The 72,089-nt window shown below is 31.7% G+C and overlaps 1 protein-coding gene across 2 annotated transcripts; it reads left to right on the forward strand.

Moving 5' to 3' along the window:
- The first annotated feature begins 296 nt into the window (after positions 1-296).
- On the forward strand, positions 297-17,367 carry LOC134694824 (uncharacterized). 2 transcript variants are annotated; one of them, XM_063555887.1, is made up of 3 exons: positions 297-432; positions 12,680-14,694; positions 15,944-17,367. In XM_063555887.1, the coding sequence occupies exons 1-3, from the start codon at positions 395-397 to the stop codon at positions 16,630-16,632; spliced, it is 2,742 nt and encodes a 913-aa protein (XP_063411957.1). In that variant the 5' UTR covers positions 297-394; the 3' UTR covers positions 16,633-17,367. The 2 variants fall into 2 exon arrangements, with proteins under 2 accessions (XP_063411957.1, XP_063411956.1); XM_063555886.1 differs by lacking the exon at positions 297-432 and adding an exon at positions 12,377-12,448.
- The last annotated feature ends 54,722 nt before the right edge of the window (positions 17,368-72,089 follow it).

A 72,089-nucleotide genomic window follows, 5' to 3' on the forward strand; every position in this document is an offset into this window, starting at 1 on the left:
TGGCATTGTAATACAAAGTAATTTATGAAATTCATAATGTATACCAGGATTAAAATTTAGTATGTCAGATGTGTGTTTCGTTAAGTACGAAAGATTTAACAGTGACTCGCAAATAAATAAAAGTTTTAAAGGCCAAATAAAGAAAAAAAATAATTAAGATTCATGAACATGTATTTGTTTAGTAAACTACATAATATATTGATTATATAATACTTCAAAATCAACAGAGCCATGTTTTTGGAAAATTAAACTTTAAAAACCCAAACCTAAAGATTTCAATTCATTAATCGTTGTCACGTGACTTATGCATATTTGACCTTGTTATATTGATCAAATTTCATATGTCTAAAGTTATGGTTTTGAAATATTTTAAACATTTAAATGCAAAACATTGATGAATGAGCAAGGACAGGTCATGTCTTTTAAATGCACGTAAGTAGCAATAATTATAAGTACGAAAAAGAAAATGTTTATTTTAACATCAATTTAGTTAGTCTTAAAAGCAGGTTTCTTAAACTTTGTGTTCAGTGCAATTGTCCACCACAAGATGCAAAATTTTCAGAAAACGAAGAGGAGAGGAGAGCGTAGTGTAGCTTCCACCAAAGCCATCTTCTATGATCTCTAAAGTTAGTTTCCCCATGTTTTTGAGTGGACACTTCCAATTATTCGCATTGCAATTGTTTGAGGAGATTTATTATTTGTAATTTGTTTTGTAGTTTTTATTAGCATCATTAAATATCTTTGTAAAATGATAGAGAATATTGATAAACATATCGCTTTTAATCATAACATTACCAATTAAAAGACTAGTTTTCTTTGTTTTCTTGCTATTAAGTGCAATCGAATCTTTTATACAAATGTCTTTTATCTACCTTCATATAAATGTACACATAAACCCAGAAAAATCATTATCAGTGGCCTGTGTTTCAATATACCACTTTCGAGTTCATCCGTCACCGGCAAAAACTCGTCAATTATGCACGCCTTTATGACGTCATTTACCAGATAGAGGGGGTCGCCTGTATCCCTGCACTATTTACGTTCATCAAGCGTCTTAGTGATCGTCTTTGTGCAGGATAAACTAGAAGTAATGGTTGCTCTGTAGGTATTTACTGACAATTCCCTAATGACAACAGTGTTAATTGTCAATTTTCAGAATTCAATTTGCCGAATAATTCGTACAATATACAATTATAGTTTTCCAACCACTCGCTCAACATTGGAAGGAAGTGACGACGCCCCTAAACGCACATATGACGGTGATAAAGGCGCGTATAATTGACGAGTTTTTTTCCGGTGACGGATGAACTCGAAAGTGGTCTATTGTGACAATGTGTGCACAAACATTTTCACTTTTGTTGTTAATTTCTATTCTCAATTTCAATTGTACAATCAATTAATTTGTTTAATCAATGTATCGATCTTGCATGTAAGTGAATGGTGATTGAACAGAAGCTTGGAAAGTAGAATGTTTTAAATATTTTAAACTATAATATTGAAAGACCAAAGAGTGATATTTAATATTTTTAATTTATGTATCATGGATACTTTTGTTTGCTAACACAAAATATTTATAATGTTCTAGTTTGTGTTGCTTATATGAAATAGTTTACACCTATTGCCTGGGTGTGAGGGTAATAGCAAGTTTGTTGTCCCTGAGGTACCAACTGTAGCAACACAGACTAGAACATTATAAATATTTTGTGTTAGCAAACAAAAGTATCCATTATACTGAAAAACACAGCCATTAAGTGTTGTATATATATACCAAATAACTAATTTTCTAAAAGTGTATATATATCATCTGAAAGAAAAGAAAAATGTCACATAACTTTATATGCACACGACGAACTATTATACCTTTTTTGGAATTCGTTTTGTATTTATAAATATTACATTAATTTCAATCAAGACTAGAAATAATTGTGTTAAACTTTCCGTGCTTATAATAAATTCTAGCTAAAGTACACCGAACGCAAATTCACTTTTAATATACGGAGAGCGAACCCATACCATTTTTTGCTATATATCGTTTTGTTTTTGACATACATCAGGGCGTAAGTTTTCTGGTAGGAATTGTTTAACAAAGAGATAAAATGAAGATTTGTTTTAATTTAAAGTTTAAACGACATTCCACATACTGTTGAACCTTGATACGCCTTATTTATAAACTTCGCATTAGCTTTGTATTAATTAAAAATGATTGGGTTCAATGTTCTCGTTCTGTGTTTTAATATATAAAAGGCGACTAGATATCAATTAGTGAACATGAATTGGTTTCTTTACAATGGGCTTAATGAAAGATTCATTTGTTTGACCGATATGAATTGTTTCTTCATTTGCTTTGTCCATTTAACAGTTATGTTTCAAATCATGCTTGCTTGGTTTGTGAAACTATTCCTGTGACCATGCCGCCAATTCATATACATATATAAACAAATGAAACATTTTGAATACACGTTTTTTTTAAAGTTGTAGCATTATAATGCCATTACGATAATCGAATATATCGTTTTGTAATCAAAAAGCGTCAATATAACTTAACAATATAACATGTCGGAAAAAAGCTCTACAGAGCTTATGTTGTATTGTTATATGTATAACCGACTTTAAATAAATCTTTTATGCTTATACTTACATGTTGTAATGTATGAAAAGCCAACGGGGTCAAAATTCTTAATTCGTAACTTGTCAATTCGTAACTTGTAACTGTGTAATTTCTAAATTGTTAATTCATGAATTGTTAATTTGTAACTTGTTACTGTAAAATTCATAATGCTTAATTCGAAAATTGTCAAATTGTAACTTGCACCTTAGTAGTTTCAACATTCTTAATCGGTAATTTGTTACTTGTAACTGTGCAATTCCATAATGCTTCATTCGTTAATTGTCAATTTGAAACCTGTAGATTTCATAATTCTTTATTGGTAAATTGTCTCTTTGTATATTCATGTAATTTGTAACTTGTAACCTGTGACTTGTCGATTCGTGAATTGTCGATGTGTGAAATGTCGAAGTGTATTATTATTATTGATGTTTTGGGAGGCGACTTTCCTGCTATGGAACTTGCGCCCTAATTTCACTTATCGTTACTGTTTTTGAAGAATAAAAAAAACTTAGTGTTTTGTGTTTTGTTCACTACACGTGAGTTCCTAAGTTGTGAGTTTTTTCTTTTTTGTTCTTTTTTTTTTTTTTTCCAAGGCTTGAATGTATTGTGGTTTTACCTTTGTAAAATTCTGTAGATTTTTAAAATATTTATTTTGTCGTTCAAACTTTTGTTTCGTTGCATGGCTAATTACACAGATTGCTTTGATTTGTATGGTAGTAGTAGCTAATTAATATACATGAGTGTATAAAATGAATCTTAATGTCCATCGCTGATGATAGAGATTAGATAATGCTTCCCGATAGCCCGGTGTCAATTATTTAATGAAAAATTGCCAAATATATGTATGCGCCAGGTAAAAAAAGACTGTCGCATACTTATGTCACCTACATTGGGATTAATAAAAGAATTAAAAAAAAAAAAAATGTTAAATCCCCTAGATACCAATTAAAGAGACCAGTTTGAGTCATGGTCCCCTTGTTCAGTGAGGATTGTCGTGGTCTGTGTATTGACCCCGACTGCCCTCACTGACCATGAGACCACCGAATAATCAATCTGGTAATTAAATTTTGAACTGTAACCCACTGTTGACACCGTGACTACGGGAACTACTACTACCATACTGTTTGGACCCAGAGATTGGCGTCCTGTGGCCAATGAGGCATAGTGTGTGCAACTTTGCAGTATAATGTATAATGAAAGATACATGTGCAACCAGCAGTATTATTTTCATTTGTTATGCAGCATTTTAATTTTAAAATCTAAAATAAGTTTAACAAACATTTTATCCATTAACAAATTTTCTTTGTTGTTTTTTTTTTTTTTTTTTTTTTTTTTTTTTGTGGGGACAGATCTCAATGAGTTCTTCCTAATATAGGTAGACCCCAATTATTTTATGTAAAAGATAAAATCCATTTCCTGTACAAGTATTATAAAAGTAATACTTTTAGAGTATCATTCTATTCGTGCTCTTTACGTATGTATCAATTGGTAAAAAATTATATCCTGTTAGGATATTTTTTAATTGAAAGTTCTGTATTTGTAACTTTCTTAAACTGTCAAATAAAATAGATCGTTCTGCGTTATATAATTTGCAGTGTAATAAGAAATGTTCTACTGTTTCTTCAACACGACACTCCTCACACAATTTAGTGTCAGATATGCCTATTTTATAAAGATGTTTGTTCAATGGTATATAACCAGTTCTTAATTTAAAAATCAGTCTTTCTTTGTATCTGGACATTTTTGGTATTTTTATGTCAAAATTAATTTTTGGACTTATTTGATACAATGCTCTATCTTTCTCTTTATCCCATTCTTCTTGCCACATTTTTTTCATTAAATTTTTACACAATGTTTTAAAATCATCTTTAAACAACGGTACAAAGATATAAATATTTTGAAAACTTAATGCCTGTTTAGCATGAAAATCAGCCAACTCATTGCCTTGTATTCCTACATGACTCGGTATCCATTCAAAAATTATATTTGTACCTGAATGATACAATGATCTTAGTAAAAAATGAATGTCAAGTAAGAATTGATTTCTTATCTTGTTTAAAGGTATTTTCAGTGCTTGAAGCGCTGATAGAGAGTCTACAAAAATCACAACGTTAAAAGGTAAAAAGTCTTGTAACCATGATATACATAAATAAATTGCTGTCAATTCACACATAAAAATAGAAAGGTGATTGTTCAACTTAAATCCCTTATTGATTTTTAACTCTGGAATGACAAAGGCACAACCAGCATTGCTATTTGGATCTTTTGACCCGTCAGTGAACACTTTTAAATGGTGTTTATATTGAGTATCTATCATAATATTGGCTTCACTTTTAATTAAATGTGGTAAATCCTTTTTAGAAATATAATCTTTTAAATACATGTTTACTATAGGTACTGTAAAATGCCATGGGGGGATTGGACTTTCTCTATATATAACTACATTATTTTCTGAAAAATTATTTCCTTTTAGAGTATCTTTTGCAATTAATGTAAATGGTTTACGTTTAACAGTTTTATTATAAAATTCAAAAGTAGCAGTATCTTGAATTGATTTTTTGGCTGGATGGTTGTTTTCGAAAGTAGAAATATTTAAATATGATTTTGTTATTAACGCTTTTCTTCTGATTTCGTAAGGAGGGTCTCCCATTTCCACCTGAAGTGCTTTTAATGATGCTGACTTCATGGAACCTGTACATAGACGTAAAGATTGTGTTTGTACCTTATCTAAAATTTTCTTAATAGATGCAGAGGCTGTATTGTAAACCTCACAACCATAGTCAATTTTTGATCTTATTAAAGCAATATAAATTTTTCTTAGAGTATAACTTGTTGCTCCCCATTTCGTTCCCGTTAAAAGTTTCATACAGTTTAAAATTTTTGTACATCTTGTATTAATATACTGAACATGACTATTCCAAGTAAGATATCTATCAAAAATAATTCCAAGAAATTTAACTTCTTTAACAACTTCTAAAATGTGATTTCCTATTTTTAATATAATATTATTACAATTTGATTTCCTAGAAAAAATAACTGTGACTGTTTTTGAAGGTGAAAGTAAAAAACCCCAATTTGAGCACCATTTGCTTATACTATTCAAGTCTTCTTGAATTTTTTTCTGTAAAAATTTTAATGATGGTCCAGATTTCCAAATTGCCCCATCATCTGCAAATTGTGACATTTCACAATTTTTTAAACAGTCTGACATGTCATTAACCATAATATTAAAAAGTGTTGGACTTATACAACTTCCCTGGGGGGTACCATTTTCTAAAACAAAAATATCTGAAAAAGTGTTGTTTATACTTTATAATGTCGAAGTGTTAAATTTCCTCGTTGTATTATACTAACGATCATTATGACGACAGATGGCGCTCGGGTTCTTCTTCAGGGTATAAGCCTTTTGTAAGTAGGAGCACCGTCATATGGAATATATACCAAAGGAGTTTAAATCAATTATGTACAGCGCATACATATAAAAGATAACAAATGGATAAATTCGTTGTTTGCTCTATATGGCATGTATAACAGGGACTCGGTTTTATATTGATGTAACCATGGTTACCTCGTATAAACATGTTTGTTGCCAACCTAATTTTTGTTTTTGTTCTTTTTTCAATTGTTCATGAACATTAAAAATGTGTTAACTGTTGATATTTATAGCCTTTTTTCTTCTTTGCTGTGAATACCACTGTCACTCTAATATAATTGTAATCAATTTAACTATTGTAAGTTTATTGTCTTAATTTTGTATGCCATAACCATTTAATGTAAAGGTGTTTGTGCGAATAAAATATTGTCTATTGTCTATTGTACTGGTCACAAAACTGCAATGGGGTATGTCACTTACTAAATTATGAAGGTATATATAGATGTGTCGCTGGAACAGGCTTCCTTATCAACTTCGCAAATATATTACAGTCACTTGGCAAGACATTTCTAATTAATTATTAACCGGGTCAAAACAAGACTAAAAACATGAAATATAAGACGGTGCTGGGAAAATACTAATATTGTCATGGGCCCGCAAATTTTTGACTCAATGTATAATGGCAGAAATGGTTTGACAACCATCATTCATTAATATTATAATCTCAATATTAAAATTTCAGAAAAAAATGTAATTATCTAATGATATGTTTTAATACAAGAAACAAATGGACGAACAGTCTTTATTTATTTGGCTCCTGAGTAATGAACATAAATCAGGAATCTGATGTACAGTATTTGTCGTTTGTTTATGTAATTTATACGTGTTTCTCGTTTCTTGGTTTGTTTTTTTGTATATACATGTATTATACTGTTGGTTTTCCCGTTTGAATGGTTTTACACTAGTAATTTTGGGGCCCTTTATAGCCTGCTGCTTGGTGTGAGACAAGACTCCGTGTTGAAGGCCGTATCTTGACCTATAATGAGTTACTTTTATTAATTATTATTTGGATGGCGCTCATACCACATCTACCTATATCTATAAAAAAAATTTAATGATATCATATAAGTACTTTGCAAAACAAACTGAATGAAAAACTATTTTAAATGAGTCACTTTAATAGTTAATGTATACTATATATCAAAACTGTGTTGAATAAGCACTATTTTGTAAAAAAATCTAAAGGAACCAGAAAACTAATCGAGGCCCTAAAATTTGGAATAAAATCATATTGTCAACTTGAATGCGAGAAAACCGCATATATTCAAATGTTCAGGTCAATAATGGGATATAATTTGGTCAATAGTATGGGACCAGTTCACATCTTCAAACATCAATAAGCTTGAAAGAATATACCCACAACCTGTAAGATTTATAACATCGTATTACGGAAGCGTATTAGGGACATAGAAAAAATAAAATTGGCAGTGAACTTTTTTTTCAAAGTCGATATTTTGACATTTCAAATCTCAAAATTTCGACTTTAACTCGAAATTTTAACTTTTCTTATCTTGAAATTTTGACTTTCTAAAATCTTGAAATTTCTACCTTTTTTAAAACTGAAATTTCGACTTTTTCTAAACTCGAAATTTTGACTTCTTTTAAACTCAAAATTTCGATTTCTTTTAAACTCAAAATTTCGATTTTTTTTTTAAACTCGAAATTTCGACTTTTTCTAAACTCGAAATTTCGACCTTTTCTAAACTCGAAATTTCGACTTCTCTTAAACTCAAAATTTCGACTTCTTTTAAACTCAAAATTTCGACCTTTTCTAAACTCGAAATTTCGACTTCTTTTAAACTCAAAATTTCGACTGGTTTTAAACTCAAAATTTCGACTTTTTTAAAACTTAAAATTTCGGCTTTTCCTCAGTATTTATACGTTTGCGATTACCACATTCACAGTCATTTATATCAACGAGGCGGAGAGTCATTTACATCATAAACTTCATAATATAAAAAAGAAGATGTGGTATGATTGCCAATGAGACAACTATCTACAAAAGATTCATAAGCATATTTTAATAAACTAAAACATTTTAAAGAGGTTATTTTAGATAGAAAATATAGTTCTTGCCAAAGAATAAATAAAATATGTTTCACGTTCAAATACATATTTCAAGTCTGGACTTCAGATCAAGTAACCCCGCTATTCCGACACACCTATATTACGACATACTTTTATTCAACAGTCTAATATATAAAGACAAGGGTTAATAGTTGTGTTATAAGAATGCAAACTTCCAAAACTAGAAAACTGGGGCAGCTCATTGGTCGTTCTGAATATGCATGGCATTTTGGGCTACTTGATTTACCATTGTTTAAACAAGGCAAAGTCAGTGACTTGCTATTGGTATACCAAACAGGCCTTTGCAACTGTGATGCTAAATGTCCTCAGGTCTGACGATCCTATGACAGTGTCGTGGAAACTAAAACATGGAATATGCGGGGGGGGGGGGGGGAATTTTGTCAACATGCATGTTCTTTACGAATGGTTTCTTTAATATTAAATGCTAATCCATATCTTAAGAACAAAACCAGTTTCTGAATATAAATTGCCAAAATAAGTAAATGACGCTTTAATAATTTGCGTCCATGTCTACTCCTTCTAAAATTGTAATAACTGTTTGAATACTAACATCAAAGTTTTAAGAGTACTTAGAAAAAGTAAAAAAATTCGAGATTTCAAGTCGAAATTTTGAGATCAAAGTCGAAATTTCGATTTAAAAAAAAAAGTCGAAATTTTGTGTTTATTAAAATAAGTTGAAATTTCGAGTTTAAAATAAGTCGAAATTTCGAGTTTTAAAAAAAGTCGAAATTTTGTGTTTAAAATAAGTTGAAATTTCGAGTTTAAAATAAGTCGAAATTTTTAGTTTTAAATAAGTTGAAATTTCGAGTTTTAGATAAGTCGAAATTTCGAGTTTAAAGATAGGTCGACATTTCGAGTTTTAAAAAAGTCAAAATTTCGATTTTAGTGGAAATGTTGACTTTTTATAAGTTGAAATTTCGAGTTTGAAAAATGGCAAAATTTCGACTTTTTTAAAAGTCGAAATTTCAAGATTTTAGAAAGTCAAAATTTCAAGTTTAAGTCAAAATTTCGGGATTTGAAAAGTCAAAATTTCAAGTTAAAGTCAAAATTTCGAGATTTGAAAAGTCAAAATTTCAACTATGAAAAAAAAATGTTCACTACCAATTTTATTTTTTCTATGTCCCTAATACGCTTCCGTAATAACAGGAGAATACAAATCCAGAAAAGTTGGTGGCGTCTCGAACACGCTCACCAAACTGAAACTACACGTCAGAAGCTAATATTTCTGTACGAGGTGGTCGCAGAGATATAGAACCAGACAATTTAAAAAAAAAGCTCGTCCAATAAGAACACTAAATTGCTGCCAAGGGCCCGGTTTAACAATTATCAGTCAAGAAATGTTGTAAACAAACATGCAGATAAAAACTACACGAAGTGTCTTGAGATCTCAACGAGTAAAATACAACAATATTCGAACTCTTTTTTTCCTAAAGCAGTATTCAAATATAACTACATTAAGGAAGCGTACTGCGTAAAACGAGCATTGACAGCCGTTCAGAAATTATTCTCGTGAATCGTCAATACATCGATGGCGCTCTCTCTACCGTTGTTTTAAAGCCGGTATTTATATCCACAACGTTCTCCTACAGATATAGATAAAATGATCATGGAACTAGATCGAAATATACTAGGAGGTGTCCCCTCTATATATATATGTTTAATGACCATAATTGTATAACTATGAAACTGTTTATTTTCTACTACACGCGTCACCTACATAAATTTGAGAATGGAGCTGGGGAATGTGTCAAAGAGACAACAAGCCGACCATAGAGCAGACAACAAACGAAGGCCACCAATGGGTCTTCAATGCAACGAGGAACTCCCGCACTCAGAGGAGTCATTCCGCTGGCTCCTAAACAGATATGTTTACTAGTTCTGTAATACCAGACGTCATACTGAACTCCGAATTATACACAAGAAACAAAATTTAAAATAAAAATCATACAAGACTAACAAAGGCCAGTGTCTATTTGAAATCTCCCCCCCCCCCCCCCCCCACTTTTCCTAATACATGTACTCCCACTTTTAAAAAAATTGACGCCCTCTCCCTCTGACTTTTCAGAGAAAAGATCTTGACATATCACCATTTGCATGAAAGATGCAATTATCTCTTAAATGCCTACACTAATTATACCCCACGCAACGAAATTTCGGAGGGTGTAATGTTTTGACCCGTCCGTCCGTCTGTCTGTCTGCCGTACTGGCCGTACGTCAGTCCGTCGCCGGGTCATGTTTCTTGTCATCGCAACTCCTCTCAAACCACACAACAGAATTTTATGATAATAAGGACATACTAAGTAGATTTGCATATCAACAAGAAATTACAATTCAATTTTGTTTTCGAGAAGTTACGCCCCTTTGAACTTATGTGCTTCGATATACCTCTGCAACAGTTTATCGTCGCAACTCCTCTGAAACCACACCACAGAATTTCATAAACTTGTAGATAATAAGGACATACTATGTAGATGTATCATGATATTGACAGGAAATTATGATTCATTTTTTTTTTCTTATACAACTTTTTTTTCTTAAAGTAATCAGTTTATTTTTCCAGTGACAATGTGGGGACGTGGGGCATGTGAGCGCAGTCACTAAGGTTCTTTAGTTTTATTACTCCACGAAAATATTTGCACATTTTTTGGGGTTTGGCCAAAGGAATATGTATTTGATCATTTTTAGAGTTAAATGATAGCCTGGGATCCTGGCTGACTGCTCGAATAAAAAAGGCAGGCGGAATACAACCTGGTTTGTCAATAGGATATTAGGATTATATTGTTACGAATTCATTGCAAATGATATTTTATTTTCTATTTGACATGCAAAATTTTTTAGCTTTATTGATAAACATCGTGAATCATTTAAGTTAATTAACGATTGACAACATGTTAGATTTAGTAAAGTTGTCGGGCTATAAGGAGGTGTGGCATTAGGTGGGGTTAATATCGGAAGTACGGGGCATTAAGCAGCTGTTGAGATCGAGGGAATCGTGAATATTTTGGTCATTTTGGTTGTACATTTTTATTACGAAATCTGGTATAGCGGCAATTTTTAAGCTTCTTGAAAAGAAAAATTCAGAAGGCATATGTAATAATACATAAAATTGAGAATGGAAATGGGGAATGTGTCAAAAAGACAACAACCCGACAATAGAACCGACAACAGCAGAATAGAATATATATGTCATTCCTTTCCTGTCAGAATAAAATGGTCCGATATAGCATTGTATGATTAATAGAAATCGTTTATTACTAGTACATTTTTGTACCTGGGTTTCCCAGTAATGATATAGCTTTATAAATCCGACTATATTGTATTAGGTTTTGTCATTGATGAAGGCAGTAGGTTGCCTATAGTTGCTTATATCGACTTTATTTGTACTTCGCGTTGGTGGATAGTTGTATCATTGGCAATCATACGGTTTATTAACACATCTCCTTATTGTATATACTTGAATAATCCAGTCGTAATATTCCACAGACCAACGACTATTTCATTAACCCCGTAATAAGAAGAAATCAATTACGTTGAGGGACTGAACTATAGTCGGGATGGTTGTTTTGTTAATATAGTTTCCGTTCTCGAACAATAGTCCACGTCAGTAAACAAAATAAAACTGGGAGCCTGTAAACATGCAATTTTTTTTTGGATTTTTTTAGACGCATTTTCTGTAATTAATGGATTAAAATTACTTAGGTATATATTCCACATGGAGGTTCTCCGATTTACAGGAGGAATATACACCGACGAAAAACCCGAGCGCCATCTGTCGTCATAATGATCGTTAGCATAATACAACGAGGACATTTAACACTTCGACATTTCACACATCGACAATTCACGAATCGACAAGTGACATGTTACAAGTTACAAAACATCATTTAATATATACAAAAAGACAATTTACCAATAAAGAATTTTGAAATCTACAAGTTACAAATTGACAATTAACAAATGAGGAATGTTGATACAGAAAACTAGTTACAAATTGACAATTAACGAATGAAGCATTATGAAATTGCACAGTTACAAGTAACAAACTGACAATTTACCGATTAAGAATGTTGAAACTACAAAGTGCAAGTTACAAATTGACAATTTACGAATCAAGCATTATGAATTTAACAGTAACCAGTTACAAATTAACAATTTACGAATTAACAATTTAGAAATTACACAGTTACAAGTTACGAATTGACAAGTTACGAATTAAGAATTTTGACCTCGTTGGCTTTCCATAGTAATGAAGGGCAAAATATGCATCGATCAACAATTTGGCACCCAATGCAATTACAAAAAAAGAAGAATTCAGATCAGTGAGTAAGATAAAAAAAAAATGTCTGACATGCATTTTTCATAACAAAATATACAGATGTTTCTGTATAATTACTATTGAAATCATATCAAATTTTCGCCATCTTCTCTCAAACTTACTTCTTGCGCATCAATTGTATTTTATTCTTGACATCTCTATCTATGATAGCACACATGTGTCTATGTCGGAGTAGTACACTTACATTTTTTTAATTATATATATTTTTTTTTAGATATTTTGCAATCGTTGTCCTGCTGACCATACAACAAGCAAAATTACAAACGACAGATAAAGAATGGTTTGACCGTTTTCTAAGGACAGGAGAGGCATGCAAAAGTAACACGTGTCAACTCGGTGATTCAACATGTGAATGTTTCTTAACAATAGATCATGCTTTAACAATGAGGTATAGAGGAGAAGGTCAACCGGCAGTCTTACTAAGACCAGATAAAGGAAAAGCTGTAAGAGTTAAAAATGGAGAGCCGTTTGAACGATCGCTTGAAGATACGTTCATACTCGCAGATGGATACAAGTCACGAATTGTTATTGTCGTCAATGGAAAATTCCCAGGACCTACCATAACAGCTAGAGAAGGCCAAGAAGTGATAGTTCATGTTCGAAATCTGATGCATACAGATAGCACGACAATTCATTGGCATGGGCTGCATCAAAAGAAGACCCCTTGGTCAGATGGTGTTGCATTTGTAACACAGTGTCCTATTTTACCGGGCCAAAACTATACATATAAATTCAACGCGAAGCCGTTTGGAACTAGTTTTTATCATGCTCATATAGGGGACCAGAGGACGATGGGATTATATGGTCCCCTGGTAATAATACCAACACCGGGACAAAAAATATCGTCGCAACAAGAAAAAGACGAGTTTTTTGTAGCTATTATACAAGATTGGAATCATGACGACGATGAAGATGCATTGTACCAAAAAATGATTTGGGGTGTTTTCGACAGCTCAGGTAAATATGTTAATGAAACTAAAGATCCGTCTGGCGCACGATATAGTCGTTTTAAATGTCATTCCGGTCTGATTAATGGAAGAGGACGCTTTTATCGTTCGTCAACAGAACACAACGAAGTTCCATTGACACGCTTTGAAGTGGAGCAAAATAAGGACTATCGATTTAGAGTAATAAGTGCCGCCACCTTATATCCATTTCGCGTTTTTGTTGAGAGACATAGACCAATTTATATTGTGGCTTCTGACGGATTTGAAATAGGTAAAACGGAGGTAGAATCATTTATTATTCACCCAGGTGAAAGAATTGATTTTTTGTTAAATGCCGATGAGCCTCCTGGTACATATTTACTGGTTGCCGAGACGTTAGAGGTATATTCAGAAAACGAATACCATGCAGCCGAAGCTATAATTCATTATCAAAATGCAGAAATTAATCTTAACCCACCAAAGGCCGTCCGGCATACATGTGATAGCTCTGGTACTACATGTCGAGTTTTTAATTGTCCGTTTACACAGTTTTCAAGCACACAACAAATAAAGTGTGTCACTTTTAATGACGTAAGTTCAATAGATCCAAATTCAAACACGGATGAGGTCAAGTCAGATAAAGTTGTCGAACTGTTTTTCAATTTTGCGTTTCCAGGGGAGAACGGCTACACCCCTGGATCGGTAAACGGACACCAGTTTTTACCACCCACAGTAGCTGCATATGCGCAACCGGAACTGGTTGACTACGATTGTAACGCATGTAACGCATCTACGATATGTGAGTGCACATATGCCGTAACCATTGACATCGAAAACAAAGATCTAGTTTATCAGTTTGTTATGACAAATATAGGTGGAGGTGCCGGTTGGTCACATCCAGTTCATTTGCATGGACATTCGTTTTACGTCATGAAAATGGTGTTCGCTACTTATGACAATGACGGCCAACTTATGCAAAATGGTACCCAGGACAACATCGACATTATTTGTCCTGATAGTAAAAACTTTTGCTCTGACGCAAAATGGAGAAATGAAAATTGGACAGAAGGAAGACATCCCGATTTAAACTGGAACAATCCTCCTCAAAAAGACACGATTATTATACCCTCTGGTGGATATGTTATCATACGATTCAAGGCAGACAACCCTGGTGTTTGGTTCTTTCACTGCCATATTGACCTACATAACACCAATGGTATGGGCATGATAATTAGGGAGTCACCAAATAATCAACCACCGGTGCCGGACAAGTTCCCAAAGTGTGGTAGTTTTCTAAATGATGGTAAGTTTGCTTGTATTATTCATATATATATATATATATATATACATAAAGAGAAGATGTGGTATGATTGCTAATGAGAAATTCTCCACAAGAGACAACAATAACACAGAATTTAACGACTATACTGGATTTAAAAAAAAATAAGCAACACGACGGGTGCCACGTGTGGAGTAAGATCTGCTTACCCTTCGGGAGCAACTGATATCTCTCCTAGTTTTTGGTAAGGTTCGTGTTTCTTATTATTTAGTTTTCTAGGTTGTGTCATGTGAACTATTGTTTGTCTGTTTGTCGTTTTCATTTTTAGCCATGGCATTATCAGTTTATTTTCGATTTATGAAGTTGACTGTTCCTCTAGTATCTTTCGTCCCTCTTTTTTTTAAAGACTATAGGTCACCATACAACCTTCAACAATAAACAAAGTGTTGACAAACCGTATATAAGTGAACTCATTTGTTTGTCTAAATTGAGTAATCTAAATGATGGAATATTAAAAGACATTATCTTTATTCATTGGTCCAACTGATTGTGACTTCTTGTATAGTAATATTTATTTTGATTGCTACGAACTTCTACATTAAAAGGGAGGTGTCACAGCAAATATTACAAATTGCCTAACAAGAGTGAATAAATCATGCTAACAATTGTATTTGAACTCTTTTATTTTTGATGTTCTTTGAATCTTTATGATTTCTTATAATGACAGCTGAAACTAACGTATCAAAAAGATTTGTAAGCGAATATTTGAAAACGTATCTGAAAAAAAAGATCAGTTTCTTCATCAGGATGATTAAAAAACAAATATTTGTGACATGACGTATAATGCAGTGTTTTGTACTTCCTCAATTTGTCTTTGAAACAATCATTTTTCCACAGAAAACGTCTTTTCATAAAATATCCAAACTCAGGGGATTGGTTTCAATACGTTACATTGTACGTATACGATCGACTTCACGCCACGCGTGCCTAATCGACAGACTACCAGTAAAATTTAAAAAAAACTCTTTGCTTCAACGTATCCCCAGTTGTACTACCATCTTCTAGTTCGTAAAAAATAAACTGAATAAATAAAAACCTTATTTAACAAACTTTACCCATTTAACCTTTTTTTGTGGTAAGATGTCATGGTATTCAATTAAGTAAAAACCACCAGAACAATCAAAGATATAATCGGTGTACATGTAGTTTGAGGGAGAAATCTTCTGTTTTTCGGTCTGATCCAACTTAACACGCATTCATTTTGATTTTGTAGGTAAAATTAGAGAGGACGATGGTGGCGACGATGACGGCGGTGCGTCATGTTTTAGTGCGACGTCAACCGTGTTCACAGAAAGTAGAGGATACATAACATTGAACAATTTGACGATAGGAGAAAAAGTATTGTCTATGAACAAAAATAATGAATTACATTTTAGCGAGGTGATAATGTTCCTTCACCGAGATGTTCATTCACAATCAGTGTTCCTTATTGTTGAAACAGAGAGCAGACACAAGCTATACATCAGCAAGAAACATTTGATTTATATCGCTGATTCACCTTCATATATAACTTTGAGACCAACCTTAGCAGAGTCAATCAGAGTTGGTCAATATATTTTGGGTATTTCCTCATCCAAAGATGCATCACTAAAGTTTTCAAAAGTAGTGAGGGTCGACCATGTAACTAGGAATGGTGTTTTTGCACCTTTAACAGAAGATGGCAAAATTATTGTGGATGGAGTTCTCGCTTCGTGTTATGCAAATATCTACAGTGATGATTTAGCTCATTTTGCATTTTTACCAGCAAGATCATTTTATTCGCTGAACAAGCATCTTATTTATCCTATGATTGGTCTAAACTCAACAGGCTTTATATCAGAAGGTATACATTGGTATGCTGATGCCCTTTTGTATTTGGGAAAATTATTGTATGGCACACAAAATCTTGTTTTGTCAATTTGACGATAAACATTCGTCTGAAAATATTTCTGAAACTATGATACGTACTCAATGAAACTTATGATATCTCTTTACATTTAAGTGATTTTTTTTACATATTGTATAGTAATAACATATATATTAATGTTACATATGTTTCTGCACCATATGCGCATTTTGACAAAAAGTGTCTCTTCAGTGTTGCTCGAGATCAAATATTTGAAAATCAAACGCGTATCAAAAAGATGAAGATCTAAAGTATTATCTTAAAAGGAACAAAAAGTAGAGCCAAATCCGGCCAAGGAAACAGAGCCTTTTAGAACAGTCGTAAGATTATTTTTTTTGCTTTTATTTGGTTTAAACATTAACAAATACTATTAAAAGCTTCAAGAAATGTAAATCTATATTTAAAGTACTGAATTATTAGAAATTTTATTATTTGCACATTATATTTAAAATAACGTTTCTCTCAACTGGTTAGAATTTAATGTTTACGAATTTGCATGATCAACCTATGACAGTACTACATACAATTCTTTATTTTTAATTTACAAAATATCCATGTGGAGTGCGTTTCCCCACTTTCTGTTGTAGTTAGTCAACACATAGTTCATTGTTCAATATAAAACTGAATAAGACACAAGTTTGAAAACTTTGTAACGTTTTTTTGCAAATATTGGCACTGATTTCCTTTTTTAAAACTAAAATAATTTATTACTGTTGCATGTACCAATAAGTACCGATTGCTTTAATTAAACATACATGTAAGAATAAGCATATAGTATTCATCATTTAAAGTTTTAAGTTGTGTTTTATATTATGACTATTTGTATATTATGCTTCCCATACTAACGGTTTTATTATAATATTCCTTTTTATCAATATATATATTTAATAAAAGATTAATCAATTGAACAGATGCTTTATTTCTATCACTTTGAACCTATCAAAAATTAAAATCACAAAAATACTGAACTTAGAGGAAAATAAATTCCAAAAGTCAATAACCACTGGCAAAATCAATTAACAAAACATATCAAAACGATTGGACAAGAACTGTCATATTCCTGACTTTGTACAGGCATTTTCAATTGTAGAAAACGGTGGATTAAACCTGTTTTTATAGCGCTAACCCTCTCACAACCAACTGATGATAAAAGAAAATTAAGAATGTCCTTACTTGAATTTCTTTTTAATCAAGAATTTAAAATTGAAACTACAAATCAAAAGAGCATTAGGTTAGGAACAAAGTATGCTAAAAATATTGATTATGGATTGATAAAGAGATACTTGAGATTTAAGATACGGCGTGAATCGGCTGACACAGACTTGACCAAATATTTGCATTCAAGTTGATACTATTTGAGTCTTAAATCATAAAGAAAAAAATCTAGAATCTGCTTCATTTTTAGTAAATGACATTGTATGAGCTACATGTATTAAAGCAATATATGAAAAGGGTGTTATGGTGCAAATAATTTGTATCATAGGGAAAAAAACCAAGGAAACCGAACAGCTGATACGAAATCAAAAACATCACTTAAGTGCATCCTTAATGCAGACAAATAATCTTACTACACTAGTGAAATATCCCAGTTCTGTGTGTGTTAGTGTGTGTTTTTTTTAAACAACTTTTAACTTTTCTTTTCATTGCTAACATTATCGTGCTAAATATGATTTTCATCCAGCTAAAATAATCTAACACCTGGAGGACCATGTTGATAGAACATACCAGACAAATTACAAAATGGCTTCAAGGTATTTAGTCATATTAAGAAGTATGTAAATAAAGGCAACAGAAGTATACCGCTGTTCGAAATTCATAAATCGATTGAGAGCAAATCCGGGTTACAAACTAAAACCGAGTGAAACGCATCAAATATTAGAGGAGAACTACGAGACAACAGAAACATAACATTAAAATGTTACACCCACAGAAACGAACTATAATGTAACAATTGCTATTTTCCTAACTTGGTACAGGACATTTTAAGAAAAAATGGTTGGTTGAACCTGGTTTTGTTGCATGAAAAACCGCCTGCTTTAATGACAATGTTAAATATAACATTACAATTACAGCATTATATGACACATGTGAGTGGCTAGGGTTAAAAAAATGTGTTGTCAACTATAATTAAAGCAAAATTTGCCTTCCAGCAACGCCTGTATAGGAAAACCATTTTGATCAGCTGATACGATATTCCAGAGCTTGAATTTCTTATCACGACTTACTTGATTGACGTTTTCTGCATACACGATAGATATAAATCGTTGAAGATGAGACCAGCCCTTCGACAATATTACGAACGCTATCACGTGTTGACTGAATGTTAGGATATATACGTTTTTCAGATTGTTCCAACAAACTTATCACTGGGCAAATACTTTCACAAGCCGCACGATTGGTGCCACATGAGGAGGAATATTTGCTTACCCTAGCGGAGCACACCAGTTCAGTTTTGGTGAGGTTCGTGTTCCTCAGTACTTAGTTTTCTATGCTGTGGTTGATGCTTAATAACTATTTTGATCTGAGCGTCACTGATGAGTCTTATATAAACCTAACGCGCGTCTTGCGTATTAAATTATAATCCTGGTACCTTTGATGAGTATTCCTTTTTTTTGTTTTTTGTTTTTGTGTATGCCATGATATTGCTAGTTTCTTTTCGATTAGTAAGTTTGAATATTTGGTAACTTTTTGCATCTTTTCCATGCCTTCCGGTAGAAAAGTTTTCTGACAAATTATACAAAATTAAAATATTTCGAAAATACCCTTAACTGGAATTTTCTCCTTGTAAATAAAAAATTCTTAGCAAAATGGTAATGATCCAAAAGAGTGTAAAAGATGTTAACTTCAAAAATGATAATCTACATCTGCAAATTTCTACTGATTGTTAACTTTACCCGTCCATGTCCATAATTTAAACAAGCTGAAATATACTTTTATACTCATTTTATTTAGTTTAATTTATTTTCCAACCACTAAATGACGTGGGCTGATGAGCACTATTATATTACTTAATATTCTGCCTCGAACTCCTCCTGTCGGACTTGTTCGTATATAGACAACATCTCCTTGGTTCACTACTGCTACGCCAATGCCCGTCACTGTATGCTCATCATTGATTTCTTGACTTTTCGTTAATATGCTTCCAAAAGGTACATAATTAATCACTATTTCGGTATAAACAAAACCATGGTAGTCTGCAATGATAGTCCAGGTAAACACGTATATGCCATGGTCTGGTGAAGTGAACAGTCCACTGTTTGTATTGTAAGCGGATCTAACGTTAGTCTTCGCTATGTCAAAGATAAGAGTCTGGTGACTCCCTGGTTTTAATTCATGCGAGTCCATGTAAGCATAGAAAGCTACCATGTTGCTAGAATCAGTATCTAAAAAAATAAATATCATTGAAATGCTGCCTGTTTTTCTTATAGCAGTAGGAAACTCAACATTCATAATTTTATACTACTTTTGAAAACAAATCTGAAACATGTTACATTATTATGGCAAATATAAAAGAGGGACGAAATATACCAAAGGGACAGTCAAACTCATAAATCTAAAACAAACTGACAACACCATGGTTAAAAATGAAAAAGACAAACAGAAAAACAATAGTACACATGACACAACACATAAAACTAAAGGACAAACAACACGAACCCCATCAAAAACCAGGGGCGACCCCAGGTGCTCCGGAAGGGAAAACAGACCCCGCTCCACACGCGGCAACCGCCGCGCCGTCTATGCGATTACAAATCCGGTAAATAGTCCAACTCGGTAGGTCACATTCATGAAAGGGAAGGGGACCGCAGCCACGACGTAAGGAACATATCCGATATCATTTGTGAAACGGATATTCCATAACGGTCAACCAACTCGTGATGGCGTCCGTAAAATTTACGAAGGGATGATTTCAACTCCACCATTTGGAACTCTTGGTTTAATAGCTTCCTTGTGAGCAGTAACACTCTATCAACAAAATGATAGGAAATGCAAGCACGGGAATATCGTATTAATTGATATATATATACCCCGTATGCAGGTGCTCCTGGAATGTTGCTACTTAGAAATGGAAAATTCACAATTGGAAAGCTGAAATCTTCTCTTTTTTTCTCGTAAAGTTTTGTTTTCAACCGACCCTCATTGTCAATTTCTAGATGTAAGTCAAGATATGAAGCCGACTTAACTATATAAAGCTAAGCTTACAAATGCAGGACAACTTTCAAACTTTCTTTAGAATTTGATCCTAGATCTGCACTTAAGGTTTTTCATGGTGAATATTTTCAAAAATAAGTGCTGAAATCCATTTTAAAACCAACATTCAACTAAATCAATTTGGACATGTTGGAACAAAAAAAAAAAGAAACATATTGAAATGCTTCATTTCTCTTAAACATTTGATTGATATGTTTGTTTTGCCAGTTTTATTAATTCATAATTCCTCATATGTAGATTTTTTTTCCATATGGTTTCAGTTGGAACAATGTGTCACCTAATGACTATTAAGGTGGTATGGGTGTCTTCCTCCATCTTGGATTGTAAAAAACAGAAAACCAAAGGTCCAGATTTTCTATCAAGTCAGCAAAATTTGATGCAGGAATGCAGATATTTAATATGAATTTTCATTTAAAAGAATCAATTTATAAGAATACAACTTATAAATACTAATATTTTTGCAAATGTTGATTTATTTTGGCTGTTTTTTTTCTCTTTTCAAATTCGGATTTTAAGGGGAGGTAACTCTAAACAAGTGCATTTTCCGAAGGAATCTACATGGAATTTTCCTATTTTGTATTTTAGCCGGGAAAAACGTACGGTGACCCTATCTTTTCTTTTGATATTCTCAAAGCATTGTCTGAAAGCTATCCTTTCCTTTAGTATTTAATAATTCTATCATTTTGTTTAGTTTCTAATACAAAAATGGTGTTTTTCCTGTATAATCCATACAAAATGTGTCATTTTGTCATGTCCTGTAGCTTGAGAAAATGCGCGGTGACCTATCATTTTATTTTATTTTTCAACATATATCAATAGATACTACGTTTTGGCAAAGTATGAACAAATTCTATCATTTTTATTTTAGACTCCCATACCACCTTAAAAGTAGAACATGCCAGACATGAGTACTGCTTATCAGTAGAAGTAAGACACACCAGTTCAGAGACAAACTTCTGTATTGCGATATGAATTTGATAAATATTTCGTTCCAGAGGTAACGATTGTTCTTAGAATTACCAAACCCAAATGGTATATGATGACTATACGTTTTATCTTATCACAACAAAATAAGGACACTCTATACATAATTAAAAAAAGTATGCTTAAACACTCATTAAAGTTAAATTTAAAGCGGGATTTATTAAATGTTCGCAACAGCAACAATATGCCAACATAATGTACAATTTAGCGGTTTTGTCAACTGCTGATGTTAGAGATGAAAGCAGAATGTTTGTTTTGGTATGAATGTTGGTTTGTAAAAGCCATCACAGCTACATCGTCGAAAAGTAGCTGCAAATGTTCATGACATAAATGTGACAAAAAGAAAACAACCAGCCTGAATTACTAGTAACTTTTACAATGGAAATACATTAATAATACTTAGAAGAAGTCTTTTTCTGTCCGCTAGTCTTTCATGTTTGTCATTCTTATATCTCCTAGTATGTTCATTTTTCAACTCATTGGGAACCGGATCCTTTACTATCAAGGCAGGCGTTTTTGAAATGGTTGCATTCTTGTTGGATAGAAACAATGTGTGGTTTACTTCAACATTTGTGTAATCTTTCTTACTACAAGAGCAATCTCTTTTCGTGTCTTCAGTTTGTTTCTGCTTAGTATGTTCCAATTTGCGAAAACGGTCATCTTGTTTCAATTCACGAATCAGAATATTCTGTTCCAATTCACGAATCCGATTATCCAATTCTAATTCACGGATCCTGAATTTCTGCTCCAATTCACGAACTAGATTTTCATATTTCACTTAGTAATTCACTTTGTCTTCAAACTGACTCCTAATTTTACTAAGCACAAGACTCAGAATGCTTTGGTCTTCCTTTTCATCAGCGTAGGCTAGCGGGAGAATGATCAATAGAATATAACTCACAAATATATACATCTGCTTGCTGTTTTCTGAATATTTTCCCCTAAAACCAGACTGTCAAAACAATTTGAGATATGTTCAAATGTCAAGGATTTATAGATAACACAAAAAGTTGAACAAGTTTAGACTATTATTGGTAGTGACATTTAAAAGTGTAGATCATAAAATATGCACCGAATAAAATCTGTATGTAGTTGAGGCTTTTCTACCTCAGAAATAGATTACTTTAGCTGTATTTGGCAAAACTTTAAGAATTTCGGTCCTCAATGCTTTTCAACTTCGTATTTTATTTGGCCTTCAACTTTTTGGATTTCGAGCGTCAATGACGAGTCTTTTGTAGACGAAACGCGCGTCTGGCGCTAATATAAAAGTTTGATCTTTAAAACAATTTTATGTTATAGTTTGCTCAATCCCAATTTTTTTGTGTAGTATTTTTCAGGTGTTTTTGTTTAGATTTTCGTCTTCTCGTTTTTCTTTTGGTATACAATTTTATGATTGAAAAACAAATGAAAAGCCATAATGAAGACAATAACCAGCGACTACCACTAAATTATAGTGTGCGTAGGGATCTCTAAGGGTGTATGTTTTTTTTGGTTTCACAATAGATTGTGTTCCCCCTCAATGGTTTCTTACAGCATTTTAGTTTGACACCAAATTCATAAGGATTATTCATAGTAACATTGATTCCATCTGAGCTTACTGTATCTGGGAGGCAATTCTAATTATTTCATGATTGTTTCATTTTTGAAGTATATAGAGTTCCTTAATCATATTAATGGTTTGTGAATAGGATCCTCTTAACCAATTATTGGCAATACAAATGATCATTGATTTGAAAGATAATTTGAGGAATTATATGCAAAAAGAGGACATCCATTCCTTTATACTTTTCATTGTGCACAAGCAAAGTTTTACAGATACGTTGCTTTCATTCTTTTCATGGGGTGCATACTCATATACAGAGACATATATTACAATACATAATCATGTTATATACATGATATATGTCTTATATGTATATTTAACCAATTTTAAATGAAAAATGGAAACAACAATTAATCGTTAGAAAATAATTTTGGACTCTTGTCTGAAAATGTAGTTGTAGTATTATTCATGTATCCAATTGTGTATTATTGTCTCATTGGGTTCACAACACATTGACTCAACAGAAACAGAATATTAAAATGAAACACACACAGAAACGAACTTTAATGTAACAATGGCTATTTTCCTGACTTGGTAAGGGCATTTTAAGAACAAAATGGTGGGTTGAACTTGGTATTGTGGAATGCCAAACCACCTGCTTAAATTGCAATGTTAATTATAACATCAAAATGACAACATTGCATAACAGACTACAATACAAATAAATGGGAGAAAATATAGGACAGAGAAACAAACGAATAATAGCCAAGAAGAGATACCAGGTTAAAAATTTATTACGCGCGCCACGTAGTTTAAAAACGTTTTAAGGTAGAACACGATACTGACAGACGAAACGTGCGTCTGGTGTATTGAATTATCATCTTGGAATCGGGATAACTATTCCGAAATCCTGCTTAATCGGACATTTTTGTTCATGTCCCCCAGTGTGTCGGATAACATAGGGTACACTGTATATCTATAAATACAACTACAACTGTAACCTTTTAGTACACATACTTATATATCAGGTAAAGGGGAGGAGAAATGCGAGAAGAAGTGAAGTTCAAAGAATAACATCTCCATTTAAAATTTCAATACACAACAGTAATCTATGTCTCTTAAAAAATAGAAGTAAAGTTGTAAGAAAACATTTCTGTATTTAATTTTAAAAGACAACAGCAATCCATTTTGTAAACAAATAGAAAAATTAATTACACCATTCATTTTCGCTGAACATTAGAATACAAAGGGTGAGGGTTTACTACGTGGTGAATATTCTAATTTTTTGTATCAATTCACAATTTCACTGAAGTAGGATTCTATGTACTGACGTTTTTTATCATAATAATTGCGTGTTAAAGTTGTTGTTTTTCATTTGCCTGTGTTTATTTTCAAGCTTTGTGTATTAAGGGGGCTCCTGGGTATAAATCATTTTTTTTTTTCTAATATAAGATTTCTCTATATTTTTCTATACATGAACTTGATCGTATACATAAAAGAAAAATGCAATAAAAAGATGGGGTCACCGTTCATTTAAGCTCACAATCTACCTCTGGAAGAAGCATACATTTTTGTTAATGTCCTTTTTTTCTGTTGACCTAATAGAAGAAATAGATGTAATACCGAAATAAAAAAAATAACCTAATTACAGAAATTGCTTAAATTTTACAATTATATAGTTTAGGTACAGCTTATTTGAAAAAAATAATAAAAATATAGGTCACCGATGAGTCAAAAAAGATATTTCAAATTTAATGCCAAGAATGGCATTTTTGCACCAAAGGCAGATAATTTGGAACTTTTCCAATGATATAAACATTTTAAAAGTCATCAAACCGAATCAATTTATTGGGTTGATTATTGTACCATATCATAAAGTAATAACTAATAGTGTAATAAATAAAACTTATAATGAAAAAAAATTAAGGTTTAATTTTTTGCTGAAATTTTTGTACCCAGGAGTCACCTTAAGTCATGTTTTGGTAATACTGACATGGCTCAATATTTGTAGATTCTGCCATTGTGTTATTGTGCTATTGTAACTTTGTGTATTCTTATTTCTGATTTTTGCGTATATTATAATGCCATGTTGTTTTTCCTTGTTGATATAGCTGCATATTGTTTGACTTTTTTACCTAAAATGTCTGTTGATTTTGCTCACATTATGTTGCCAATCTAAGGATGGAATATATATGACAGTAGTACAAGCCTCGCTCATATTAAGTTCGCTTTAGAATAAAATCATGTTTAATCCACCCTTTACCTCATAACAAATGTCTCAACAAAGTAAGGTACAAATGTATGTATGTGCCTGCCCAATGTAAGGAGCCTGTAATTCAGTGTTTGTCGTTTTTTTATGAGTTACATATTTGTTTTCGTTCATTTTTTGTACATTAATTAGGCTGTGAATTTTCTCGTTTGAATTGTTTACTTTGTTAATTTCAGGGCCTTTTATAGCTGACTATGGGATATAGGCTTTGGTCATTGCTGAACGCTGTACGGTGACCTGCGGTTGTTAGTTTTTGTGTTATTGTTTTCCTCTTGTGGTGAGAAGCCTCATTGGCAATCATACCAGATCTTCTTTTTTATATGTGTTTATATATAACTGTTAACTCGTTTCAATGGCATTTTATGTCATTACAGCTATAGGTATCAAAGACAGAAGTTCTTTGTTTTTTGTCATATTTGGACGGCTAATTTGCAACTTTACGAACTATTACGTAATGTTGTTAAAGTATGTTTAAGGATAATTTTATTTCGATTTCTAGGCACACACGTTTTGAATATGAGTGATAATTTGCGAATATTACTTTAGGTCTGTCACGCGATGTCATATTAACATGTATATTTATACGTCAGTTCTAAATCCTCAGTATTAAGAGTGGCGAATGCTAACATTCTACAACAGAACTCTGATTATTAAACCTAACAAGCAAATACTATTGTGAATTTTGATAAGATTAAGATATGAAAGATAACTAATTTCTTTTATCCAAAAAAACCCAGATGCTTTAAAGATTGCAAGTTAAGGGGCTACATACAGTGGTTTGTTTCGATAATTCAATTTTGTGATTGTATTTTCAATGTATTTTCAACTTTTTGGAATTTTGGATCCACAATGCTCTTAAAATATTTACTTCTTTGGCTTTATAAATATTTTGATATAAGCGTCACTGATGAGTCTTTTGTAGACGAAACGCGCGTCTGGCGTACTAGTTTATAATCCTGGTACCTTTGATAACTTGTTTTCAATGCCTAAAGATAATTGAACGCTTTGAAACCAAAAACTAGAGTTGATCATCACAATAGTTACCAAATAACAATGTGACTTTTTGATTTCATGTCATAAATTATAGTAAATTATTGTTTTAAACGTACATGACGTATATGAAAAATAGATCTCTTAAATATTGCATATACCTTCTTTTCATTTGTTCATTTATATTATTAATATTTATATATGTAATTTGAAGAATATTCTCCAGTTACAATGACATGGCACTATATTAACTATCTTTTAAAGTAAAAAAATATGCGATGTATACGTTTACTCGTTTGTTATTAGCCATACAATAACTATGTGTTGATAAGTTCGATTCAAAGACTTACCATAGTATATCAGTAACTTCTTTGTAATGTGGTGTTAGTCAAACATATCCACCTTATTAACTTTTGCCAGTCTGATTCAAACTAGACCAACATTTTGTATGCTTTGAAATACTCAACACGTGTACCCGACTAAATGATACAGTTGCTGGTATATTTTGTGTTCTCAATGATATAGATTAATCCAATAGTTAATTTGATATAGGGAGCTGAGACCTTTTTTTAGGGAGGTGGAGGGCGTATCTGATCTTTAATTAAAAAAAAAGGTCTCAGCTCCCTCTATCAAATTTGTCCATAGAAGAATTTTGAATTTCTTTCCCCTTAGTTTTAGTAAAAATACAAATATCTTGTTAAAAAGATGTTTAGCTGGAATTAGTCGTACTTTTTACTCAGCATTTATATAAAACTCATCTTTATTACTCGGATTTACATTTTATATGCCAAACGCGCCTGGTACTATCCTTTTTGTCCGGGATTTACTTATTGGTTGGTGTTACATTTTGTCTTTTCTTTTTCATTTTGTAAACATTATATATATATATTTGTACAAAAACAATACTGTACTAATTAAAAGAATTTGTTTTCTCTTATAATAGTAAAAATATATGTTACATAAAGTACAAAGCAACTGCCAAAATATATGTATGACTAACTAATGAACGACAAGGGCTGTCGACTTCTGTAAATAAAGGCAACAGTAGTATACCGCTGTTCAAAACTCATAAATCCATGGACAAAAAACAAAATCGGGGCAACAAACCAAAACTGAGGGAAACGCATTAAATATAAGAGGAGAACAACGACACAACACCGAAACGCAACAGCACACAGAAACGGACCAAGCAACAGACAATACACCACGAGAATAACAAATATAACATCAAAACCAAATACATGAATATGGGATAGACAAGTACCGTGCCACGTCTTATCTCAAAAATAAGAGAAAACAGAAACGAACAATATTATAACAATGGCCATCTTCCTGACTTGGTACAGGACACTTTTAACCTAAAATTGGTTATGTTCCTAATAAAACGATACTGCAGGTTTTTTTTAGGTTTTTTTCCACGAGTAAAGTATATTACTAATTTGAAAAATAGAAAATTGATGCAAACTATCGCTCGGACAAAAATAATAATGACTTTAATGCCTATCCAAGTTAAAACTACAATAAAGAATAGCTTGTATCGATTTTTATTGGGAAAATTGAGGTAATGTCCGATGTGTATAACAAATGTACAAGTGTAGAGCGATTATGTAGGCTCTTCCATGAACCTCCCGATTTTGTTTGTACACAAGCAAACGACTGGCACTGTGATTTTTGATGGAAAGGAGTTTTATACAGCCAGCATGAACGGTTGTCGTATCGAGGTCAAATCTGTCAATTTCGACTTGCAATACTTTACAGTCATAATAAATGAATTATAACACAACATGTGCATCATTTAACATATTGGAAGTGTTTTAAGTTAACGAAATATATCAAATGGACACCAATTTGATAAAATTCATTATTCAGCAGTAGTCAATATACGCATGTGCAAACAAACTGAATTGGATTTAGAATATGGGTTAATTAACTAAGGGAGAGAAGCACGTCATATTAAAAATGTGTGTCTAAAAAAATGCACAGTGGGAATGGATCAAAAGATCGACAACATTCAAATTACAAATTTAAATCAAAACTCTTTTCTACAAATGCAAACTAATGTATAGAGTTCCCGGATATAAATTGAAATTAACACATCTAAAATAAAATTGCCGTTATTGCTGCTTATATATTATGGCCTATAGTTACTGTCCAAAAAGGGTAAATTAAGGGTAATTGTTATAAATATTTTGAGCATTAAGATGTTTTACTGCTGTTCTTGTTAAGTGAATGACAGGATAATCACATTTCCACAACCTGTTGTAAACATATATTACCAGTGGGTAGAGACAAATGTTAACAATCTCTTTGAAAAGACGAACAGAACCTCAACATAGCCTTAAAATCAACCAAAACATGGAACAGGAAATATATCTACTTAGATAGACATACCTCAAAAAGAATGGTGTATTATATTTTCTGTAATAAAATTACAATTAACTGATTGTTTAATTAAATCTAAAAAAATAAAATTCAGAAATAAACTCTTCGCCCATGTTTAGATCCGGTTGTATTCTTCTAATATGCATTTTATTTAAATTGGAATCTCAAATGTATTCAATAAAACTCTTATCGCCTACTAGTATATATTATGTCATCGTTAAAACTAATAACTAATTATCAAAAATGAGTCAAATTAATTACTTCAATAAATAAAATAATACATTTAGGTAAAATGATCATACACAGCCGCTTTTTGACGACCTTTGTTTTGAATGTAAATAAACTCATCATAGATACCAGGACTAAATTTAGAATATCATGTATATACGCCAGACATGCGTTTCGTCTACAAAAGACTCATCAGTGACGCTCGAATCCACGTAATTACGTAATGGAGGAAAACTTTAACTGAATAATTCATGTTACATTCAGCCCCAGAGTATATATATAGGTATAGATGATAATATTCCAATTAATTTTCAATTTCAATAGTGTGTTTCAAAAAGTGAATGATTTTGCTTTTAAATTATATTTTAAATGTATGCTTTATAAAATTATGATCATTCGGAAAGATATTTAAGTTCCGATCAACATTAGACACAATCTGAAAATTTCTGACCATGTTGATTTTGCAGACGAAAGTTGACTTTTCTATAGTGTTTTTGTGTGTAATGTTTTCAATAGGTATTGTACAAATGAATGTTGTAAAACATAACTTTGTTATTGCAAAAGACAGAAGAATTCTTCCTAGCAGTACATCAGTCATAAAACAAATAACATTGTCTCCAATAGAGTGTGCGTTATTGTGCTCCTTAGAGGAAACCTGTTGTTACGCTAGTTATGACAGACATACAAATCACTGCTACTTGGATGGATCTTGTTGTCCACAAAATGAATCGTCAGTGGATGCACTAATGTTCAAGAAAAATACAGGTAATTTCTTTTTTTACTTGATTTGGAAACAATTATCATCCGTGTTGTTATACCGGTTAATGAAAATGTAAGTATAGATATTTTAACAATCCCAGTATTTGTCTTTTAAAAGACCCACAAAATAGAAATACATTTACTAAACCTGAGTTTTTGTAAACAGCCATAAACAAATGCAATTACTCAATTTTTAATTATATGAAACCTTTAAAATAATGTTTACTTAATTACAAAATCAAACACGTATTGAGTTAGCTGAAAGTTACCCTCAGGCTCTCTTTTAATAACTTACCTTAAGGTTTTATATTTGCAAATATGTTGTAAAATTATAATAAATAAAAATGCTTAAAATTTGACTATTGACGAAGAAGTTGTTATCATCTTGTTGTCGTAAGAAGATGTCACTAGTGATGTGCCAGTTCAACAACGTCTAAGTTTTTAAAGCCGTAGATTTTGAACAATAGAAGCCAGATGTTCGTTTTAGTTTTATTAAAATTCACTGTAATGTAGGAATATCTTAGTGTGTTCTTTCAGTGAAAGAATTGACTTTCGGGCTCCTTTTGTTTGTTGTTTTACTTTTGTCATTGTTTTCTTAGCTCAAACTCTTTGACTAGCTGTGTTAAAAGGATTAAAGATGTTAAAAGAATAACATGTCTTTATTGTTTATAATTGCGTTCGAGGAATATATATTCATATGGATTTTATTTTTATAAATTAACTTCAGTAGCAGTGTTTCGTCGATTTTAAATCCATTTCTACATGTACTGTTATTAACATGTCTTACTCGGGTGAAATTGGTAAGTAAATATATATTCGTAATAACAGAGTAACCCCAAGACACGAATGGGGATACCTCTTTTTCTTTTTAAAAAAATGATATGCCTTGCCTTTTTATACTTTTGCTTATTGATTATCAAAGACTCGTCAATACTTTCTTTTCCATTCACTGTGGATTTGGTAATTTGTTGAGTATCACTTTCAACAATTACATTATGAACAAAAGAGGGAAAAAGTCATGAAAATATTACCTTTCGTCTCCCATCTAACAATTGTATCTAAGTATATGTTCAATTTTCTATGTTAAAAATGTATCTGTCTTTTTTAAAATGTTTATCTACTTTTTCAGTGTTTTCAAGTTGAAAAATTCAAATTATATTGTCCTTTCACTAAAAATGTCCACATCCACACGTTTGATCAATTAAACTAATACATTTTGTACCCATCTTTCAAATTGCCGAGTATACAATAATGTTCATTTGCCTACTCCATGAAATAAAACACATGATGGTCCAATTGCTCTCGTGGAATGTGCATTCACTATAAAATAGTTTTTTCCATTGTCATTGTATTTGTTTTTACAATCCAACTTGCAATGGTTTATCAAGTTTAACCAGGCTTCAAAACAGATTGCCTTCATCTTGTCAAACTTTCAAATTCACTGTCCATTGATTGATTGATTGTTGGTTGCTTAACGTCCAGTGCTTAACGTTTCATGCATATTCAGGACGAGAACAAGTTCACAATAAATACAATAGGTAGGTTGTTACAATAGAGGCCATCTGGGATGATGGTCGGGGAAATTTGGACTGCCACCGGACAAGGAGAGTTTATTGGATAGTGACAGAAATTTTGCCTTGCAACAGACCACCTACGGACCCCTCAAAGAGTTGTTGCAAGGGTTCTTAACGTGCAAAGAGCGTGGCACTCTCTTTACACGAGGCATCGGATTTAACGTCCCCCTTCTGACCGGACGTGACTGCGAACTTAATACATCCCGCACAGCCAAACGGACGCCCCACTTCGGCAAGCGTTTAACTGCCGGTCGGGAGAAGACCAAGTGACCATATTTCTATACCCCAGTCACCCTTGGGGTAAATTCACTGTCCATAAATGACAATAGCATTTTTGGGATTCAATGTATTTTTTTTTTAAATGGAACACAAATCTTAGAACCAAAGTGGTTTTCTGTCCTGTTGAGACATTTCGAAGTGGTCTTGAATGGATACCACTTATCAATCTTAAAATATTAAGTTGCTGACCGATGAATTCTCAATTGATGGAAAAAGTGATAAGATTATTGACCTATAACCTGCAATAATGAAATATTGTTAAAATGATGTATACATGATTATCCCCTCATTACACCACCAATTTAACTCTTTGAATTTGATTTTGTCATCTTGTTTTATATCAGATATCGAGTATACCATGATTAGATTTCTGATGTCTCGTGAAAAGCCTTTGTTTATGACATTTCGGTTTGATAGCAGCAATGCTGTTTATGTGAACACTTATGCCAATACATTCTTTCGACTTGCTCTGTGAGCTGTCCTTGGATCTATTTTGTGTTTGAGTTTCATTTGCTTCCAGTCCAAGAGCTGAGAACTACAGATCAATATCTCTGACTTGTATATGCTGCAAACTCATAGAACACATAATCACAAGCCATATCATGAACCATGCAGATCGCCACCAAATTCTCTACCCATTACAACATGGCTTTTACTCCAAACGATCTTGTGAAACCCAACTAATTGATTTTGTGGACGACATCACTTAAACAAGGGTGCAGGAAACAGACATACGTACTAATTATTGATTTCTTTAAAGCTTTCGACAAAGTCGGTCACAGTCTACTCGTTCATAAACTCGAACACTTTGGAATCATGGAATCAGAGGAAAAGTCAAAAGGTGGATTGCTAGCTTCCTATAACATCGAATACAAGCAGTAGTAGTAAATGGAGGGAGCTCATCACATATTGATGTAGTATGTAGAGTGCCCCAAGACTCAGTCTTTGGGCATTCGGTATTCCTGTTTTACACCAACAACATGCCTGACGGAATTAAATCTACTACCCGCATATTCGATGAGAACACACTAGCCTACCTCACAATTTCAAACGATAAAGTTTCCAACGACCTACAAAAAGATCAAGATAAATTGGAAATATGAGAAACCAAATGGAAAATGGCCTTCCCCCAATACAAGTGCAATGAACTTATCATCAACCGGGAAAACAACACCATTGCAACATCATACAAGCTACATGGCCACACTTTAGAACCTGTCAAAAGAACCTCATGCATAGGTTGCACATTCACATTCGAACTGAAATGGAATTACCATGTTTACAACGTCTGTAACAAAGCCAAAAGAACAATCGGCTTCCTAAAACGAAACTTGAACATCGGATCTACGTCTGTAAAAGAAGGTGCGTACAAAACACTTGTTAGAGCAATAACACAATACGCCAGTCCTGTATAGGATCCATCCAATAAAACAAAAATAGACCGACTAGAAATGGTCCAGAGAAGTGCAGCACGATTTGTGATGAACAAACACCAAAATCATTCAAGTTTAAGCAAGATGAAAAAACACCTCGAATGGAGATCCCTTGAACAAAGACGAAAAGATTCAAGACTAACCATGCTCTTCAAAATAGTAAATAAGAAAGTTGCTGTGACAAAGGAGGATCGTCCGATTGCACCTTAACGATTGTCAAGAAATATGCATGACAGAAGATTCCAAATTCCAGCAAAATCAAATGATCACCAGATTTTTTATTTTTTTTCACGAACCATCAAAAATTGGAACAGCCTCCCTCCTGTAGTAGTGTCAGCTCTGTCAGCTGAACTGTTCAACAAAGCTGAACTAAATTGAAACAATATTGGGGAGGGGGTCCGTATCCGCACAGATGTCATGGCAAAATATTCAGTTTGATGATGGTGGACATTATCCGGTAGAAGTAGAAGTAGAAGTCCTAAGCCTGGTAACATAATCATATTTAGCAGGTGCCCCTTTTGTTGTTAACATATTTCAGTAATGTTGTATCATCGCTTATGATCAGAAAATGTTGCCGCCGTAACTGTGATAGAAAATGTTGTACTATGAGAATTACTGCTTCTAACTCTAGAATATTAATGCAGAAACATTGATGGGTTTCTATCACTAAACCCAGAAAAAGCACCCTTCCTGTGACCCCATAAAACTGTCTTGGAAGCATATGAAGAAAGTGATCTGCCACTGAATTTTTAGGCGTATATTCTTAGTATTTCACAAAGAAGGTCTCTTGATGAGGGTTTGTAGTAATGTATTAAGTATATCTGAAAAGGGCTCATAAAGAGTCGTGCAATTCGGATAAGTTCTATGCAAAATTGGCAAAGGATGCAAAACGAACATTAAAATTCATATATCAAAAATAAACTGACAAAGCCATGGCTAAAAAAGAAAAAACACATCAGACAAATAATAGTACACAGGACACAACATAGATAACTAAATACTTTGCAATACGAACCCCACTGAAAACAGGGGTGATCTCATGTGCTTCGGAAGGAGTAAGCAGATCCAGATACACATGTGGCACCCATCGTGTTGCTTATGTTGTTATATACTTGGAAATAGTCTACTTCGATAAGTCACAACATGTTATTAAACCAAATAGAACTAAATGATCTCCGTTGATTTTGTATTGATATTTTTAATTTGGTAAGTATCCCTGATGTTAGTGACTGAATTTCCCTCTTTTAATTGAAATGTGTTATGTATGTTAACAACTTATCTTGGATCAAGTTCAGTTGTTCAAGAATGAAAATGGAAATGAATTCCAACTTTTGCAGTCGTCTTAACATGTCACTATCCTTACATTCTAAATTCTCTACAGTTACTGCTACAATCTTTTTAAACACTTGAACATTGAGTGCTACAAGCCAGTTCTTGTCCTGTATACATAAACTAATGCACATGTAATTTTCGATTAGAATGTGTAGATGGGTGCTAGTAACTATACCTATAGATAATCAAGTTTAAGAATTGTTCATTGTTTTACATTTGTCATTTCATTTTGGCCATTCATAGCTTACTTTCCGGTATGTTTTTGGCTCATTGTTTCATGTTATACGATAACCAGTAGTTGTTAATTTCAGTGCCATTTCGACTCTTGTGAAGAGTTGTCTCATTGGCAATCATACAACATCTTCTTTTGTATAATCAGTTAATTTCATAATTCTTGACTAATGTTACGTATTCATTTTGTATCTTTTTAGTGAATGCATGACGTATTCATAGTAACTGCCCCTAATTCCATTATGTAATTGAGCCAGCAAAAAAGTCATTGACTTTCTGAAGAAAGGTACATCACTTGTATATATGAATAATCTCCGTGAAGAGTCTTTCATGCTCATTTGTATTCTTATCTCCGAGAAAAAGTCCGTCAGATTACATTAATTTTTCATAATGCCCGACGAATCGCTTTTTTCTGCATTCATAGTTAATATTAACACCTCTAACAAGTAAAACATAGTATACCCGTTAATTCATTATATATTATTATTAAGGTTTACTGATGTTGACATGGTTAATGCATTTCATTCTCCTTAAGTTAATAAATAGTTGCCAGTTCATCTGCATGATCAAAGTACAAGTTACTCCCTGGAGGTGTTTCAACTCATTTATCGCTTTTGTACAAACACTGGAAGACAGAGGCCATGGAAATAAGAGGTCAACTGGTTTTGTCTTCGTTCAGTTATGAGTTCGTTAAGCTATAAATGACGATAACAGTAAACAAAAAACATTATCTGTTTCATGTAATATATTTTTGATAAATCAATGTGTTCTTCTAATTTGTCACAGTGCACATATAGCTCCATATGTGTACATAATTATTTTGATATGTAAGTTTTTTGCAATGCTGAAGGTTCATAAGAACCGCATGTATAACAACTGGATTAAAGCAAAGTGATTTTTTTTTAAAGGAAATGATAATGTTATCTTTACTAATAAACTACGTATCTCGTCATGCAACAGCACAGTTTTGCATATGCGAAACTTGAATTATGATTTAAACTTTTAATTCAAATTATTACTCTATTGTTTGACGAACTACGACTGTCGGTTTCAACCCCTTTTGCCCCTGCAAAAACACAAAAAAGGAACACTCGCACCTCTTTGTGTTGTCTATAAACAGTATTATATAACAGAGAAACTGATTATCCGTGGAAGAGCAAAAACACACAGCAAAAACGGCTCAAAAACACAAATGAGTATATCAGAGAGAAAAATTGGCACCTAGAGGCAGGATTTATTTGAAGTATAGCATTATGGAAAACCCGAATATTCCAGGAGAGAGACGGAGATAGTACAGTGGAGATCACTTCTAACCTCTCAGGAGAACTGTCATAGAACTGTTTTAACCTGTCCTAGAACAGTTCTACCCTAGGACTGTTCTAGGTAGAAATGTCAGAATCAGTTCTAGGTAGAACTGACTAAATCAGTTCTAGGTAGAACTGTCATGTTCAGTTCTAGGGTAGAACTGTCTAAATCAGTTCTAGGTAGAACTGTCCAAATCAGTTCTAATCGTAGAACTGTCAGCAGAACTGACTAAATCAGTCAGTACTGTAGAACAGTTCTAAATGAATCCACTGCAGTAAGGGCATTTTAGAATTTAGAAGAAATAAATTACTTCCAATTACTTTGCTATATAATAGCAGATTTTCTACATTTTATTACTGATCAAACGTTACATGTACACATATTGAAGTGAATAGAAGGTTATCCAACTCATCGGAGAAATATTTTTATAAGATTGCATAGGAAACATAATTGTTTACGTTTCTTCGTTCCCCGTTTTTAACAGTCTCTTCATAAATATAACTCTGCATTTCATTCATGAAATTTTAATCGTAATTTACCTTGTTTGCCTTGGATTTACATTCATTTAAGATACTGTTTTGACAAATGATCATACGAAAATTGTACAGTGGATGAATTATGGGATATTAATGAAAAAAAGTGTTGTATTATAACGTAAAAAAACTATATTCATTTGCACCATCTCGTCAATTTAGCCAGACTTATCATTTACGATTAAAAATGATATCTCGGAGTCTGAAAATCAGAAAATATAATCATCTGAACATGAATGAAGCATTTGCCTCTGGACGTTCGGCTACTAACAAAATCATGCATTTTTCTTTGCCTTCTTCCATTTGTCTTCAAATTATATTTATAATAACAGTATATTATTCCAAGAAGAGAACTTCCCATACATGTACTTTTTATTTTAAAATATAGTATATGAATCAGTCATGTGAGTGTTTGATGATGCCGTAAAATAGTTTTGTTTAAAAAAAAAACCCATCACAAGCTAACTGACTTACAAAGTCACTTTAGCAGTTTAGTGACGGTTCATTATTATGGATACAGAGAGGAAATAACGGCACGCTAAATTTTAGATATGGTAAAAATACACCTTATCGCTATTTGTCTGCCATTACTGGATATCACACAGGTTCCCGTAAAAATTTGACATCATAAAGCAAAATATTTGACGCCTTAATGGAAAGGTGATTGTTTTATGCTTCAAAAGTTCAAGAGGTCGGGTCAGCCAGGATTAGCAATATATGTGTATTGTGTTCCAAAGTTGTTGTCATTTTTATCATACAACCAGTCCTGACATAGAAATATTATTGGTTTACAATGAGGCCATATATATTTACATGATAAGTGTAAATAAGTTCAGTTTTGGTTCATGTGGTCAAATAGTTTTGTTAAAACGACTCAGTCTGATACATGTATATCGAAACTACTGAAATTTGTTTACAATTCAATATTTTGAATAAAAAGAGGACTTGCAGAAAATTGCTGGTACTCTAAATTGAAGTGAAAATTTTTGTTTCTAAAGCCAATGAATGTGTTACAATATTGCTGTCATTTGAATTATACAATCCATCGTGATATGTAACTACATGTATAAATGATTTATTATGCGGCTTTATATATATATATATATTAAGATTTACATTTTAAAGTGTAAATATGGTCAGTTTTGGTTGATGCTGTCACATATGGTCAGTTTTTGGTTGATGCGGTCAAATAAGGTCAGTTTTAATGGTTTTGGTTGATGCGGACAAATAATTTTATTATATCCATGAGTCAGTCTGAGATATCAAAACTACTGAAATTAGTTTAGGATTCAAAATTTTGATTAAAAATCATGCTGCCACTACAAACTAATGCGAGCATTATTTTGTTTTCCAATGTTGCTTTCCTTTATATTGAACAATCCATACTGATACAGGTATAAAAAATGTAAGCACGCGCAATATAAAATTCTACTTGGAACAATATTCCCCAATATTCATGCAATAACCCTATAATATAGATCATTTTTATTATAATGATTATACACTACATCCTTACATACAAATTTTACAGATATACTATGCGACTATAAGAGTTGTATAAAAAAGAGCAAATATGGTCAGTTTTTGTTGATGTGGTCAAATATGGTCACTTTTGGTTGATGCTGTCAAATATGTCAGTTTTGATTGATACAGACAAATAATTTTGTTACATGAGTCAGTCTGAGGTATGAAAACTGCTGAGATTTTTTTCTGATGCTATATTTTGAATAAAAATAGGATATGCTGGCACCCTCAATTAATGTGAAAAAAAATGTAGTCATTGATTTCCAATATTGCAGTTATTTATATACTACAGTCCCTTTCGAACTAAAATTATAACTGAATTGCTGTGCAGCTATATAGATTTACATAATAAAAAGCAAATATGGTAAGTTTTGGTTGATGCAGTCAAAAGATTTTATTACACAACTTAGTCTGAAGTATAATAACTACTGATATTTGTGATGATTCAATATTTTGAATAGCACAAGAAGATGCTCATTGGAGGATCAAAGGGTGGGGTCCGGGGGCAAAAAATGTCAGTTTAGATTGATGCGGTCAAAAGATTTTTGTTAAACTATGTTGAACAGGTCGCCCGAGGTATGAAAACTACTCGTAAACAGATATTATATTGGTTAATGAGGTCCGATAATTTTGTAATGTGATAACGAGCCATCCTGACCCCCGGAATAACAATTGATAATACATTGTCATGTAACCATCATTGTTTTAGATAAATTTTTGTATTATTGAAACTTTTAGATTAAAAAACCTCATATGGTACGCCCCGATCATAACCAAACGGGTATTATACTCATATTGTCCGACCATACGCGTACGGTCAGACTATACGCGTATGGTCGGCCCATATGAGTATATGCATATGGTCATACCATTCGCGTATGGTCCAAATACTCATATGGTCCGGAACATTTCCGTACTTCTCCAAAGACCTCAAATTACAGATTTTCTTATGAAAAGCATTAATTGTTATAGTTTAGAGAAAAGTTTTATATCCGGTTTTTACAAATTCAGAACGCCGAGTCGAAGGTGAGTAACTGGATACGGCGAAAGGAATACTATTGCAACAATTTAAAATAATTATACTCCTAAATGAACAAACGGATACATAATTGTATGCAATTTATTCTTCAATCAGAGGAAAATACTTTTAAAATCAGGTTTCATTTTACCAATTGTATTAATATAGCAAGCATGTCTCAACAAATACAGTTTATAAATGATGCGTTAAATTTGTAACTAAGCTTTATCTACCAGTTAACTATTCTAAAATTGTTCACAAAGTTTCTGTTTGTTTCAGACATTTGTAAAATGACTGTGAGATTTAGGCATTTTCTTATTTAACTAATTTCAACAAATATTTCATAAAAGCCCTATGGAAATTAAAAACCGTTCTTACAAAACCTTAACCTATTAACGTTGAAAACGACAGAGCAGTTTAAAATTTAATAACTAGCTTTAGCATGCATTGTCAAATATTTTGTAATTTCAAAATTAGTGCTTTCAAACTATTTATTTTTTAAACAAACACTGACAATTTCGATTTGATTGACGAGATCTTTAACAACAATTTCTTATGTTTTTTTTTGCTAATTATCGTGTGCAATCATCTGTTAATCCCAGTAGCATTACAACAAATTTGCCCAAGAAATATTTTGTATTAAGAATAAATGATCAATTGATATTACCTACCATGATGTTTTGAAAGAGGCTTATGCAATAATTACAAATCAATATATTATTTTATGTCTAGACAATTTTGTTTCAAACACGGAATTATTACATAGAAATAAAAAAAAATATTCAAGGTGTACATTTTACTACGTTTTGGTTGAAGCATGCAAAACTTGGCATCAATATAATGTGTTGATTGTTCGTTAGTTTTCTTTTTTGTAAATTGTAAACTACTTGTTTTTGTTTCCGTTTTTGCCATACGGTTGTTAGGTTGTCTTTTACTAATGAGTTTGAATAAACTTTTCGTTCCTTCCGCCTCTTTTTTTCATGTAGGGGTTATTGGTTGTGAATCGGCCTAGGATAATGATCAACTCTATCACTCGCGTCTCATCACTTAAGTTGTGATTTTGAAACCTGCTCATAGCACGGGTGTTTCATTCCGATCCTAATTGAAAAGGATGGCTGGTTTTACATCCGTTGTTTATTAGTTTTTCACGGGTTACCCGGTTACTCAAACAAAAACAAAATTAGCCGCCGTGATCACGGTCCAAGTACTAAAACTTTTACTGTGGATTCATTAATATTCGTTGGATACCAATTTTCGTGGTTTTCATGGGTACAGGAGAACCACGAATTCAAATGTTCAATAAATAACACATTTTCTAAAGGATTGAGTGTAGACTTTGTCAAAACCACGAAATTAAATATCCACGAATATGTAAATTTTCCACCAACCACGAAAATTGGTACCCACGAAAATAAATGAATCCACAGGAGTAAAAGTGCGTGAAACACCAGAGGTCAATAATTAATCAATCTTATTTCATTTAATAGATTCACTAACTGAAATCGTATTGTGTGCAAGCATGGGCAAAAGAAGAACACGCCAAATTTTGTCCATCTTATTTCAAAGTGTGTTTACATTGCTTTGATATTAAGTAAGATAAATACCTTTTGAGCAAAGGTCTATGCAAAATACTTCGATTTAAAAAAAAAATGCTTCCCAGCAAACACAAAACATTTTACAAACATTTGTTTATGTCCTATGGACATCTTTCCGAAAACATTGCAATATGAAATTATTTGAACATAAAACAAAATATGTGTTTTATTGCGTTTTAAACGTTTTAATTCTAACATTTAAGTAAAATATTTTTACAATATTCAGAAGATATTATTTGCTTATATCTTTTATAAACGTTCTGGAACATTGTTATACTATAAAAAAAATAGTTTCTTGAATTGATATTTCATATTGCTACAACATGAAAGTTAATATTAAAAAAAAAATCAACAAAAAGCAGAAAAAAATGTATTGACTTGCGTAAAATTTATAACGTAAAATCGAAATGTATTTATTTTAACATCTAAAATATATCAGTTCAATTTTTTCTATACAACATTCTGAAAAACACTTTATTAAATGTTCTTTCTGATATGTATTCAATATTTTACGGATATATAATTAACATTTTATTTAAACTTAGGTCAAATCCCAAAGACAACGTTTTATGGAATTATCAAGTTAGTTTTTTTCTCTCAGTATAAGATAAAATACACATTTCTATCAATATCACCAAGGCATTACAAGGTATTATATATCTATATGGAGTTATTTTCTTTCAGAACGATAGGTCATTCTTCCGACGAATCAACCCAGATGATACCATGTTTCAATGAAATATGATTCAAGGCGTAGCATATTGACCTGTTAATGGACCGTGACGTAATCAACTTTTTTTCATGGTGTACCACAGTTTAAAATGGAATTTTGAATTCAATTATAAGAAATGACTGTAATCTTTTTTCTGCCTATTCTAAATAACATAAAATATGTGGTGCACACTGTAAGATAAATTTGATATAAAGTTTAACTATCTAATATCAGTAATATAGTTGCTATGGTAACAACAAAGTTAACATTCGTTCTATGTATGACTAAATGATAGAAATGTTTCACATGAGGAAATCTACAGTTATTGTTTGTATAAAAAAAAAGAAGATGTGGTATGATTGCCAAAAAGACAACTGTCCACAAGATACCAAACTAACACAGACATTAACAAACAAAGGTCACCGTACGGCCTTCAACAATGAGCAAAGCCTATACCGCATAGTCAGCTATAAAAGGCCCGATATGACAATTGTAAAACAATTGAAACGAGAAAAACTAACGGCCTTATTTATGTTTTATTTTAACTTGAATAACCAAAAATGAGTTTGTGTGTACTTTTATGTACTCTGCTGATTAAAAACACAAGAAGGTAGGACAAATTACGTACTAGTATACATATAATATATGAATAAAGTTAGCAATTTCATAAACTATACATTTCAATAATTACCGGTTCAACCTTAATAAAACTGAAATATTGTTAACACATTATTTATCTTTGTTTTTTATTTTTTGTTGTTAAGGATGTTTGCTGCTCAGTTTCAAAATAAATAACTTTCCATAACACTAGTATATATCGATAGGGGATTGATTGATTGAGGAATAAAAAAGCCAAAAAATATAGGGGTCAATGTGCTTTTTTTCGAGATATTAGCCATTGGAATTTTGGCGGGAAAATGTTCTCTCTTGATTTTTCATAGCTTTATCATTGACCAGTTAAAGTTCTCAAAAACTATTAAAGAATAAATGAGATTTTATTAGACTTTTACAAATGGCTTATAATTATACATGTAAAAGATTTATATGAAAAAAAATGGGGGTTCATGGGCAAATTTTTAAGGCATTCAAATGGATAAAACCAGAGGATTTCGAAAATCGGACAAAAATTCCAAAACATGACAAGCAAACATCCTTGAGTTGTCCTTACAATATCATGTTAATGTGATTTTAAACGTTTACTTTTCTACATTGGTAAGAGGTATAGGGGGTGGGTTGAGATCTCACAAACATGTTTAACCCCGCCGCATTTTTGCGCCTGTCCCAAGTCAGGAGCCTCTGGCCTTTGTTAGTCTTGTATTATTTTAATTTTAGTTTCTTGTGTACAATTTGGAAATTAGTATGGCGTTCATTGTCACTGAACTAGTATATGTTTGTTTAGGGGCCAGCTGAAGGACGCCTCCGGGTGCAGGAATTTTTCGCTACATTGAAGACCTGTTGGTGACCTTCTGCTGTTGTTTTTTTATTTGGTCGGGTTGTTGTCTCTTTGACACATTCCCCATTTCCATTCTCAATTTTAAATGTAAAAAATTACGAAACAATGAAAAAACAATAGCTTCTGATGAGACTCGCACGTACACCATTACGCCAATAGCGTAGCGTATACAGCCATTATTTGTAGTTTATAACTCATATTTATCATTTTGATTCATAAACGGTAGGAACAATTTGGTTTTGTTTTTATTTCGTTACTTCTTAATTTTCAACATAACTGTTTATATCAATGATATGGCCATTTCATTATTGTTGATTATGTCATGGTCAAATTTTTGTTTGTTTTACCAAACAGACGTTAATAGTGCAAAATGGAAACTGAAGTTTTCGTCTGGGCATGTTTTATTGGTCTCTTCTGCACATCTCCAGAACGAGAGTTTAAGACAGCTTGATGTGATCGATTTCCTACGTATCTTTTGGCTCCATTGAAATATCAAAATAATGCTTTTAATGTTATCAAATATTATATTTTTTTATGATTTTTAAAAGATCGTTTTCTAGAGTTAGCGGTTTTTCTTTTTGTTTTAAGAAATATTATAAAAGTACATCTTTGAAGCTTTTTTATTGACAATAAATTATATTACATAATAACAAATATGCAATTTAGAAAAGGGTTTATATTCGAGAACAACGAGAATTTACGACAGCTTGAAGAGGTCATAAAAACACTTTTTTACGTATCTTATCAGATTTTAACTATGAAAATCATGCTTTTAATGTTTTTAAGTTATTTTGTATGATTTTTAACTTAAGTTTGAATATCCAACTGACCGCAGCAGCCGGTTTGATATTGAATATCGAATAACGAGTATAATAGTAAAAAGAAAGACAAGAAGATGTATTATAATTGAAAACGAGATAATTCCCTGTTGGTGACCAAGTGATGTAGAAGTCACCGTACGGCCTTCAACAACGAGCAAAAATCATTATAAAAGAATAAACTATATATGGTAAAGATATGAAAAACCACAGTAGTAAAATAATTTAATCAAGAAATCTAAAGGCCTTATCTATGTAAAAAGCTATGAACGTCAAAAAATTATATATAGCAACAAACGATATGTAGCAACTGAATTACAGGCATATACAAAAAGTCGATTTATGGTATACAAGTATGATTAGTTGGTCTCTTTTGTGCTGTCTCTTTTACCATTTGATGAGATTGTACTACAACTGATCAATAAAGATTGCTTATCACCATGAATAAAATAATTATTTCCTTTGAACAACAAAATTATTTATTTTGTAAAATATATTTCCGTTCTCCATTACTGTACACAATTATTTTCATTTACTTGTGTACATTATTCTTTTTGGCGACATTCTGTTCAAGTTTAACATCGTTATATGGCAGCATTTTGTTCAAGTTTTACATCGTTATATGGCGGCATTTTGTTCAAGTTTTACATCGTTATATTGCGGCATTTTGTTCAAGTTTCACATCGTTATATGGCGGCATTTTGTTCAAGTTCTACATCGTTATATGTCGGCATTTGTTCAAGTTTTACATCGTTTTATGGCGGCATTTTGTTCAAGTTTTACATCGTTATATGGCGGCATTTTGTTCAAGTTTTACATATTTATATGGCGGCATTTTGTTCAAGCTTTTCTTCGTTATATGGCGACATTTTGTTCAAGTTTCACATCGTTATATGGCGGCATTTTGTTCAAGTTTTACATCGTTATATGGCGGCATTTTGTTCAAGTTTTACACTGTTATATGGCAGCATTTTGTTCAAGGTTATAGTTGACTTTCTGAATTTTTTACTTATCGCACCATTATGTTTTAAATTTTTTATTTACATTGTATCATAGATCAAATTTTTTCGGTTAGTGTATATTTGATTCGTTTGTGTTAATATACCGTTTGAATGAGTAAAGCCATTTCAATTGATATTTTATAGTGGTCTGTCTGTGTTGTGGTGTTACACTATAATCGTTTCAGGTGAGGGTGGATGTTGGTACATATTAAACCGTTCAAAACCGCAGCATTTGTTTGCACCTGTTCAAAGGCAGTCACCAGGGCTCTCGGTCATAAAACTTTACTCAGTACTCCGAGTACAAAATAAGTGCTCGAAACACAAAATCCAGTATTTTTATTGGTTGATTCTTGAGTCTTAGTACAAAAATCGTGCTCGTTTCTCGTTTTTTTATAAAGATTAGACCGTTGGTTTTTCCGTTTAATTTTGTGTACACTTGTAATTTTATGTCGCCTTTATAGCGTGCTGTTCTGTGTGATCCAAGGCTCCGAACTTTGACCTACAATAGTTTACTTTTACTAATTGTGACATAGGTGCAGAGTTGTCTCATTGGAACTCATACCACATCTTCTTATACCTATTTTGATAGCATCATGTGTATTATTTGTGTATAATACAAAGGTAAAACTTCACTGGAAAATAAGACTTTGAAATAAACATATGGAAATAAGGCATGATTGCAATCAGACAAATAGCCGCCTAAGTTCAAACAAAGTGTAATGGAAGCAAATAGACAATTGGACGGCCTTAGTAATGAGAGACACATATACCGTATAGTGAGCAATAAAAGGCCCCAACACACAAACGGTCAAATTATTAAAAATAATTAATATAGGACAATAAATATGACCGACATGAACTCCAGGCTTCTGACTTGAGTAGGCACATTATTGTGGTTTTTTTTTCTTTTTTTGAACAATTTTAAAACATAAGCACATGTTTTCTGTCTAAAACACATTCCGTTTTAGAATTTCTGTAAAATATATTATAATTATAGAAAAAAATCCTTTTGATTACCAGATACCTTATAACGTTTACTAACCAAAACGAGTGTCAAATCACACATAAGTCTCTGAATTGCATTCTAGATATCCATTTCAAAAACGTAAAACATTGTTTTAATTTACATTTAGCCATATGACCACCTCTTGCTTTACGTTAGTTATTTATTATCAATTTTCAGATTCACTTCAATGCCCAAATGGATGGTTAAAAAACGAAAACAAATGCTATTACTTCAGTGTTGAAATGAAAACTTGGATGGACTCAAAGGTTTGTAGTTTGTCATGTATTTCACATATTTTTTTTCACATTATCGAACGTTGCTTGCACTTCTTTAACATTTAGTATTTTTTTTTTATTGGTAGATAGACAAACTAGTTATAGTTTTCTATATTCAATTTGATAAATAAAATTATAGATATTTTTTGGTATATCGTTTGGAGCTTTTTCTTTCTAAAAGTATACAAATAGGGAGATGTCGTTCAATTGCCAATGAGAAAAAGCTGCACAAGAAACCAAACGACAAATAAATAAGCATATGTACATGTATATAGGTGTAATACCACCAAATCATGGTACGTCACATCCAGTTATACACGAAAATAGGTCGAAAAAAATATTCCCTTGAATATGACAGTTGTAGGTAATTAATCCTACATTTTATTGCAGTAAAACATTTCTGTGTCATAAACATATGTCTTGGGTATTTCAAAGCACCATTATTTTTTCATTTGGGATTTCTATAGAATGTTTTGTAATCTTAAGGTTACATGGTAACTAAACCTTGTACACAGATAAAATAAGGGGAAACAATTTGATTGGTTAACTTTCAGTGATGGTTATTTTATTATAATTATGCAATGAAATGTTATGTGAATTTTTTTCTATAGTACTGGCCGGATAAATCTTCATGCCAAGTATCTATATATTTGAAACAAATACATCAAATTCTGCACATTTTATTTTGAAAAGTGCAAATTTAACAAACACTAGTAGGGGAAAATCAATGGTGGTATAACACCTAATATGGGAAGCTGTACAAAATGTACCTGCACCTTAAGCTTTGACCTCGTAAGTAAACGTTGTGTTAAAATTTCTTGCTATTTAAGTGAAATATTACAAAAAAAAAAATATTCTGAGTGGATTGAGTCACCAGATCTCAGTTTATGAGAAAATTTTCTTGAAATAGGACTCTACCATGAATATTCAGTTGACAGAACAAGCCATCCTAAATGTTGTTTTTTCGGGGGGAGGATAGGGGGGTCTCCTTATTCTCATAATCTGCTATGATAGAACATTTCCTAGGAAATACTTAAATACATATATATAGTTATAAGTAAATGAAATTATTTGAAAGCTGTAATTATTCACCAAAAGAATTTAATTTTGTTTACGTTAGGACTTATTAAAACTTCCTTAGAGACATTCAACTTTTATCTGGATTATTCATCTTGCTATAATACTTCAATTACTCCTTTCTTATACTATATTTTATCTTGATGCGGCTTGGTTTGGATTTGTCGAAGAAATTTTGCTCGAATCGCTGTAGATGTCGTCTTTCATTATTCCAGATTTTTCTTAAACTATTGAACTGATTATGATAAACTTGTCTGCAATGAAATAAAGAAATAAATTTTTTGAAAAGTGCATATTTAACAAAGACTAATAGGGGAAAAACAATTGGGGTATTACACCTATACAACCCAAAGCATCTAAGCATATTTTGTAAAATGAATGGTACATGTACCTATTAAAAGGTACTTAATATTTATATTTAAACAAGATTTTTCACAACAATTTATTCAATTAAAAAAGCAGATAATTTTTTCAACCTCAAGGGAAAAGGGGGGCTATGTTTTTTGTCAAAATTTGTTGTTAGACACGAACATCTTTTTGTTAAGTTTTTCGTCGCTATCAATCAAACTTTTTTTTAAATCAATACTATACGATATGTGGGAAATCTGGATTCAAAATATTTTTTTTGTTCATCTGCTTGACTACATTAATATTTTTCAAACAAATTTGGGTTCAGAATAATTTTTTTTAGGAAAAGACATAACTCCTTCCCTGAGGTTAAATGGTCATTCCCAAAGTTTTGTCTTCTGTTTACAAATCCTGCACAAGTCTTCTGAATTTATCTGAGTTTTTGTCTTGTGACACTCCACGAAGTACCTTTTACTTTACAATTCTATAGGTCAACCATTGCATGCTCGACGCTCTATATTATGCCATGTTTCTGTTGATTTGCTGTCGCATAAATGGCGTAACTACACAGGACGATTTGGATAAATGTTATCAAGTAAAGGGTCATTGGATCGTATGATTAACGTCTGCGTTGAGACCTTATTGAGAATTGAACGATGGACAGTTTTCGGGTATTTTATAACGTCCTGATTGGAAGATGTTACTGATACGTTAATAATTAAAAATCGTTGGTTAGTTTGGACAATCCAAACTTAGTAAATGTTTTTCATTGCCGTAGAGTATCGGATTTGTACTCTCTATTTTAGCAGCTAATGTTTGCCTGGTCACCAATCATGCATATCGGTGCACCGGTAACCGTTATCTATCAATGGCAGAATATCCTGAAGTTTTGTAAACACATGTAATTGTTTCGCATTCAATCTAGTCGTTCATTGTTACAGTAAGTACATTTTATACACGAAAAACATAAGAAAACTTGATCATGGTTATGATATTTCATGAAAAGAGAATAAATTGTTTGACAAATATTTAAAGCATTTACAACCATGATTTAAAGGATTAGTACGGAAAGGACCTTATTTGACATACAATATTAAACGATAAAGTGCTTCATAATATGTCATGAAAAGTGTGGAAAATTTTTTGATTGATTTAAAAGGTTATTCTGAATGAATTAATCTACATGGCGAGAACACCTTCCACTTTCAACAGCTAAGAGACGGCTAGCTTTTTTGGAAAAGCTATTACTTAGATATAGGAAGATGTGGTATGAGTTCCAATAAGACAAATCTCCATCCAAGTCACAATTATAAAAGTAAACCATTAAAAGGTCAAGGTGTCAGAATCAACTTTTGCAGAAACCACGTTGAATCAGGAGCGTGATAATTTAAAACTGAAATCAAAGTACTGAAGTACTGAACATCAGAGGACCTCAAGTTATGTTGAATTATTGATAAATGACAGGTGTTTATAAAATACCTGCCAGACAAATGTTCAATTTACAATATAGTACTAATAATATAATTTGCTATCATATCTGAGATACTGACTTAACTTTGTGAATTATCTTTGTGAACATGTTTTTTTCTGTGTTAATGCTCAATAAATCAGTTCTTTTCATAAAAGTACATTATATGTTCTAAATTAGGCCCATTTTGGACATTTTGTCAAAAAGTGATGATTTTGGGCAATTTTCAGACCTTAAGGTGGTATCGGTGTCTTGGATTGTAAAACACAGAGAATCTAAGGTCAATATTTTCTATCAAGTTAGCAAAATTTGATGCAGGAATGCAGAATTTAATGTGAATTTTCATCTAAAAGAACCACTTTATAAGAATATAACTTAGAAATATTAATATTTTTACAAGTGTAGATTAATTTTGGTTGTTTTTGAATACTTTTCAAATTGGCATTTTAAGGGGAAGTAACTCTATAACAGTGCATTTTCTGAAGGACTCTACATGAAATTTTCCTATTTTGTCTTTTAGATGGAAAAAACGTACGGTGACCCTATCTTTTCTTTTGATATTCTCAAAGCATTGTCTGAAAGCAATCTTTTCCTAATTTATTTGACAATTCTATCATTTTGTTTAGTTTTTATTCACAAAATGGTGTTTTATCCTGTATAATCCATACAAAATTTGTCATTTTGTCACAACCTGTAGCTTGAGAAAATGCACGGTGACCTATCATTTTTATAATATTTTTGATCATGTATCAATAGATACTACATTTTGACAAAGTATGAACAAATTCTATCATTTTTATTTTAGACTCCCATACCACCTTAAAGCTGTAGGAATAAAGATTTGGCCGCCACCTAAGATCCAAAACGTTTTCTAATCAAAAGAATCCAAATCTGATATATAATTCATCAATATAAAAACTTTTTGGATCTTGAATGGCAGCCAAGGTTAATTATGCCAAAAACAATCAAAGTTTTGGACAAAATTGACCATAAATACAAATAATGTATACTTAACCTATAGCTACATACAATGTAACCTATGGGAATGAAACAAAAGTATAAATCTCAGTAACCGAAAATTATACCATAGTTATCAATGGTATAATTTTCACAAATATAATATGGTTTTGTTGTGTATGATTTTCGAATAGAAACATAAAGATGGCAAGACCTGAACGAGGCCGTCTGATTTTGGTAAGTGACATATGAACAACAGAGTCAGTGTGGGGCCACTAAGCTAAACTGCCCGCTTTGCAGCAGCCAATAAAAGTGAATGCCTAGGGTGGGAATCGAACCCACATACACCAACTCTGTTGTCCCTATATTTTTTTAAATGAACAAAAAATTGTATAAATGTGTTAAATTTTAATTATCAAACTATACATGAAAATATAAGTTAATTTTCGGTGATTTAGATGTCTACTTAGATTGTAGTCCCATAGCCTCCACTGCACAGCTACATGAATATACAGCATAAATGGGTTTAAAAATTGATGAGGCAGATTTATTTTGTGAGAAGGGAGCTGAAGGCACACCCTTTTCAAGGAGCTTCATGTATGGTAAATGTGTAGTCCTTTTTTATATAGTTTTACCCCAAATGTTGACTTGCTAGAGCCTTCTCCCTTTAAAAATCCTGGATTCTCATCCGATTTGATATTAATTTAAACTGTTAACGCGGTTGCTTAAGTAATTATAACAATTATGTTTGAGAATTAAAAATAGATAGGTTCCTTTAAATGTAGCTGACAATTTTGTTTAAAAATCTAGAATATACATGCGATTTTAATCGTGGACATTTTGAAATCACTGTTAACTAATGCATGACTTGGGATTCTGGTACAAATTGAAACGTGGAATTATTCCCCCAAACTCACAGAAAGATTCTTGAGATTTAAAGTCCCTCAGAATTATAACATAACAATAAAGATTTAAACATTTTGAACATTTAACATTTTGATAAAATAAAAATATATACTTACCCTTTGCAGTTCAACTTTTAATCTGGAGTTCCGGAAAACTTTTAACATATCTCTTGCAGCCATATGTAGAACATCCAATGTCTTTTCTCTGTAACGTTACCTGTCACCAATGTAAATGCGCATCCATCGCGGTTGAAAAATCTTGTATAACCACCCAATTTTTAGCTTGATATTTTGTGGGAATGAGCACTGTTTAATAGTTTTAAGTATTAAATTTGTCTGCGGCAAATAAGAGTTAAAAATATTATTAAAAAGATAAAAATATTTCCACATTTAAATTGACATACTTTTTCATTATAATGATAAGAGTGACGCAATCCAAATTTTAAAATTATCTGGTTTATATATAGTGCTTGTTATCACAAAAAAAATAAAGCAGATAATTTTAAAATTTGGATTGTATATAACATTCAGTCGAGCCATATTAATGTTATAGAACGGAAACTAATTTCGTGATGAACAGAGACTTACATACAGACAAGGGTAACTGTTTACTGAATGCCACCAATGCCTTAGCGAAAGTGGCATTAAATTTGTAACAACTAGAATAGATGTATTGGGACTGAGAACAGCATTATTCATCCATTTTCAATCATGTATATATATATATATATCATGCCTTATATACCATGTACTGTAGTATGCCGCTAGATTAAAACTGACGTGAAAAGGTAACACATGGCCAGCGAAAGCTCTTTTTTTGAGAGCCCGGGTGGTCGTGTGGTCTAGCAGGACGGCTGCAGTGCAGGCGATTTGGTGTCACGATATCACAGTAGCATGGGTTCGAATCCCGGCGAGGGAAGAACCAAAAATTTGCGAAAGCAAATTTACAGATCTAACATTGTTGGGTTGATGTTTAGACGAGTTATATATATATATATATCCAGACAGCATTTCATAGCATACAGTTTAAAGTACTCATGTACATGTACATGAAAACAAATGTCTAATTACTAAAATTTTACATGGATATGGTTATACAATTCAAATACTGCTGTAGTGTATGATTAACACATGTCATCAAATTATCATATAATTTTGACAATACATGTCATGTCATGTATGGTCGAAATCATGCAATACTTTTAGGAAGACTTATAAAAATAACAGGACAGTTACTCTATATTTATCATGTTTATATCTCCAAGACTGTAAGGATTCTCCCAATATATCTATAGGCTAGTAAGTTAGGTACTTGATTTTTCGTACGGGTGTGGATAGTAAACCCCAGAAACAAAAACAAGTGCCCATGTGCCGACTACGCCACTTATGCCATGGTAATTAAATATTATGAAATGTGATTTATCCAGACTCTGACATTTCAGTGTGAAGTAAGACGTATATTCTCTGAATATGACATAATATAAACAATAAAATCAACCTATAATTACATATTCAAAGTCATTACAAAATCCGCGTTTTTACAAGGGACATAATTTACATAGACTAATGCAACACACTTAGTCGGCGAAAATCCGAAACAGTATCTTAAAAAAAAAGAAAAAAGTTCCACGTGTGTGTCTTAGTGATATACTTGTTATTTACGCAGAAATGAAATTAAACTCCAAAAATTGTTGCAATAAAGAATACACAAAAAGTAAACTAATCTTTATAGGCATTGCATGTTCTCGTTTCTCCAACTCAATCAGCTGGTATTTTCAAATGGCGGTAGGGGACGCTAACAGAGAAAATATTTTCATATTGTGCCAGATTAAATATTCCTGGTTTTGCTACGATAATATGATAGACAAATGTGCTACAAACGGTTTTAAACAAGTAACTTAAAATCAAATTCCTAGTATTCATCCGCAACAACAACGTTTCGGTACGTCATTGATATTAAAGATTGTTTGAATAATATACTAATATTTCTAACGATAAAATATATCCATATTATTAATTTGTATTGAATAAAAAAAAAAAATCTGAGTATCCATTGAAAACATGAATTTAAAAGAAGCGATAAGGAATTTTATTTTGCACTATATTATGTCCGCGGATCTATAACTTTTATAGCTTGGTTATCATTCCAAAACTAATTTGAATATTATGCGAATTAGGCGGAAAATTAGGCGATGTCAATACACCTGAGGCCCTGGTGGTCCTCTGCTGTGAAAATATATCAAGAAACAGTGTTTTCCCACAAGAACCATCAAATTGTTATCTACATCATACTCATAGAAATTAACTTACATACACATGTGGTTTGAAACGGAATTCTTGAAAACCCTCTCATCACACACACCCCCTATGCGGATCCAGAATTTCAAAAATAAAGGCCAACCAAATTTGTTGTTTTTTCTAGAAGTGGCGGGTCTTTTATCTTATTGCCGATAAAGAGGATCGAGCACACTGTCCCCCTTCTTAATCCGTAAATTATATTTGAAAATCCCAATTTGGCTTTATACTTTTGGAGTTATAAATTACATGAAAATGTCTCTCCATAAAATATTGTATATGCCAGCTTAATTAAAAAAAATAAAAAATTGGGGTGGGGGTGGGGTGAGGAAAGGGGCGGGGGTAATAGATCTGAAAAAAACTTCGTTAAACTAAAAATGATCTTTAGTTCCATAATTTATCAGCACAAATCGTCAAAATGGAAGAGACCATATTTCTGGTAAAAAGAGGCTTTTTATGTAATTTAGACAAAGGAAACAAATTAAATATCTTTGCCATAATTATTCTATCTACGCATTATTAGAAATTACGGATATTCTAAATGTGTAAAGATTTTTGATGGAAACATTGAGAGGACAGATCATGCCAGAATGCATTTTATATTTAAGATAAATTTATATACATTTATATATAACTACATGTATGGCATTAAATATGAAGGATTTAAAACATTCAATTTATCGTATCTGGCTTCATAGACATGTGTATGAGGTCCGTTTATGAACTTCTTATAAATCAATGGTGCCGCTAAATTAACTTTTGAGACGATCCTTGTGTTTAGGTGTCAGAGTCTAAGTCAACAGTCGGAACTGAGACTTTTCGTAAATCTCTAATATAAATGATTAAAGAATACAGTTTAAAGTAAAACAGCAGTTACAGTTAATAAAAAAATACTAATCTTCAAGTAAGTACAAATATGCACATTTGTTAAGTGAGCAATATATTCTCTATTTAAAAAAAAAATCGGATGCATTTTAAATCATTTTTTAAAATACAACATATTTCATTTTATTAAATTAAAAAAAACAGTATTAAAACGTTACACTTTAAGATGGATAGATGATTGTAAAAATAAAGAAATTTTTGAGGAGCAAAAACTTAGAGGCAGCCGAATCCAAAGCGATATTCAGATTAAAAATTCTGTTGTGGCTAAATTCAAAACCCAACAAGGAGCTGACAAATGTTGTTCACATGATCAGGTTTGTAATGTTACATAACTTATACAAACTTTGAATAAATGATGCAATTTTTTAATACTGAGATTTCTTTTGTTTTTCTTTGAATATTTACCTTGTTAATGAAAACGCATTGGAAGAGGTAAATTTACTAGTAAACGTACTTAAGTCTTTTATCTAATGCTCATATTATCACATGGGTGAGTTAAGTATTGGAGAATTGATAAGAAGTAGTGGATTCGTAAACTATAATCAACGAGCGACTTTAGTCGCGAGTTGATTATCGTTTTCGAATCCACTACTTCTTATCAATTATCTAACATAACCCATTTCTAGTAAAACGACTATCTGTTTCATAATCTGACAATGAATTAACGAAATTTTATGAAAATAATTTCGTATTTTGTCTTTTTTATTCTCTAATAGCTGGAAATGGTTAGATCCACACGGTTCACATTTATATTTAACTTAATATAAGTTTAATTTAACTTAAATTGGTTGTTATCTACCCTGATTAATTCCAGATTGTATACTTGTAAATAATTATTTCATTCAATGTTTAATCAATACATTTCAATATGTTTATAATGATTAGATTTAAGTATTCATAATTTATTCAAAAAGACATATAATTATTATACGGATTTCTTGTAATCTTGTTTGGAAAGTTAAAATAAAATAGTTACCAACATTTGAAAACTTTGAATATTTACATTTAAAGTATTTAGCAATGAAATGAGCATGTCAATAGGTTTGATATAATTCAAGATTGGATATACAACAAATATACAAACGGACTAAAATGATGTAAAATCTGAACGAAGTATAAATGCCACAATATCACCACCTCACAAGACTCCAGTTGATAACAATTTAAAAACAATGATTGATCTTAATTGAACAATAATATATAAATATTGTGTAAACTGGTTCGCCTTCATTATATATGCTTAAATTATTTCAACGTTATTACATTTGGCATCCATCTTCAATCAGTAAATTAAACAGTAATATTTGTGGTACGCATTTTGAAACCCAAGCAGAATTGCTCATGCTACAAAATGATTCTTAAACAATAATCCACTGTTAGAACAATAGACTGACGTCAGAGAAATGGTTTAACTCTTAAACATGACCGAATGCGGCAATCGTACATACATGCACCTGTTTTAGTGCAAAGACTATTCATGACTTTGACCAGTAGATGAAACGTAACAGTTAAACATGTTAAAACAAAAACAACACTTCTAAGAAACAAAAAAAAACCAACAAAAAAAACCCCTGCTAATGATGTTTTCCACAGTTTCCAAATTTTTAATAAATATATACAATCCGTAAATTGAGGCAACAGTATCTATAGTTTAATAAATGTTCAAGTATCAGTAAAAACATAATTGTAAATCATAGAAAAAAAGGAAGGAAATCGCATGAACTCCAAGAGGAGCGTGGAAGAGTGCATTTACAGAGCAAGCGTAGCACACAATGTGTGCACCTTCTCCTTCGCATTCGGATCCACAATAAGTAACAATATCCCAATCGGGAAAAGAAATTACTTGAAAAATTATAGAGTAAACAATGTTGAGGATTGGTCAGAACTAAAACTGCTAAAACATGTCTCCTATCAGACATCCAATTGTTAGTGTGTTCTTAAAACTTAAATGCCAATTATCATCATAATTCCTTGTTGCATTTTCGTGTTTATCAGTTCTAGGCTTAAAGACTTCATCCATACAAGTAAAATCTGTTTGAGGTAAACATGCATGAATGCAACACAATAATAATAGTATAAATCACTGGTATTAAAGAGATAATAGTAACTGCAATTACGATTATCCCAATATGGCGACGGCAGATATAGGTAAAATCTTTACAGTCATTTTACTCAAATGTAGCATGTTTTTGTCACAAGTTACTCAGCTGCAAGGTTTTTCTATACCATTACATCATATTTGAATCGTAACGGTGCACTGGAATTGTCTAAGCGCTTTGAAAATTGCCGTTGAAAAATTCGGGATGATAATCGTAACTCGGAAAAAAAGATAATCGTAATTTTGGTATTAAAAAATGCGAAGATAATCGTAACTGGATAGTGTTTTATTGATATTGGCACTAAAACGTATATCTGGAAGCACATGATGAAATTATGGTGATGAATTAATCACGTTTCAACACCTTATGACATATCTTGTTGTGCATATGTTAGTAATGGTTCTAATGCTCAGTCGGAAAACAGGTTGAAATAGAACAAAAGAATCGAAGCTCTTTTTATAGGTTAAAGGCGAAGCCGAGGGCTTAAATCTTCATAAAACATGAGCAAGTATGGTCTGACCAATTTAGAACATATTCACACTTTCGAGTGACCTTACAAAATAATTCTTTCCCATTGTAATATTCAAACCTAAATAAGAGTTCACTTTTTATAATGAACTAAATGTAAAACATAGGTAATCATCAGACATTTCAATGGATGGAATGAAATAGCTCTGACATAGTTTGTTAGGACCAAATGGATAAATTGTTTTTCTTCTGCTTCAGGTAAAATTTAATACTTAGTAGTCTTCAGATTTTTTTGTTTTAAAAAGCAACACCATATTATATAAATTCCCTTTATGCAATTTGATTTTTTTTTAAATATACAACTCTGATTATAAATATTTAATTTCAGACCATTCGACATTAAATGGTTACTTTCTATTGATAAATTTACATGTATTGTGTTTCTTTGAAAAAAATCCTTTGCTGTATATATCAGCAGTCTGGCATTGTTTTCTTAAAGGAAAAGAAATCCCTGAAATGTCAGGTATAAAATCAAATGAATACTATTTTACCTATATCCCTAAGTTACTACAATTATCTTTGTTTATAATTCTATATACATGTTTGTGTACTATTAGAAAATGTATGAAAATTTGCAAAATTAAAAATGTTTTGTTTTAATCTTTTCTCTTTCACCTTTTTTCCAAGGGAAATGCCTCAGGGAGTTATACACTTTGTTAGTGCAGTAATTAAGAGTTCGCTTTCATAATTAACTGACAATGAAAAGTCATTCACGGTACTTGTCTATCCCAAATTCATGTATTTGGTTTTGATGTTATATTTGTTATTCTCGTGGTATTTTGTCTGTTGCTTGGTCCGTTTCTGTGTGTGTTGCGTTTCGGTGTTGTGTCGTTGATTTCCTCTTATATTTAATGCGTTTCCCTCGGTTTTAGTTTGTTACCCCGATTTTGTTTTTTGTCCATGGATTTATGAGTTTTGAACAGCGGTATACTACTGTTGCCTTTATTTATTCATGTATAGCATTTCATAGTGCATGGAAAACCATATACTATGAAAATTTGAGGGCAAAAAACTGTGACCGTTTTGTAGTGGACATTTTTACATGTTTTTCCCCCACAATTTCCATATTGCAATAGTAACAAGAATGATTGTATTCATCAAACACGTATTGAGCTGTACACTAATTTTGTTTCATAATTTTAGAACCAGATACTGAAGAGGATTTGAACCGTTTCGAAGTGGACATTAACAAAAATACAGTATGTGCTCTTTTTTGTCAACAATTAAAGTGCCGTTATTAAAACATCTTTTTGTTTATATCTCTTGCAAACATTGAGCATGGATGTTGAATAGGGCGTCTCACTCAGGAATCCATAGCTTATTAGTCCCTCTAAAAATATTATGTTTGCTCTTTGCTTAAAAAATGTTAAATCTAATTCCATGTACTGACTGCACAAAAAATTATTGTAAGATCAAAAACATTTTTTTTAAAGTGGCTGGGACAAGAAATCATGGTTTTGTAAAAAAAAACGCCAATAAATCGAGAGATATATAAGTAAATTTTTCTTCAATATTAACCTGTTATGTAAGTTTCTTCTTTTTTTTATTTTTCCGTTAATGTCATCAATGAACTGTGCATTTGCATTTTAATACACACAATACCATTGAAATGCTGAAAGACACATTTAATTTTTCAATTACTATTATCCGATAAAGAAATTACGATTATCAAACAAGAAAAATTCCATAGAGTTACGATTATCATCCCGAATTTTTCAACGGCAATTTTCATGGCGCTTAGACGATTCCAGTGCACCGTTACGATTCAAATATGATGTAATGGTATAGAAAAACCTTGCAGCTGAGTAACTAGTGACAAAAACATTCTACATTTGAGTAAATTGACTGTAAAGATTTTACCTATATCTGCCGTCGCCATATTGGGATAATCGTAATTGCAGTTACTATTATCTCTTTAATACCAGTGATAAATGCAGTACCACAATATCAAACAAAATATCAACATCTATAACAAATCCACAGGTGTTATTCGGTTTATCGAGAGAAATGGTCGTGAAAGAATATCTAACGGCGGTCAAGTATTGAGAGACGATCGTGAAAGTTCTGGTAACGGATCGTGAAAGACATTTAATGAAAATTTTAGGTCAGAATCTTTGAAAAAATCGCTAAATTTTCAACACGCGGAACAAATCCGAACATAAAAATATGTCTGTCAAAATGTTTAACTTCCTCAACATAACAGTGAAATAAGATAAAGAATATATGCAGTACTTTATGAAAAAAACACTTAATTACAAATAACACGCTTTTTGTACCTATAATGGTCATATTTCAGTTTATCGTGATATATTTGAAATTTAATCTTTGGTGTATATGATAGTACATCAAAACTAAGGTATGTTCTTCCCTTAAAAGCATTAATTTGTATATGAAAACCTTGGATTTGTTGAATATCCATCAAACTTGATCGTGAAAGATCAGGCAACGCATTATTTTGATCGTGAAAGATAATGCGTGACCAGACTTATTACTAGTAATCAGAAATCAGTATTTTTTTTACCATTTGATAAACCTGCAACGGGTTGAATCCTGTTACTATTTTGATAAGGATAAAAATTGAAGCTGTTATTTTTTTCTATTTAACACTTTACCTCGAAAGTTAAAAAAACCAACTAAAATCGTGTCTAAATAAGTTTGAAAGATTCAGCTCTGAGAATCGGTCAAGTGCAATTCAGGCAGACAGACACTATTTAGCCAATAATATGGATATGCAACGTTTAAACCAAAATGATTTTTCGAATCGTAAAAGATCACGTACCGCATTTTTCAAGATCGTGAAAAGAATCGTGAAAATTATTCTTCAATTATATCATAAATAATATTTGATATTGGTATTGAGAAAAGCTATATAGATCAACATCCTCAATAGGCCTAGGTTTAAGCATTTTAAAGTATTAATATTTTCAGAAAATGAAATGTAAAATAGTTGGATGATTGTAGGATGAAGCTTTTTATTGTCATTTGAAGTACTCACTTATCACGAGTAATAGAATACCCACATTTTGTATATTAGATCCTATGAACTACATGTCCAGTGGCGGATCCAGGGGGGGGGGGGGGGGTCGTAGAGGGCGTACATTTGCTTGGACTGATTGTCATGTGATTCGCTATGGTTGAACAGTGCGTCCTTCAGTCATTTTTAAATTCAAATGACAGTAACACATTGCTTAGGCTGAGAATGACAATCATGGTACCTTCAAAGAAAACAGGATTGAGCCAAAATGTATAGTTGTGACTTCTATTTCATAATTCAATCAAACAGAAAGTAATACTCTATTACACTGTCATGAAAAAATAAATCCACAGCAATATTATTTACCTACGAAAACATGTTTTACCCCACACGCCTCAGACTATTTTAGAATAACATGATAGCTGAATAATGATCCCCAGTCAGTATCAGCTCTATATATAGATTTAAAGTCTAAGGTACGGACCATTTGATTTGAGGAGGCAGTCTAAGGTATCTGATAAAAAAATCTGACTCCGATTTTTGCATTAAATTTTAAAACTTTTTTGCTATTAGAAACGAAAATTTCCCACATAATTATTTAGCATTAAATGAAAATGATGAATAAAAAACAGGCGTATTTTTATTTTAGGTCGGGGGTTTGCATGTCTGACCGGAATGTCTGTTTCGCCGAACTGATATATTGAATACTATTTTCAAGACAAGACTGAAACCTGACTGCTGAGAGTGGCTTTTATGTCTCCATTTGTCGACGGTCATTCATGAATTCGTCGTCATTTCAGACTCATTCGTCGCCTTTGGTTTATTTTGGAACCCCTCACCTCCCTTGATTTTATTGAGTGAAATATATCACTCAAACCTTTAGATAAAAATTGGTTGTTTGACTTTTTTAACTCGTGTCGGTCGTATTGTAAATTTCATCGAATAGCCCGGCATATTTCTTGCTTACAACAAGAAATCTGTGAGGTAATGCTAACTTAACATACAACAAACGAGAATTTTCCATGTCTATTTTTTACTGACAATGCAAGTCCCACATCAAATATATCAGTACATAGCTTTGGATCCATATTATCATTTTATTATAGACAATTAATAGGGTGAATACAGCATAAAAATGTCCAACCCTTACACTTTACAGCAACTATAGAATATACATGCCCCACGTCAGGAACCGTTTAAAAAGTGCATTTTACACATATTTTTTTTTATAGTCCAAAAAAGGTCAAATCTTTTTTGAAACACATTTCAAGTATGATCAGAGACAGATTAGATATGTTGACACATATCCCTAAAATATGAAAATTATAACAGTTTCTTTTAATGTTGTCAGTCTCTACACGAATTTTCCACATAAAAACGGAATAGAAGCCATATATGTTGGATAGAAAAAACAAAACCGAATAAAACAAGTAAATTACAATTGAAGGACTTCGATTTATTCTTCAGAGCAATTACTTCCTGTTCGACAGCAAAATTATTGGTCAAAAATTGGGCACTGCAATGGGTACACACGTTACACCTGCATATGAAAATCTAATGATGGGGAAACCTCGAGATCCTGATATATCAGACATCACAATTTGAACATTTATTTTATATATTTTTTATGAAAAATTGGAAAAAATACTCAGATGACTGTTTTATTTTAAAAATTACAGCTTATATATGTTACTGGAATTCAAAGATTTACTAAATAAATAGACGAGTAATTTCAATTTACTGTGAAATACAAAAGTAATCAATTACCATTTTCGGACATTCGGTTATAAAGAACGGAACCAACATAGAAACCGATATTTTCTTTAAACCGACAGATTCCAAACAATATACTGTGAAAGTACTTTAATTCGTGGGTATCAATTTTCGTGGTTTGAGCAATATTTACATGTTCGTGGGTTTTTTAATTCGTGGTTTTTAGTTTCCTAAAAAAAATTGAAAAATTGAAGCCTTTAGAAACAAAGGTAACAAATTGTCTGTATTGAAGGAAATTTCAAAGTAAACATTGACCCGTGTAAATGGTAGTAACAACACTAATAAATCCAACATAAAGTGATCAACAGATTCAAGACTAGCATGTACAGGTGTTAATTAGGCCATAAACATGTCAACTTTAAAAGTGAACAGTAACCTACTCAAATGTAATAAACGTATCTTGAATTGTAAAATCATTCTTATCAAAATTAAGCCCAGCATTAAATTATTATTTCCCATATATACCAGAACTATGAGGATATAAAATAAACACTTTATCAAAATATCATATTAATTCCGGAAATTAGTGACTTTCATCGATCAAAAAAAATAATTATGAGAACTAAAAGATCTAAAGTTGTATAGTTTAGGTTATTAAAGATTAAATACCGATTATGGATATAATACTACATGCAGTTGTAGTTCAAATTGCGTATGTCCTGTGACTGCTATTGTAATATTCTTAGATTTGCCGTTATTCAATATATTCTCTAGATCATATCAGTAGTCAAACCTACATGGGGATATTTCCATGTCTTAATTTGGACAATGGTTGTTTTATTTCGTTGGACACTTAAATTCGTGGATAAGGTCATCCACGAAAATCACGAAAATTGGTACCCCACGAATAAAAGTACTTTCACAGTATGCGGTTTACATCATGACATCTAAAACACACTAGAGTCAATATACCATATAACCTAGCTGAAAGCATTTGTACTATCATTACAAATCCAGATTCAAGGGATACAAGCTCAGATGAATTAAGATACACGCTCTTTGAACGAAAATATCCAAAGAGAAGAATTGATGACGGTATAGCTAGAGCCAAAGGAGTAAGTTCGATAAGGGCCATATTTGGCTCCGATTATCAAGTTGAATAAAAAAAGATGATAAATGTTTTAAATTGACTTTAATTCATGGGAGCAAGTTAAGTAGAACTTTTTTTGTCAAAGTGTTATATATATATTACAGATTGCCTGCGAAAATGATGAAGGAAATCTTGTAGAAGTAGAATCAAAGTGTGAAAATGACTATTTGAAGATGAAAGCAAGTGAGACAGGTATATATTAGTCTACTTGATAAGCATATACGCTTATAAAGAATTTAACAGCTAGAAATCTTCTTTTCTGTTTGTCTTTTTTTCATTTTTAGCCAAGGCGTTGTCAATTTATTTTCGATTTATGAGTTTTACTGTCCCATTGGTATCTTTCGTCCCTCTTCTAAGATTGAGTTTTACTCTTCACGTGAAAGTCATCCATAAACATAATTGTGATCATCGGTATCAGTACAGTTTCAAAAAATCAATTTTTAAACAAATTACAATATCAATTTACTTTACTATATTAATATTTGGAAATTTTTTAACTCACATGTTGAGAACGAAATACGCATTCTGTCAACAAACTGAGAGTCATTACGATTGTCAATAATCATCAACTCTTCACCAGAGACAAAATGGAATTGATCTTAGTACTAGTAATAGGTCTTATTACGACCTTAAACGTTGAGCGAAACCCATCCGGCATGGCAAGCTACAAATATTTATAAAATCTTATACAATGTAATCTCGAAAATGCAGCCTTATTTATTAACAAAAAATATGATATAATGCAACTGATTTACAAACTAATAGAAATCTCGTTATCCAAGCACGTTTTACTCAAACCTATGTTGCATATGCTTTTTTTAACAAACCAGTTTTATTCAACATGCGTATTTGTAGCATATATAGATCTATCTACATACAGCCCAAATTAATGTCCTGCCTCAGATATGTGTCCAATAACGTCATAACTCTCAACATGTGGCCTTTTTCAGCCTTTAATATGTTTCCTTTCCAATGATCTGTGCCACGTGAAGTTTCTTGAGGTGATTTGACCTTGCACGGGCGTACATAAAATGTGGCGGTTAGATATAGTAAGCGTTGTTACATCATGGTTCAAGTAAAGTATGTACATGTATAGGGAAGAGGATGAGTACTCATTTATGTCGAACACAAAACAAACTGTAAACATTGAACAGAAAGTGATTAACTGATCCGATTAACATGATTAACAATAGGCACACACAGTAGCTAACTAAAAAAGCTTAAAAGACACAAAGCATTGATTTTAATGTACAATGAATTCAATCGTGTGGCTTTTACACATATTCGGGCTCATCTATGATTATTTCCTATCAAAGTTAGGGAGTCCTTACTTTACTTTGAATTTTTTAAGGATAATAGGAAATACATTGTTGTAATACTATTTTGATACAACTTATAGGGTACTGGTTAGGTGGAACATACAAACCAAAAGAAAATGTATTTATATGGTCACTTAGTCAGAACGTAATCACCTTTACTGATTGGAAAGTGGGAGAACCAAACAACTTATACGGCATTGAACATTGCCTTGCGTTGGTTTATTATACTTGGTTTGCATGGTATGATAGCCCTTGTCACAAGTTATTACGATTTATCTGTGAAAAAAGTAAGTATTTTTTTCTTATTTTATGAACACATCAACCAATCGCAAGCTGAAATATGAACATTTTTTTTACAAATGTGTATAAAATACATGTAGATTAGATTTCTCAATAGTATATGAAGGTTTGACATTCATTTTGATTGTTAACTTTTGCTTTGCACTAGAGATTTCCGATATATCTGGGTTTGCGTTAATGATAGACCATGCCATAGACAACTTCAAAAGATTTGTTTTCATATTGAATGAACACATCAACCAATCTCAAGCTACAATATGAGAAATATTTTACAAATGTTTATAAATTACATGTATTTTAGATGACTCGTATATTTTAATAAGATTTTTCAATATTATTCGAAGGTTTTACATTCATTTTAATTTATAAAAGAGGGACGAAAAATACTAGAGGGAAAGTCAAACTCATAGATTGAAATAAATCTGACAACGCCATGGTTGAAAATAAAACGACATTCATACAAATAATAGTACTAGTACAGAAGACACAGCATAGACAAACTATAGACTAAGCAACACGAACCACACCAACAATTTGGGATGATCGCAGGTGTTTCGGAAGGGTAAGCAGATCCTGCTCCACATGTGGCACCCGTCGTGTTGCTTATTTTATTACAAATCTGGTGAATAGTCTAATTCGGTAGGAAACATTCGTAAAAAGAATGGGTATTGTAGTTAATATTTTTCGCAACGTAAGTTTACTCCAAATAACATTAACAAAACACGAAGTGTGTCGGTTCTGTCATTAAAACACTGTCATATCTTTAGGTTAATTGAACACAAAAGTGTGTTTATATATTTTTGTATAACTGGATTTTATACAGATTAGTGAAGATGACCATACGTGACACCAACATGTTTCATTTTGAATTATTTGTTTCATTTGTATTTAAGAACATACGCGAATTATATGTTAAAATAAATTTTCGCTCACTTTGCATATGCTTTTATATTTTGATTTCATCTGTTTTATAGGACTGTCAACGTTTTTAATGTAAAAAAAGAAGTTGTTGTATGATTGCCTTTTTTAATCTACGTGATATTTCTATGAATTTTCCTTTAGGGAAATTCTCCCTTTAATTTTTGAATGTTTGCCACACATTCCGATTCCTCTGGTGTAATCCATGTAGTGCCATTTAATCAAATTCCCGCTATCCCCACTTTTTTCATAATTAATATCACAAATAGCTTACAAAACCATTTTTTTTAAATCCTATAACAATCCTTGTATTTTTTTTCATATTTCTTTTTAAAAGAAGAGCGATACCAATGGTAAATCGTCCATTAAGAATAATCTTCCGCTAAAATTGCAATGACTGATATCTCGAAAAAAAAAACCGCACTGACCCCTCATGTTTTCTGCTTTTTAAGTTTCTATATTTGTATACTATCCATTTATAGCAGACTTTTTAAAAACTTGTTATTTTGAAACAGAACTTGCTAGTTGCCGTGATAATAATATTGTTCTTGACCCTAGTCGTCTTCTATAAGGTAATGTCGTTAACAAATATCGATAATTTGCAAAAATTGTCATTATTCAATTTAAATGATACCAATATTAGATTGATGATAATTGATTTTACATGTGTGCTCCTCTATCCCTAATAACTATTGGTTATGAATATGTCTTGTATCCAACATGGCAACCATTATTAATGTATTTTTAATAGAAAAAAATCAATATTTTTTTTTTTAACCCAAATCCAATATTAATGATTTTTCCCATTTCGGTTAACTTGAAATCCCTGCCCTCGCTTTAATTTCAAATAAAGATTAACAAGTAATGCAATACAGTTATGATCACAAGAATGTTATGAATAGTAAGCCTTAAAACATCTACTTTTATATATAAAGCAATTGTTTTCAACATAAAGATTATTAAGGTCCAAGAATCTCCATTGTTAATTTACAGATGATTTACATTAATTTCAGGCTTTTTAAGATAAGTAATTGAATACTTTAAGTCAACGTTTGTCTCCTCATGTATCCGTATTTTTTCACCTTTTTTTGCTTTTCCATCTTTGTCATTGTCACATGTTTAATACGCATCTGGCAATTTTGAAGTGTTTTTGTGTCAATATTTCATTTTTGAAGAACTGTATGTTAATGGCGCATGCACAGGTTGAGAAAGAACTTTCGGCCACATAAACTATCAAGTGTGAACCAAGGGAAAACATACTGACGAATCTATTCCGTTTAAATATTTGTAGATCTTTATAATATTGTATTTTTTGCATTACTTGCAATGAATAACTATGGTTTCCATTTAAAATACAAACCGAAAATATCACATGTGAAATAAACTATGTTATATCACTCTCCTGACGTCATACAATAGGTGTTGTCAAGACGTAATCGATGACGTTGCATCAACTCAACTGTGAATGCGAAGAAAAGGATATAGTTTCTTACATTTTGTTCTTTAATTCCACTAAAAATTCCATTGTCAATGTCATAAAAAGAATAACTATTTTTCTCTATTTGAATATATTATTTATTCTATGAGTAATTTTTGGAATAATGTTATCTGTTCTGTTGTGGGTTTGTTGTCTCTTTGACATGTTGTTTTTCCTTACAGATTTATTGAATTGAGTCGAAGAAGAAAAGATGTAGAAAACAAAGATCGCCCAATACATGAAAGCATGTGCTTCAACAATTTTCCAATATCTGAAAAAATTAATTTGTCTTACACAAAATTGTGAAACTTTCATGCCTAAGTCTTTTTATACGACCGCAAAACCTTTTTTGTCGTCGTCCGAAGACACATTTGGTTCCCAGACAATAACTTTAGTTTAAGTGAATGGATCTCTATGAAATTTTTAAATACTTCAAAAGAAAGGTTTAAAATTGATTTTGGGGATGATGGTCCCTATCGTTTTGAAATTAGGGGCCCAAAAGGGCCCAAAACAAGCATGTTTGTGCCTTCAGGATATCAACTTGTGTATCAGCATTTCAATTGCTCTAAAATTGTACCACAATGTTTAATACCACAGGTAGAAGGTTTGGATTGATTTTGGGGGTTATGGTCCCAACGTGTAGGAATTTGGGACCAAAAAAGAGGCCAAAATAAGTTTTTTTTTAGTTTTCAGTCAATAACTTGTGTTCAAGCGATTAATCCCTCTGAAATTATGCCACAAATGGATGGTTATGGGGTTATGTTTCAAATCATCAAGTAATTAGGGACCAAAAAAAGGGAAAAACAAGGGTTTTTCTGGTTAAAGGACAATTTAGAAAATTTAAAAGCAGTGATGGGGAGGTAATCCAATTAAGATTTAAAGAACACTGTTTGAACACTGGTTGATTACTTGATTACCTCCCTAACACTGCTTGAAAGTTACGTTTTAAGAAATGATTATTGTCTTGAGATGTGTTGATATAAACTTATTGTTAGAAGTTACTGTTTATTAATATTAATTGCTAACCATGACTGTATGTCTTTTTATATTTTAATGTTTTATGATGTATTTTACATTAGAAGTTATTGTTGCTAACTCAATTAGAAATTTGAATTGAGAATATTTTTTTAATAAGGAAACGGGAAGGCGAAAAGAAATGTTGGAAGAGGGTTGGGGTAGGGTTGTAATTTTTTTTCTCATTTCAGATTAAGAAATTACAAAGACTTTTTCTACAATTTTTTTTTGAGGGGATTAATATTCAACATCATAGTGTATTGCTCAATACTACAATAGAATTTTTTTTTTAAAGTTTATTAGACCACATTCATTCTGTGTCATATTTTATGACCGAATTAATATGTTACACTGTCCCTCAAATCTTGTATAGATTAAGCTACAAAAATATTTTTGTCATGCATCCGATTTCACCTTGAGAGATGCACACGCCTGATAAAGCTAATTTGTTTAGCGAAATATTGCTATGATGTGTCAACAACTTGCTGTATCAAGCTTGAATATTGTGTTAATACTTGCACCAACTGTTCAGGGTTCGACCACTGCGGTCGTATAAAGCTGCGCCCTGCGAAGCATCTGGTTTTGTTGCTTGTTTTGCGTGTTTAGAGTCTTGATTTATTATGTATTCAATGATAACAAAACAACTCAATATACATTTTGTTGTATAGGAACAGTTAACATAGATCGGCACTTATTAATAATTGTTTTTTTTTCTTTCTTAAATTAGTGTATTCCTGTAAATAAACATCTTATTTATGTCAATGTTTAACTATTATATTACAAAATAAACCGGTCAATTGATTTGCTATCAACTGATTCGGACTTTCAATTTAAAAATTGAGGGCAATGATTATCCTCTTGATAAGTGATATGTGTGATGGTTGAGCTGGTAAAAATATGTGATTGGACTAAAGTATTTTGTTGTATTTAATGATTTTAATAAGATGAATATGAAAAACTAATTTAATGGATTGCTGTGAATTTAATTTATGATTACATTGTTTTATTAAAATCAACTAAGGCTTTCTTCGTTCATACATATTTAAACTTGCATTTTGCCAATCATGAAAAACACAGTAAAATATTTTGTATCTAATAAAACTAAAAAAAAAATCGAAACACATATTGTGTATGCTGCTTAATATTTTATTTTTAATTCATTTTATAAACGATTGATTGGTAATATACTAGATACATATATAAAAACACCAATTACCAAGGCCTTTGATTGTGAAATGTTGTCTAAATATCTATTTGTTACATCTTATTATTTGTATTTCTCCGTCTCTTAGAAAAGAATTAAATAAATCGACTTTCTTTCTTAGAATTCATTTCGAATTCATTTTAGAATCAAATATATAATTTTTAATTGTTTCCAGTTAGTCTTACTGAAATTTGAAATGATTATGCGTATTTTAATATGTTAAGGTCGATAATTAGCAAAAACAACGTTATATTTTTTTAAATCTACATTCAAACTTATTTTGTCTAACAAAAAAATAAGAATATACTCAGTTAACTCAATGTTTATCTATTGGTACATAAAAAACTAAATTGGTTTAATCACGTGTGGAAACAGACCAATAAACGTCTGTTTCTCTGATATCCTTTAGATGGTCACAAATGAAACCACCAATTTAGTTTATCATTTATAATTTTGCATATCAAGATTAGATGTTGTTCAGTTATTTAAGTTATTATGTGGATACATCAAGTAAACTTTTTACAAACTATTAATTCATGTAATTATTAATATTTGTTTCATTCACACAATCAAATGTAATAACATATGAGGTACTATGCTAATTTGCATAGAGGCATATTGAGTTACCATGGCGACATCAATTTCAATAAGATTATATAGGGTTTGATATTAAAGTTTACATAGATGTATATCAATTATATTGTATATCAAATTTAATCGAAAATCTATCCACGGATAGGTGAATTGTATACTGTTTTTTTTCTTTTTACTGTTCGTATGCAAATGACCATTTTGAAAACTTTGAACATTTTAAATTCCAAAAATCAGTCAAATGTCAAAATATAAAAAGTATTCAGGACTCGATTGATTGCCCTCACATCAACCGTTTTATTCTGAACATCAAGAATCATCTCAGGGGCCTGGGTTTCGAAAGTATCATAAGATATATCATAAGATATATCTTAAGACAAATCTTATGACTATCTTATGACTATCATATGATATGTCATAGGATGTAAATCAAAGCTGTCTTAAGAGAGTCATAGCTATGATGCTCTTATGACTTCATAAAATAACATTATTTTCTTTTATTTTAAAAATGATTAAAAAGTGATAAAATAAAAATGAAAATGAAAAGAATGAACATATTAGTTATTACTACTCCTAATAGTTACGAATATTTTTTTTCCTTCATTATAATGAAGATGAAATTTTATACAAATAGTAATTGAAATATGAGTTGATGATTTGTTTAAATGTAATATATAATTAATCTTGAACTTCGCTTTCGTGTATTATCATACGTTATTTAAGTGTGAATACTTTTTATTTTTAGTACATCGAGTACCCGCTTAACGAATATATAGTATTATTAACTATAAAAGGAACGAATTAACATGCACATTTATTATACAAAACAATGAGTTAGAAAAGAATTCCAAATTGTATGTCGCAGGAGATTCAAATTTTAATTCACATAGTTGAGAAAAATAAAATCTTTACTATTTAACAAGCTGGGAAACACAAAAATGCATTTGTATTGCAATTAACATGATATTATACATGAAATCTAGTTAGAATTTTAGTTGACAATCATAAGACCATCATAAGACATGTCGCGAGGGGTCTTAAGATTACGACAAAAGTTATGACAAATCGTAACTTGGGACACTTTCGAAAACATATCTTACGACTATGACATGTCATAAGACCATCATAAGACATGTCTTAGTCATAAGATACTTTCGAAAACCAGGCCCCAGGTTTTTAAGATTGTCTTGCTTTAAATGGTATAAAAAAACCAAAAGGATTCAATTTAACTGTCTTATAATGTTCTTCCCATAATCTTCATGTTTCTATATTTCCCTTGACTTGTAAGCGTGTTTTACAAAACGGAAAATCAGAACTAAGCAGTATTTATATTGAGTGTTTTTATAAATTAAGAAACACGTCAGAGGGAATTACCCAGTTTGGATAACATGCCAGAGTTCTCTGAATTCCGATCGACAAATCTATTTCTGTCATAAAAGAACTGAAATGGAGTTTTCTTTTATCAATGTCACCGTTATGAAACTGATATTTGATATTGTACTTCCATAAAGAAATGGAGGTCGTTTAATTAAGGTACTTCTGATTTTTTACCTGGGAAAAAGGATGGGTGGGCTGGTCATTTTTAAATCAAAATATTTGATCCCCCCTCTATTAAACATGCCAAAATATTAACATGCAAAATATTTATGCTATTTCACGAAAGTATTGCAAACATGAAATATTCTCAGTTGATTGAGTCTAAAAACATAGTTTGCCTTGATTTATGGTTCTTCCATGAATACTGTAAATTCAGAAATTATTGCGATGATTTTATTATTGAGAAAAATGTGACAGGAATACAAACGCAATAATTAAAACTGGTATTTTGAAAGTTTTTATATGAATCAAACAGGATTCTTCTAAATATCGCATTTTAGTCTAAATGACAAAATCGCAATAATAAATGCTTGCAATATTTTCTGATTTTACAGCAGAAGTAAGAGCAAGCTAGTGCTTTGAGAATCTTTTTCTGACTTTTTTCCCCTAATTTCCTGTATACTGGACTATTAAACAAAAACTTGATTCTTTTTTACTCTTTAAAAAAGTATACATTAAAAAGTGAACTTTTTGAAACAGTAACTACACATTATTTACTGTGAGGGATCTATTATAACTTTCCCTCTCTTGAATGCTCCTTAAACTTAACTTTATCATTATGCCTTTATATTGAAACCTTCATTGAGTCCGTAAACTTTTATATGGAGTAGTTCATACTTTTAGCTTGAACAACATGAACAATTCTATAACTCATTTATTGTCTCATTTCATTATTAAATGTGTGATAGTAACCTGGAAATTTTGATTTATTTGCCTTAAAAGTACACATTTTGAGGGAATGAGAGGTACATTGTATAAAGAACCCAGAGGGATCTTGTAATGAAAACAAAATGATACATTAGTGGTGTTTATCATCTCGGAATCATCTTTTGTATCAATATTCATCTTTTGTATGCGGATTAATTGAATATTTGATTATTTATTGGAGAATTTATTGCTCTGCACTAAATTCTGTCATGATGCGACATGTATTGAAAATTTCCACAAATTGCTCTTGATTTCGATTTATTCTATACTTATAATACTTACTCTATTATTATTTTCAAACTATTAAGTTTATTAAAACTTAGCAGTAATGCTTGTTAAATTTAGTGATCCAAGTGAATGAAATATAACGACTTGATATTCGGGTTATGAAGCACCTATGCAATTTATAATACACAAAAAGACTGTTTCCTACATCACCAAGGTCTAGTAATGTCTATAAACTTATTTGCATATGAATGGTGTTAAACATAT

This window comes from Mytilus trossulus, chromosome 13, assembly GCF_036588685.1.
Source record: "Mytilus trossulus isolate FHL-02 chromosome 13, PNRI_Mtr1.1.1.hap1, whole genome shotgun sequence".
NCBI classification, from domain to species: domain Eukaryota; kingdom Metazoa; phylum Mollusca; class Bivalvia; order Mytilida; family Mytilidae; genus Mytilus; species Mytilus trossulus.

What these genes read in the sequence shown, in the direction of transcription:
- LOC134694824 (XM_063555886.1), top strand. Translation starts at nt 12,390, where the DNA reads ATGCATCGATCAACAATTTGGCACCCAATGCAATTACAAAAAAAGAAG. An exon ending in AAAAAGAAGAATTCAGATCA is followed by an intron (nt 12,449 to 12,679) that starts GTGAGTAAGATA and finishes ATTTTTTTTTAG; the next exon opens with ATATTTTGCAATCGTTGTCC. An exon ending in TGGTAGTTTTCTAAATGATG is followed by an intron (nt 14,695 to 15,943) that starts GTAAGTTTGCTT and finishes TTGATTTTGTAG; the next exon opens with GTAAAATTAGAGAGGACGAT.